This window comes from Pagrus pagrus, assembly GCF_965226575.1.
Source record: "Pagrus pagrus genome assembly, chromosome: 1".
NCBI lineage: Eukaryota > Metazoa > Chordata > Actinopteri > Spariformes > Sparidae > Pagrus > Pagrus pagrus.
This window is the reverse complement of record NC_140185.1, coordinates 28,678,406-28,750,494: the sequence shown is the minus strand read 5'-3', so window position 1 is coordinate 28,750,494 and position 72,089 is coordinate 28,678,406. Positions and strand designations below refer to the sequence as shown.

Genomic DNA, 72,089 nt, shown 5'->3' with positions numbered 1-72,089 from the left:
CCCTAACACAAACACTGTTGATCACAGGCAGTTTTACAATGTGACTTCTGTCATTTGAGTTTTATTTTGAAATGATCTCACCAAGTGTTTTATATTGAAATATTTGATTTGAACCTTCATGTACAGAGTTTACTCCCCTAATAAAATGTATACAATTCTTGTCATACTACATGTGTATGAGCTGACTTTCATACAAGAGCGTCTCAACATTTGGAAGCAGGAAACCACTGAATATTTTTAATGTTGACACATTTTTCAGCCGGATAAACAAGTGGTTTATGTGCCTAAACCTAAACAGGCCTTAAGCGCAGCGCTGTCACAATAAAACTGGACCAAAAGGAACACAAAGTTGCGACATGAAAAAATGTAGAGTGTCAACATATCTGTGATTTGCAGAAACGCACGTGCAAACATTTATTCTGACAACTGGGTTGACTCCCCGTGATTCACAGCTGTCATGATGGCTTGATATCTACTGGTGGAACCTACGGTGTCATATGTATACAACTGGTACTTTGGTGATGAGAAACTTGCTTTAAAAATAATTTAATTTTCTTCATGGGGCTTCAAGTTCAGCCCAGGTGTATCAGCTTGGTGTCCCTTTGTGTGTGTGTGTCTGTGTGTGTTTATCCAAACAGCTCTCAAAGTGTTTCCAGTCTCTGCCAAGTTTTTCTGAGGCTGTGAAAACATTCCCAGTTCTGGGAACGCGAGGCCCTGGCATACACACACACGCAGAGATGCACCTCAATCAACCAATTAGGTCATCAAGGGGATCTCTCATCACAAAAACAGGCTCACTGCCATGTCCAAATGATGGGGTGCTGACGTGCAAACACACAAACGCGCGCACAAACACATCCGTGATCCTCGTTTGGCTCCAAACTCAAGAGACACTGATCCACAGAATACACATACATGTGCACGCACAGTTGCATACGCACCACCCCTCCCGGAAACACACACACAAACACAATTCAAACACACACGTGGCCCCAAACTCATTATGGGTCCACTGATCAAAAAGAATGATGCTCCACTTAACTATCTACCAGAGGAGGATGGAGAGAAAAGAGGAATTTGGACAAAAGGCGGCCCGATGTGGCTCGGCGGCGGCGCAGACCGGCAGCTCATGGCGGCAGCCCCCTCTGTTTACTAGCGGCTAATTAATTCGCCACATATGCTGAGAACATCTGTCGCTAGTGACCTGCCGGGAGAGCAGAGGACGCACTGCTGCGACGGCCCGCTTCCCCCCACTCTCATTAGCACACACACATACAGTTTTATACACACACACACACACACGTACACATAGACATGGATGAATGTATGTGCTTGCGTGTGCAGACACGCATAGCTTCACGTACATGTAACTATGTTGAGACACATACGCAAAGTTTGATCTGTCAGTAGTTCAGGACTTGTTTAAGTTGTTTCCCTGCAAGAATTAGATTTAAAAGAGCTGAACATTTCAAAACACATGACGATTTTACTCAGACTTACAGGACTCACTTTGGTGCTGTTACCTACAAAATTACTAAAAATGCTTGAATATGTACTTTATTTCATGAAGGTAAAACTTTATTATAACTCCATACTTAATCACAGATTTTGGGTGAGAGTTCAATAGCTGAGCTCAACAAGCGGGTCCTGTTTATTTTTTTTAAAGCTGTGTTTTTGGGATATTTATCCAAAAGGCATAACAACGCTGAAGAGAAAATATAAAAAGGAATTTCTTCTTCCAGAAACCAAACAAAGTAATATTGGTATTCTGCATAGGCGTTCATCAAGGAGTAGTCAGTTGAAGGGCAGCCAACTTTCAAAGTTGTCAAAAATCTATCAGATGTGGGCAGATATTAGCGTAGAGGCAGATTCAAGGACTTTCTATGATGCCGAGAATTTTCACTGGTTTTATCTTAATATCTGACAAAGAATATAAATAAAAAACACTCCACAAAAATGTTGATCGCAAAATAATATTTTTATAATTAAATTCTCACATGGGTCACTGTTTTGACTGTATGTATTTGGAGAGTTGCAGCCAGAGCCGAAGCACAAGTAAGCACACACTCATCACTGACACCACTCATTCATACAAGCTGTGTGAGTCTGTTTAGCGGTAAAAATAAAGGTGTTTTATTACTTTGTTATTTCACTTTAAAGACTCACTGAAATAGCAAACACCACAGTCAGATTGAGCAAAATAAAATAAATAGATAACTACAATTTAATTTAAAAAATACCTGTATTACATCTGTGACTGTTGTATGCAGTTGTAGGTATGTTATTGGTAAAATAATGTAAACTTCAAACATAATTTGGAACCACATATTGTTCTGTGCTTGCAGGCGTCATTGAGTTTGTGTTTGATTATTTCTACATACGTGTTAAATGTATGTCTCTGCATCTGTAATCTAGTCTCTACGGTGTTGAATCAAAGTTCCAGCCTATTCCACACCTTCAGTACAATTTAACACACTTTTCGTCTGCCGCTCTGTCCTTCATGCCGCGCTGTGCCGAAGCCAAAGTTGGCGAAATAAAAAAGTGAAGCCCCACGAGTGTGTAAACCGCAGCACCAGCAGAAAAACTCCCACCAGCCAATCAGATTCATTAACCTCTACTATCCCACAATCCCCCCGGGGGGACCTACAGAGACAAAGACAAACTCTCTTCCCCTTGTGTCCTGCACGTCCCCCTCTTTCTCCCCCTCTTTCCTCCTTCCACACCCCTGAACACCCACCCAGTGCCTTCCCACCCTGCCTCACATGCCACCCAACAACCAGGTTTTCAACACAGGAGAAACTACAGACAACTTAATCAGTGCTAACTTATTGCTACAAAATAAAACACTAGGAATCATGTTTTTGTGCCACTTTTTGAGGAGTTTCCCACTAATGTGAGCTGTGCTACCGATAGCTGATACTTAGTGCCATTATTATTTGCATATAAAGATATCTGAATTTCATGTTATTTATGTAAAGGCAGTTTTCAGGTCATTTAGGTTGTCGCCTCACCTGTCTCTGTTAATCTGCTGAGGAATCAATTAAAGCATTAACCTGCTTTCTGAGTTCCCCTCACCTTCAGCTCTACTGAAGGCCTCTAATGCAGCCAGCCAGTCAGCAAACCAATCAGTCAGTCAACGACTCTTGCCGTCAACCGACCACCGAACAAGTCAACAAGTCAGCCACTCGGTGAGGCAGCCGACAGAGCATCCAGTCAGTCAAGCAGCCATGCAGCCGGTGAGCCCCCCACCTGTCCCTGCTAATTTGGTGAGGAATCAATTAAGGCTGTGTTTGCTGAGTTCTCCTTGCCTTCAGCTCATCTGCTCCTCTCTAATGCAATTGTCCTGTGTGCTGCGTGCAGAGCGGCATAATAAAGTGATAAGGCTAATCAGGTTGGCTGCTCCTCTCCTCTCCCCATACGCACACTACACTTATTCTATTAGATGTGTAATGAGATTCTGCACTCCATCAACACGATGCCGCTATGTGTGTGTGCGTGTGTGTGCATGAGGAAAAGTGTGTGTGTGTGTGTGTGTGTGAAAGTATGAAAGTGTGTGTGCGTGTGTGTGTGTGTGTTTGAGCGAGAGAGCTTCTGTTCTTGCAGAGGAAATTTGCTCCATTTACATTCTATCATTAGCTTGAAACAAATGTGCCCTTGAGCTTAGCGCCCCTGTCTCTCTCGGCTGCAAACACTTTACTTTGGCAGGCGATCATAGTAACATGCGCGTGCACACACAGACGCACACAGACACACACTCGCGCGAGAGAGACACTCCGGCGTATAATCGAATACAGAAAAGCACAAACACACACTTAAATGAAACTAACGGCACAAAGTATTACTCAAATGAACTTGTAATGCTGCATGTGCGGGTGTGAGATCATTAGCTTGGGAATCATCTGACTTTTCATTATGTGAACACGCACGTAAGCAAGTATCCAGTCAAACACACACACATTTTCACTTCCATCCATCCATCCGTCCACTCATCCCTTCATTTATCCATCCATCTAACAACCACATCTCACCTATCACATACACACACCAGTCCATTCAAACCACCACCGACTGACACACACACACACACACACACACACACACACACACACTTACATCCCCCATCCAGACAAGCAGAGAGAGTGATGGTCGAATAGATGTAGAGGACACGGGGCTCTATGATGTGTAGAACAGTTCTGGTCAATGGGCCAGATAATGAGTTGCCATAAACAGCAGCAGTCTTCCACTGTCCAGCTCAGCTCATTACCGTAGCTAGCATATGTAATCAGTGTGTTGCTGGGGCGTGTCTTAATGTACTCTACTCTGCTGTTTCTCAAAGACAGGGCTGGGCCCACAGGGTGGGTCATGAGAAGGTAAGAATGGATCAGTGGATCATCCTCGGGAAACACTGGTGATTGGTATTCAGAGCTGCGAACACCAGCAGAGTTATGAAGCCTGAGTCTTCTCAGTTCCTATAGATCTAATTTAGGCTAAATAAGCTACTAAAGAGTACATCATGTGGTGTAAAATACTCAATTTTAATTGGGTGTGAAAAGGGCTTTATATTAAGGTCCTTGTAGTAAGCGTTAGTTAATACAACACATCCTCACACCTTAACGACTGAATAGGTCAATTGTCAGCATCTCCCAAGATTGCATTGAAACACGGACACGTGTACCGCACCTTCGTTGTACGGTCACAGTTTTCGTTAGGTTTACGCAAGAAAAGTGGTCAGGTTTAGAAAAACTTCTTATGTACATACTCTACCTTATTAACTTGCTTCACAGTATGTATTTAAGTTAAAAGTCACTCATCGTTGATTTCTGGTTTCACACTGGACATGAACAGCTGCCTCTTTAACCCCGACTGTCCATCCCCGACCTCCTCCCTCCAGGGATTTTTCACTCTTAATACTACTTCGCCTAACTTCCTCCTTTGCAAATGTAATAATAACTACAGCCACTAGAGGTCGTTGCCTCACAAAAAAAAGCTGCTTTCATTTTCGACTTATATTGTCATTTTTTCTCAGGCTCGTTAATAGGTATAATGCCCTCATAAATTCTTATAAGCTGCTTATTAACATTAATAAAACTACATAAACATTAATGATAGCATCATAAACATAAAAAATTATGTTTAGCCTGATGAGTTTCTTAAAAGCATAACAAACACAGTATTAGGTCATTGTTAAACCTTAACTCAGCATTTTTTGTTACTTTTAACACATACTTTATGATGCATTTATTAGCAGTTAACTACGCACTCATAAACATGAAAGTGAGAACAATGCCTTGTTAGCGTTAATAGATCCTTGTTTTAGCTTACTACCAACAAACTTACTAACACAATTATTACAGCTTAACTAACGCTTGTTACATGGACCTTAACCTAAGAGGTACCCCAAATGCTATCTATTTTTCGTAAAATAAAAATTAAATTCAAAACAGCGTTGACGCATGAAGTCAATATGGTTGCTCGAGAAAATACATAAAGCCCCAGCTTATATATTCCCTCTTCAGTGGTTGACTTCATTAACATAAATCAGTGGGAAGACAAAACAACAGAGGGTATACAGTATATGGGTATTTTGGAGGCCAGAAAGCTGTCACAGAGACATAATTAGAAAACACACACACACCGCCTCACACACACATACAAACACAATATCAAGCTGTGCACATCCTCATTAACTCCTCGAGTATGATAAAACACGATTCTCTCTCATCCCACCCAAGATTCCATAAAGAGGAGATAGTATTTCAAGCTGCCGACACTAAATCTCTAATTATAACTTTATTTGAAGAAAACAAGGGAGCACTTAATAAGCAAATGAGAGTGATAATAACTTGGAATATGGATTGGACCTAACAGACTAGATTATAGGGGTGAACCCCTGCTGAGAGAGAGAGAGAAAAAGAGAGAGCGGGAGAGAGAGAGTGGTAAATAATGTGACAGAACGAGTAAATTATGAGGCTAAATACTCAAAGCTGTAATTATGGCTTTCTTTGAATAGACAGAGATGAGTGAGTGTGAGGATGATCGGATAAAAAAAAAAAAAAAAGTTAACTGCCTTCCTCATTTGCTCACATTCATGCACAACAGACACTCGTTCTGCATCTCTATTCTGCTGCTCACTTCTTCTGTCTTGGTCTCAGTTTTTCATTGTGTTCTGTTAACCCAGATTTTAAAAAGACACACTAAAGAGATGTTTTTCCCGGTTTATTAAAACTAATTTAAGAAGACCTCTGTTGATTTTCCAGGTGAAGAGCAGTTTACTCATCATGAGGAGGACTACCGAGTGAAAACAGATGTATAATCTAATATGAAGCTCTGGAGGAGCTTAATTTGTCAAGTCTCATAAAATAACCTCATAATGTCATCAGGGTTATCTTGGCTTAGAGAGCTTAACATTTTTAAGAGAAAAACTGGTAAGGACTTGGCGTGGAGGCTCATTTACGCTCCCTTTACACACAACAATAGATTGATCTGTTTCAACCTATATAACCGTCACTGCCAACATGCTGCCAACAGCCTCTCCTTTTCCTTTGTTGCTGTTTTTTATCCTGCACATTTACCCACCTGGCGTTAGGTGTGCACATTGTTCACCTTTTTGTTTTAATCTTTGCTCAAAGACACACGGGCCAATTGAAGGCAAATTGCTATTCATTTCGACAGCCTGACAAAAAGGCAAAGACCTCAAACCCACAACATCATTAAATAATGTCATGTGTCTGAACCCACTGAGCTGTCTGAAATAATACCGATCCTAGCTAATCTTGTGGTACAAGTCAGTCTGGTTGTAGTTATGAGTCGGTGGTGCTTTTATGACTTTTCAACCCCAATTTAACACACGATCCCAGCTCTCACCAAGGTCTCTCCCTCCCCTCTTTGTCTATCACACTCACTTTCACTTCTTCACTTTCTCACCGTAACCCCCCTTTCATTCCTCTCCGTCTTCCGTCTGTTTCCACACTGCTCTCAAATCTCTTTAGATTTGTCTGCAGCTACAGGATATGAAATTGACTTGTAAAGAGGAGACAAGTATTCACAGAGGGTTTTGCCATTCAAGGTTGATTTCATTTTATTCGCTATCAGGGCTGTCTGTCTGTTTGCATGTTAAAGATATGAGCTGGGTGTGCGTGTGTACGTGTGTGTGTGTGTGTGTGTGTGTGTGTGTGTGTGTGTGTGTGTGTGTGTGTGTTGCTCTGCGCTTTGTGTCTCTGCCATTCAGCCAGCTGTACATATGTCACACAATCTCACTTTCTATACATGGTTATATTTGACATATGCTTAACGGGGGCCAGGGGGATCGCTTGCAGCGCTGTGTGCTTATGTAGGTGTGTGTGTATGTGTGTGTGTCCCTGAACAGCAGTCGGTGCTCCTGTACCAATCCAATGAAGTTGTCTGAGAATGACAGCTTCATTATCTTGTATGAAAGTGGGACAAATGGAGGCTTGTCTCTCTATCACTCTGAGAGTAAGTATGGAGAGCTGAAAACACACACACACACACACACACAGGCACACAAATACACACATTTCATTTTTCTTACTTGTAATTCTTTGCTAACTTGAGGGTTTGTGGTCCAATTTCTATCTCACACCGTCTCCTGATGAGCATGTGTATGTGTTGTGTGTGTGTGTGTGTGTGTGTGTGTGTGTGTGTTGGCAGCTGGGACTGGTAAATGATGACTGTGTCTAAATGTTGATCACTGGGAGATGCTCTGTTGTTCTGAAATGAGGTGGTAGGGGAGATGTGTGTGTGTGTGTGTGTGTGCGCGTGTTTTGGGGGGTCGCTGGCAGATGTCAAACAGTTGAAGCCTCACACAGACGTGCTGACAACTCTCTTAGTAACTGGGCACCTTAGGGGGGCCAGACAGGTGTGTGTGTGTGTGTGTGTGTGTGTGTGTGTGTGTGTGTCTGCGTGAGAGAGAGAGAGAGAGAGACAGAGAGAGAGAGAGAGAGAGGGGAAGCAGACGTGACCTACCCCCCTCCATCCCTTCCCATCTGCATCCTGACATCTGACAGGGGCATCACACCAGGCCAATCCACCTATTCATGTGTGTGTGTGTGTGTGTGTGTGTGTGTGTGTGTGTGTGTGTGTGTGTGTGTGTGTGTGTGTGTGTTTCATATCCAATAGAAAGGTAATAGTATGTAAATGACCCCACATATGTCATCCATGAGAAGATGGGGATGGACACACACACACTTTTCCCCCCTCTCTATTACACCCACCCACATACACACACTTTATGCCCTCAGGGTTGGGGGGTCTCGGCCCCTGTCTGATTTCTTTGGGTCAGTTTCTCACACTTCTGACAGGGTCACACACCTCTCCTCTCATTATTAACCTGCAGTAAAACGCCACGCGGCCAAACATTGAGTGCACATATCGGTGTGTGTGATTTAGAGAGAGGGAAAGAGTGTGTGTGGAGGGGAAAAATGACAAACTGTTCATGTGTATGTGGGATGGAGATTGAGACGGAGAAACTGAGGTGTGTGTAGGAGTGTATAGAGAGACAGATAGAGTCACTCGATTGTGTGTGTGTGTCCTCAGGGCATTACCTATCACATTAGCGATATGACAGACTGCCCAGCCTCCTCTCTCATTTCCTGTCAATCAAGCCCAGTACATCACATTCAGCCAACAATACCTCACTTTAAAGAGAAAAATCAGCCAATTACAGCTTTAACATGCGGCCCCGGTGCTTCAGGACAGTTTAATGTACATCTATGAACATTCAGCACCTTTTAGTAGCCCTTACCCTCACAGCTCCCATCTGCAGCCTTAAACCCTGCAGCCATTTCCAGTCCAGGCAGCTTCCACTTTAATTTGCTTATAATATTATGCAAGATTCCCCTGAGGGAGAGGAAGAATCATAAATATTTTGTGAAGAATAACGGATGCAGTGAATATATAAGTTGTCACCTGTTATCGAGGCTTTTGTACAGACTGCAAACTGATGCGGCAACAGACACAAGGGGATCAAAGTGACATGAAAACATATTGCAGAGAGAATAAAAACGAGAAGTGTGTAGGACCGTACTTTTTGCTCCCATGATTCACAGTGTGCTGCCAGATTTATAAAAAATTAAATCCCCTCTAAATTCCATCACAGTAACTGACAGGATTATAGTGTGTGTGTGTGTGTGTGTGTGTGTGTGTGTGCGCGCGGTGACAGGTGATGAGAGAGCCCTGCTCTGTGGTCACTGCTGATACACAATAGGATTACAGCCAACACTACCTGTGTGTGCATGTGTGTGTAAGCAGAGCAGTGACCAATGGCAGAGGCTCCTGCATGATAAACAGCGACTTCATCTGTCTTTGCTCCCTCTTTCTTCGTCTTTATCTATCACTCCATCTATCTCTCCAACCATCTGGACCCTCTGTCCACCCCCCACCCCCACCAAACCCCAACCCATCAGCCAGTCATCTTCTCTAACACACACGCAAACACACGTGTACATACATGTTGAGTGCTTCACGAGTGAATGTTCAACATATGCTCAGAAGTTATGTTTGTGTGTGTCTTGCATGTACAGTACAATTTGCAAATACGTTTTGAAGGAAATGCATATTATTTGTATTGATTAATCTGCAGATTACTAATTATTTGATTAATCAATTATTTGTTTAGTCAATAAAATGTTTAAAAAAGTTATCCATTGTCCAAACAATTGACCAAATCCAAAAGACTCATTCACTGTCATAAATAAAAGGAAAAGCAGCAACTCCTTATATTTAAGAAGTTGGTATAATTGATTATCAAATGTGCAACATTTAAGACTTGGCTACCTGTCAACTGCATACTCAAAACAAACAGCATGTCACCAGACTAACCGCTAACTGCTGCTAACTGTGGCTGCCGTAAGCGAGTTAGCTCGATTAGCCATGCATCTAATGGTCCAGACAGGGAGCTCGGACCAGCAGGGGAGTGTTAGTGTTTACACCACGAGCACATCAATGTTGGACCGGATCAGGCTGTAGCTAGCTGGCTAGCAAGCCAATTTCAGTCGATATTTCTGCAACACAATACATAGACACAGGCGGTCATAATGTCAAAACAGTTTTTCCAGATAAATATTTAGACTTAGATACGATACATTTTTCCTCCTTATATTGGAAAAAAATTAACTTAAGGGGCACTTTGTATAAACAGAAACATATTCTGTAGCATTCAAACCTAATTTCTAGCAGACAGGGTTTTTCCAGTAGTAGAGACTGTTGAGTGGAAACACATTAAAGCGAGAGTGTGCAGAACAAGTTGGATAAGGTGCAGCTGTACAGTGATGCACATGTAAAAGTAATCCCCATCTCTCTCTTAAGGCTGAAATGCCACTGCCCGCCCAACAAAGAATGAATCAAGCCATGTGTTCATGAATGTGTAACACCATAATTAGTGTGAGCATGCATTGTCTCTGTATATTGTTATGAAGACATTGTCTGCACATGTATGAAAGTGTAGCGTGGTGTGTGTGTGTTTGTGTGGGTGTGTGTCTGTGGCCCCCCAGGCTCACTCCATCAACCTCCCCTCACCACCAGCTGTCTCCCCTCATTTACATACTCTCTCCTCCCACTAATGGAATTAGCCACAAGTTTCCTGAGGTGAGGCAACACACACACACACACACACACACACACACACACACACACACACACACAAACACACACTCATAGAGACCTATAGACACAAGTGTGTGTACTGTATGTGTGCATGTGTACAAGATAGTTTGGTGGTGATGTGTGTGTATTGGGGATGGGCTGCGAAGGTCAATCAGAAGACACACAAAGATTGCGGCACAATCCAGAACTACTCTGACAATACAATGAGAAACTAAATACAGTGATTATCAGAGCTTCAGTCCTTCATGATACCTTTCAGTTAAGAGGTTTTTGAGGCCAGTAAGCCTAAAAAAACCTGACAAATTACTAATTTCAGTAGACTACTCTGGCTCTCTCAGTGTAATGGTTTCACACCTTAAAGCCGTGTTCATACCCTACTATAGTTTGCAGTAAACATTGATCTTCTCCGCCTCTGACAGCCCCGTCACTCCCCTACTTTCGCTCATCTCAGTCAGGGCTCGTCACTGACCTCACAAAGATGGAAGAACCCCTCCACTGAAGTCAGGACAGCAGAGGCACTGCTCATCTTTCTGCAGCATGCTGAAAACTCTCCTTTTTCAGACTATAGCTAAACATGCCTTACTAGCTATTGCTAACGTCTCATTTCATTCCACTCTTAGTTGTTTGCTACAGTACTTTTTACATGCAGGTTGAATGTACTTTTAGGCCTTTTCCATGGAAGATATGTCACAACAGGGTGCCTCAGTCTCAGTGTCTCTGGTTCAGTGAAAAAACAAAGATCCAATAGTTGAAACAAGTGTTTCAGTAGTGGTCTAAATATGTGTGACTGAAGAAGACTCAAATGTCAAATGTGAATCTAAATGGCATACCCAGTATTGCATTCATTTATAGGGGTCATCTATGCTGGGGTAAATGTCCCCACCACTTTTTGAAATGCCCAATTTTGTCCCTGTCAGTTTTTAAAAGCATAATTAGTTACAAATGAGCTAAAAAGTTGACTAACAAATGAGAAAAAATAAATTGTCATACGCAATTATCTACTCTGTGGTCGTACGATCCCCTCATTACATGGCCTAAAATCACATATACTGAAGACCAGTTCAAAAGTGTTTTTTTCACAGAGTGGGTAAGCGAATCCTTGGAGGATAAGATTGTTGGACCTCTAAAGAAGATGTAGTCTCTTGATGGAGGTGAATGTGAACTGATCCTTCCTTACCATGACCTTGAGAAAGTTTCATAGGTCCCAGTCAACGTGCTCCCTCAGCCTTTGTTCCTCCTTCTCTTTGCCTTCTCCTTTGCCCCTCACCACCAAGGCGCTCAGTTTCCTTTTGTTTTGTCCTCCATCTCTCCGTCAGCAGGTCCCGTCCATCAATACAGAACTGTCAGTCACTGCAGTGACAATTGGCAGCTGTCGATACAGTGAAGAAGGCCACCAGTCTGTATATAGGCTTCAGCTCCTAAAATGCTATCAGCTGCCAATACATAAACACACACACACTCTCACACACAAGTACATGCGTGGCTTAACATACACAGAAGAACACACACACACACACACACACCTTATTCTCTTTGCATCCTCATCACACTTGATCATCGCTGACGCAGGAAAATTTGGTTTGGTAGCAACGAGATCAGATCAGATGAGGAAACAAAGAACCACCTTCTGACTATTCAATCTTTGGCAGCACACACACGTGCGCACACACACACACACACACACACACACACACACACAGTCTTACTGATGAAGGTCTATGAGTCACTGACACATGGCTCCCCCTACTGGAGACCTGTAAGACCTTTGGCAATGACATTCCAGCCCCTGGTTACACTATCGCACATTAACATTCATTAATTGATTCAATCATCCATCTCTTCATTTAATCACTCCTCCCTCTCTCTGCCATCCTCTTTCCCTTCACTTTATCAAACTTCCCCTCTTTCTTTCCTGCAGTCTTCTGTTATTCAGCTAAAACGTGCATCCTTGTACCTATCCTTGTCATTACTTACAGCTTTATTTCCTCCCTTATACCTCCTCTGCTTTATTTTGTCCTCTCTAGTTTGTCTTCTTTTTTCATGCCCATAAGCTCTTTCAAACCTTCTTTTGAGGTTTAGGTGCAAGAGCTGAAAAATGTTGACCGTATCTCTGCATGTTTCATGTCCTCTTTGGACGTATACATACAACTTTGAATAGATATCACATCTGACGGAGAGTCAACCCTTAAAAGGGATACTGGATGACAAACAACTTGGATTTCATTGTTTTGGCCTTAACCCTAATCTATCCATTATGATCATGTATTACAGTTTTTAAACTCTCAAAAACTGACCATGAGTCGGTTTTGCTTTAGAAAGCACGGTAGGTCAGGTCAAAGTTGAACTCGGAAGCTGGTCTGCAAACTGTGCTGAATGTTTACAGCGGACAGTTTCTCAAAGTGGGAGACTCATGACAAGGTTTTAACCCTGTATTGGATAAATAAGCATTTCAGATTGGCAGTGTGAGAACAAAGTGGTGAGAACAAATTTAAATGTTCCTTTAAGTTACGCAGACTCCTGCAAACCGTTTATATATGTCCTTTAATGGAAAACATTAGCAGTTTCGTTGCTGCCTACTGTATGACTATAATGTTAAAGAACCGAGTGCAGCAGAACCAGATAGACACACACAGAACAAAGAAAACAGCAGACGTAAAGAATATACTGACAGGACTTGGGAGGGGACATGCCTGTCTGTCTGCTTTCTCTCGCACATGACGCACATGGCGTCCATCCGTATGAGAAATGTGATTACAAATGAGAGTGTGAGTGAGAGAGCGGAGTGCCACAGCTGGCATGGCATCTGGCTTGGCATATCGTTGCCCGGCCTCGCCCGCTGCCTGCGCGCTCTAATGTGGCTGTCGACAAGCCCATTAAGAAGCCATTACTAAATGCTCTGTCTCTGCTCCTCTTCCACGCCTTATAGCACAGGCCCGAGGGAATGCCAGCAACATGGAGGAGAGGGAGAGGAGAGGGGTGAAGAGACAGACAGACAGAGAGGAAAAACAGGTGGAGCAAAGAATGAATACGGGTGGAAGTTTATCTTAGAGAATTAACAAGTAGATTTAACGTTAAACTTTTGTGTCAGTGACTGTTTCAGAGGCAGAAAGTGACGGAGAGGAGAGACTCTGAACTTACTTTATACTTCATCATCAAAACAGACAACTACATGAGGAAGTTCTGCCTCGGGCTCCAGTAGATGGAGGTGTCAGATGAAGTCTCCACGTCCAGACAAAGTTCAGTGCTGGTCTAAATAATTTACACTCACATTTTATATAAGCTACCAAAGTCTGACAGTCAGGTGTCAGAATAAAGAAGATGAAACATGTGTGGAAGATACTGAGGTATATTCCAGAGCTGAAAAAAAATACTTGACTAACTTAATCAGTAACTATTTTGATGATCAAATCATGTTTTATAACCAAACATAAAAAATAAAAAAAATCACCGGTTTCAGTTTAACAATGTTAATATTTAATTGTTTTCTTAATCTTCTCTGGTTTAAAGTTTGGACAGTCAGACAAAACAATACATTTAAAAATGTCACACATAGACCAATCAATTAAACATGGACATAGGATAAGCACTAATTATGATTTGTTTCAGCACGAAACTTGACAACCTGTATCGTATCATGAAAATATGACTCTCCTCATTTGGACTCGATTAGAAACAAGATCATCGTAGAATTTAAATGTTTATATATTATTTTGTTAACCGTCACAGCTGTTTCCCATGTTCTCTCTGATGGCAACCTTCAGAGGAAATGACAAATATCCCTGTGCCAGGTTTAAGTATCTCCATACTACTTGTCCCCAACTTAGCCAGCGAACTGTGTTTTAAGCTTGAAACAAAGTTAGCTGGCAAACTGTACTGTGGAAGCTTAGCTAAGAAAAGGCAAATGACAATGTCACGATTGAAAGACATACACTACACTTGGGGAATGTCTCTTGACATGGGGCTACTTATTTTGAAAATTGACCGGATGCTCTGTGCCGTTTCTGTGTATGACTTACTGTCTGGCTTGACCTGCTCTGTGCAGCTTGACGCAGCTGCTGTCTGCTTCTGTCAAAAATAGACCCAGTGCGTATTCTCCACGCAGCACAGCAGAAAGCTGCTTCTGGGACGCTGCTGAAACGCGCCCTGGCACAGCTGGTGGAGCCACAAGAATTGTCCAGAATGGCAGCAATCAGCTCCGGCCAGCGTGTCGCAACCGTAACGCGACACAGACGTTAACGCAGAAAACAAACACTGCTGCCATCAATGCAACCGAGTGTATTGTGTTTGCAGGATTAAAATGAAAATAATAAACCTGACATGGAGACGTTCACTGAGCAGCAACAAACTTCTTTTCAATTTCTCTCCCATATCACAAATGCAAACAACTCATGCCTAACAGCAACTCTAAGGGGACACACTACTTTTTTATGCCATCTGGTGGGGGGCCTTTTAAATCTCGATGTTGTCGGATGGCTGTCAGCCATCGGCCCAACCCTAATACAGTACGTATCTTTTCCATTGCTGACACTGTCACTGCCTACAGGCACACATACTGTCTCTTAGAACGGGTCACCAGATTAGACCTGCTAGTGTTGCACATTCCCACTCGGTGACTCTGATTCACACACATTCTGGACTACACAGCTGACATATTAGGCAGCAGATAACTGTGTTAGAAGTGTGTCAGGCTACCTGAGGTGAACCCCAACATGCCTGAGAATACTGAGCTGAAAGACTCAAGGAAGATACATCTCAGATGAACACATCAGGCACTGAAATAAATACAGTATAACAAAAGTACAATCATCAGTCTTTTCTTTATTTGTATTTCCCTTTATCTTCCCAGGCCAAGAGGAGGTGTGCCGCACAATGAGGCCTGCCTTGGAGTACAGACAAGGAAGCTTGTCAAAGGTGTTGTAGGTGGTTAACGCTGTCTTGAACGGCTGAAGGGGAGGAGAGGCAAGGTAGAGAGGAAACGAGGAAGAGGGATGGAGGGAAATGTTTAAAGAATGGGGGGGAAAGGAGGGACAAAAAAAAAGAAACATTTTACTTCAAATGTTTCCCAAGGATCCTCTTGAGCTAACGAATCACAGGTCACAGTGTCTTTTATTTACAAGATTTCTTTTAATTGAGGCTGTGCACCTTACCTGCTGGATCTGCATCTGGGTACATGCTGATTAATTCCAGTTAATTAACAGCTCAATTTGAATTAAAGTTGTCAGTATATGGTGTGCTGTGATGGCATTTGATTACGGTCTTCACACACTTTTGAACAAAAATAACATCATCCCACAAAGGTGGCTGAAGAACAGAGGCTGCCATGACAGTTTTTAAGCTTTCATAAATGTGGATAAAGGTTTACATCCAACCGACATGATTCACAAATACACTCACCAAGACTGTGTGTAACTTCCTGCTGCGTGTGTGTGTGTGTGTGTGTGTGTGTGTGGAGCGGTGAATTGCTCTTTTCATGAGTGACTGTGACAGGTTTCTCATCAGGCCCTGAAGCCTCCGCGCAGTTAGAGACCATGTACAGCACAGCCCCCGAACAACAAACACACACACTCGCATGAACGCACGCTGAACTGGGTGATGGTGTAAAAGAGAGAGTTTCCTGTCAAACTACAGAGTACCAGAGACGTACTCGGTACCACACATGCCTGCGTGTGTGTGTGTGTGTGTGTGTGTTTGTGTGTGTCTATGCGTCTGCACCGGCTGCTGGAACTAAGCGGGGCTCTTAATCACGGTTGTAACGGGCAACATTACCGGCAGCGGCAGCAGGCTAATGATGAATGCCCGAGTCTCCGTTCAAACCCTGACCTCCTTTTCTGCTGCGATGCACAAAAAGCTTGCGCTCTCTCACCAAAACACACACATACACGTGCATTCTTATACACACACACAAACAGGCATTAGTTTGCATCGACACATACGCCCTGAAGAAAAACACTGCCGACGCAAACGGACACACACAGACACGCAAACACATTTTTGAGCCAGCAAACAACAGCCAGCAACCTGGTCGCTCGGAGACTGCATTGTGCATGTTAGCGTGCGTGTGTGTGTGTGTGTGTGTGTGTGTGTGTGTGTGTGTGTAGGTATGAGATAATGCAACCTGTTCTACAATTTATTCTTTTACCCAATCACACATTACCTAGAAAGCAGCGTGACATCCCCAAAAAACTCAAAACATATCCAAAGCTTGGCACAGTAAGACGACAGCGAGAAAAACTATGAAGTAAATGAGAGAGACAGAGAGAGAAAGAGGTGGAGATATAAGAGTATTAAACAAGATGTAAATGAGAGGCAAAGAGACGGAGAAATAGAAATAAAAGAGAGAAAGAGAGATCAGGACATGAGAGAGACAGATGGTGAAAAAAAGGGAAGTAAACGGGAGAGATTTTGCAACAGAGGGAGTGAGTAGTTCTAAACGAGTGTAAAGTTTTGATGAAGGACAAACTAATGTCAGGGACTGGGGCGGTTCGGGCTTCCTGCTCCCCGGCTACCACATGTGATCCCGCCTGTCACTCACACTCCATCGCCATGACAATCATCGTAATGCCGACGCCTGGAGGCGGGGACAAGCCTGTCCTTGTAACAAACAGAACCCCTCCGCGATCTGACGCCAGCAACTGCCGAGAAGATCTCACTCACACACACACACACACACAACGGTGATGCCACACAAATAGAAACTCCTGCACACAAAAAGTTGAAGCGATTTCCAGTTTTAAATTCAGCTCCATTTTTCCGGAAACAATGATGTGATGTGATGTGTTACCGTCACAGCGTCCAGAGTGTGCTGCGTGTTTTGTCAAACGCATTCATTGTGTAATACGAGGCATGCAGTTGCTTGTGCATCTGGATACGCGTGTGCGCCTGTGTGTCTGTGTGTGTGCTTATACATTTATTCATTGTATGCATTCATAAAGTCCATGTGAGCTTGTGATTGGTGTGTTAACATATCATATGTGTATGAGAGATGAGTGAGAGAGAGACAGAGACTGTATGTGTGTGTGTGTGTGTGTGTGTGTGTGTGTGTGTGTGTGTGTGTGTGTGTGTGTGTGTGTGTGTATGCTAGCCATGGGGTAGGGAGCAGGGACTTGTCAGGCTGAGGAAAAGATGGCAAACTGGATGGTGATGCCAGCCCTGTGTGACAGCTCCTTCACACACATATGCACACACTCGCACGCACACACATACACACATGCTGTAACCCCCGAAACCTACCCTAGCCCGCACTCTAGAGCTGTGAAAGCTGGGACGCAGAAAGAAAACGAGACTGGTGGAACCTCCTTTTACCTGGAGGCTGATTGGTGTGTGTGTGTGTGTGTGTGTGTGTGTGTGTTTGGGTGTGTTTGTGGGAGGTGGTGGGCTGGCGGGGAGAGAAGGGGAGAGGGGGTTCAAAGTGTCACATCAATTTGTGGCTGTGCTGTTTCTGAAAGAGGCTAACCCCACTGCCACTTAGGCTTAACACAACACTGAACAGCATACTGGCAGACAGGACACATACATACAGTATGCACATGTACGCACACACACACACACACTTGCAGACGTACACAGAAATGCAGGCACACACACAAACACACACACACACACACACACACACTTTCAAACAGATTTCCAGTCACATTTCAAACCCCTCACAAGGTGTTTACGTACCTTTGTCATTTTATGTCCTTTATGTTTTTTGACAGGGCTTCTTAGCTGTACCAGACTTAGCTATAAGCTAACTTACATCTGCCCTGAGCAAGAGACAGAGGTAACATGTCTGTTAAGAAATTTATGAAAACAGTCACGAGACAAAACATTTTCACTATACGACAACAACATCACAAAATCAGCAATCACAACAAGATTTCACTCCATTGAACAGCAAGATTTCATGAGATTAAGACACACACACACACACACACACACACAAGACTTGAAATCATAAAAGCACTCTCTTATATAACTTTGTACTGCGTCCCAAAGTATGTGTCGCTCTCACACAGAGCGCCGATTTTGAATATCGACTGCAAAACAGTCACTAAACAGGCCGTGGATGCATTTGAAGACTTCATCACACACACACACACACACACACACACACATTTTTGACTTGAATGTCATTATCTGAAAATCTATCAAAGCCTGAAATTGTATTTTGGCGGGATGCTCCAATGTGTCTCCGAGCCCAGAGCGCAAGCAGCCACCGGAGGTGAGGTTGCTGGTTAAAAACCCCCAGGGGTGACCTGGCCAGGGCCCCAGACCACTTTAACCACTCGTCTCCATTAACAGGCTCCCAGATATCATTATGCTCCCTGGGGACCAGGCGTGCTCTAACCAACCATTTACCCTCTCTCCTCTATTTCTCTCTCTCATCTCTCCCTCGCTCTGCCATGATGTTACTCAATGAAAAAAGACAGCGGGAAGAAAAAATATGAGATTGATTTATTTGCTTCAGTGTTCTTTGGGATGGAGTCCTCTCCCTCTTTTTCTTTCCTGTTTCTCTCTCTCTCTGCAAACTGAAACCAATTAGTGAGCAGAGCACTTGTAGCGGGGAATGTAGGGCAAGCGAGGAGTAATAAAAAAGTATTGACTTTTCTGTGACTGTACGCGGCGTGAAAGGGGTGCCGCGGCCTTGTCCGACATGAAAGGAGCTCCATTAATTTCACTTATTTCACCCAGGCCCCTGTCAGGAGGCCCTAATGCGTCCCAGGCGCACTTCTCACATGCAGGCACTCAGACAGCGCAACGCCGCTCTAGCCTGGTTACCAAATGAGTTTACATTATATATCAGAGCGAGAGAGAGAGAGGGGAGTGCAAGAGAAAGGAGTAATTTCTAATTCCCTGGTTGAGACACAAAGCGAGGCCTTTCACACGTAGCTAATTTTGCCCCAGCCTCACCTCCTCATCCTCCTCCTGCCTCGCTTTCTCTCTCTCGTTCTGCATCATGTAAAAGCCACAATTCCAGGAAAATGACCTACAGTACCATAACAGGACTATGACAGGAGCGTAAGATATCAGCCTGAGAATATGATAGTAAAATAATTTGGTTCCAGTTTACTAGTGATCACTCTAAAGCAAAATTAGACTGCATGTTTAATAAACTTCTGCTGCAAAAGTGTAAAAGGCCTGATGTAGAAACAATGCTTCTCATTTTAACAAACAACCTTACAAAAGAGTGGATGTTTTATAGTAGATTAATACTCAAACTAGTTTTCAAGCAGCTTTATCATCTGCCCAACTTTGATTGATCTTTTGTGTGTTGTTTAGAGATTTTAGTCTCGCCTTTTTTTTCTTTTTTTTTTGGCTTCACACATACGGTTCTCGGCAAAAATATACCATAAAATCATCTGTGGACAGTCATATTAATATCATACAAGCGTTTCACTGTAGTTTCGGTGTATCTGTAGAATATGTCACAGAGATTACTAAAAATATCCACAACAGGTGAGGGCAGTATTTTTCTCTGAACAGAAACTAGAACGGAAAGGAAAACTAGAGGTCATCTTTCGATAGGATCACACAAGCCGCAATGCCTTTCAACATGTTTCATGCCATGAGTACTCAGTTGTCATTACTGACTTATTACAAAACTATTCAGTTTTCATGAGTCTGGCCACACCCATCTTCAAACTTGGCCATCAGTTTTATCTTGACTACGCACAAGTTTTGTGACTGTGAGACAGAGAGACAGACCAATAAACACCTGGCAAAAATCACTTCTGTGTTAGTTCTCCCTACAAAAGGTGTTTCCAGGACCACATTATTCCATAATAACACACGCACGTGGACTCACAAACTGAAAACATCATCAACAGATGACGTTGCAAGCTTTATGGACCATTATCAAAAGCGAACTTCATGCAGAAAGAGCATAGGGCTGCCAGTTAAGGCACCATACACAGACAGTGTGTGAGGCGCAGCAGTTCAGCGCCGCAGCAGTCACGTGCTGGTCATGCAAGTAGTGTGGCCCAGGCGTTAGAAGAAAATGCACAAATCTCAGCAAACATTTTATCATCTAGATCATCTAGACTCAAATCCACCTGATATACAGTTTTTCTTGGAAGTCTTCAGTGAATTTGCCATGGTTTTACCATTATTCTTTGGAAGATTATCTCCTGATTAAGTAAAACCAGTTAGCAACGAGAGGCTCTGTGAACATTTCTCATCCGGCTCTTGGGGCTGGCCCACAGTCGCAATTTACCTGGAATTTTAGCAGCATCGTGTTGTGTATGAGCCTGTGTTTGTACGTGCACGCATGCATGCATGTGTACGGCAGAGATAGACGCACCCCATGAGTGTCTGTGGGTGTGTGTGTGTGTGTGTGTGTGAACAAGAGCAAAGAGTGAGAGGCTATCTGCAGACAGAAACTAATCAGTGTGTGTGAGATAAGAAAGCAGCCTTTATGGTGTATGGTAATCAGCCCCCCCTCGGCCTGCCACCGCCATGCATAATCACCACGACTTATTCACATGATTGATGAAATATGCGTCTGTGAAATCCGAGCTGCTTTTGTTATCATCCTGTTTTTCTCCTCTCCCCCCCCCCCCTCTTTCCTTTTTCTCTCAATCTTTTTTTGTCTTGTTCAACCTCTCTGTCTCTCTAAATATCTCTTCTCGCCTCTGCAGTGGCCGGAGATGTTTGGAACCATGTACAAACAAGAAATTACACACACAGCATGGGGTCCCTCTTGAAACTATGCACATGCACACACACGTACACTCTCTCCACACATACTTTTCTCTCAAAAGGTAGTAATATGATTCATGAGAGATGCATGAGGCAAGCAACATCGTACGAAGAGGAATATGAAGAAAAGGAAGAGGGGGAAAAAGAGATAAGGGTAAGAGAGAGCGAGTAAACGAGGAGACATTAATTGTTCTGTCCTGCAGAGAGAAGTGTCGGCTGGATTAGAGGGGGATGAGAGTAGAGAGAGAGAGAGATGGAGTGATAGATGGAATTAGATGGATAGATGCTTCAGAGAGCTCTTGTCATTGACACTCAATCGCATTAATCAGGGAACGGATGCAGAATTCGCAACTAATGCAACATGAAGAAACAAATACAGAAAGCATTTGAACTAAAAAGCAGCAGCGAGTCCATACGAGGACACAACTACTGGAATGAGTGACTACATTCTGACATGTGTCTGTATTAAGGTTTTAATACTGGACGATGCTATCGGCGATGGCTGACAGTCGACTACTGAGCCCTGCACCATCGTAACATCATGATTTAAAAGGGCCCCCACCAGACCGCACAAAAAAGTAGTGTGTCTGCCATGTTAGGCCAACCCAAAACAAACGGTTACATTAGTGGCCGCTGAGTTTATTTTTCTCCAGGTCGCTGTTCGTGCATTTCTCAAAACTGTGCCATTGTTATTTGTGTTTTCTTAGGATAGCTAGCCGACAGACTTTGTGTCAAGCTACTGAGGGTGAACACAACTAGAAGACGATGAATACACTCTTAAACCCGGCACAGGGATGCATGTCGATGGTGACAGGAGACAGGTTTCTCAGTTGGATGGGTGGACATATGTCAGTTTGGTTGACAGCACCCAACTCTGGTCTACTCACCACCACTAAGAAATGTAGTCTTATGATCAACATAACTTTAAAATTAAAAGAAACATCGGTACTGATATCACTGAATCTCGAGGTGTCTCTTGAGTTTTACAAAGGTCTTATCAGCTAAGAAACGCTTCCTTGTTCTTTCCACAGCACCACAGGTGAGTTGGGGACTGAATTCTGGCCTGTGCTTTACCTACCAACCGACTTGCAGGGCTTAGGTTAACATACAATGCAGGAAGTGCGGGAGAGACACTGCTTGGGAAGAGGGCTGGGACTAGCACTGATTTGGGTTGAAAGTAGGCGCTGGGGAAAGGCGGGGGCTGAGACTGAGGGTAAGATTAAGACTGGGGCTGGGGCTGGTGAATTAAGCCCCCCAGCCTCGGGGTGCTATTACACATCTATAATGAGAAACAGAGAAGAGGGGGGCTTGTCTTTGCACCTCGGCACACCTTAGATTAAATATGCACAATTCCCATGCAAAATGGGCCAGGAACAGCCGGGACCAGCGTTGCTGTCTAATCCCCTGTGCTGGAGTTGTTTCAGCCAGGGTTAACAGGCTCATCAGTCAACACAGGCTGCTTAGCACAGGACATCAAGGCCATTTGCAGGTTTAAGTGTTTGTGATTGCTTCCCTTTCCTGATCCCACAGCCACCCCAACCCCCCGCACACGCTCCCTGTGCTGGCTAGTGAGCATATGAGCCTGCAATAAGACATACACACATATATCACACACGCACGTATATCAACCACGTAACAGCATAGGTAAAGGTGTTGCTTTCTCATAAACAATCCCGCTGCTTACCCCAAAAGAAAGAAAAAGATAGATAGATAGATAGATAGATAGATAGATAGATAGATAGATAGATAGATACAGTAGATAGATAGATAGAATTCCTCAGGAGAAGCAGAACATGGAAAATATAAAAAAAAAGGGAAGCAAGAAACATTAGTGAATCAAAACATATCTTCTACCTGCTATTAGAAAATGTATTCTTTCGTTTTTTGACGGAAAACACACATGTAAGTCTATGTCTGCTGTCTGCTGCATCCTCAATGTCTGTCCACACCGTAGCTTCATCACAATCCATTTACATTTCACAGCCGGGGTTGACTTCTATCACCAACACACTGCTGTATGAGAGGGCTGTCATGTTCTTCAAGTATGTCTGTGTGTGTGTGTGTGTGTGTGTGTGTGTGTGTGTGTTGTGCATTCAGCTATTTGATAGCACACGCACGTGCGCACACACACAACACATAGGTTGTGAAAAAGGCGGTGGGGGGGAGGGAGTGGAAAAAAAGTTGCGGCCAGGTACTGCAGATGGAGAGGATAGAGAAAGAGAGAACAAGTGTGCAAATAAACAAGACAGCAAGGGAAAGAGAGAGTGATGGCAGGAGATAGAGATAGAGATAGGCAGTTATTATACCACACTACGTACAGTATGGTTCAGTGGAGCATATCTGCACAGGGACAGGCGGTCCATTAAAAGCACAGACATCCTTATCCTGCTTGTCTGCCTGCTTTCTCTTACATCCATGTATACATGGAGAGGAAACTCTAAATAAACCTGAGAGCAATCTTGCGTTTGCCTCAGAATAACCATGATGACAGTGCATTTTATACAGTAGGTATCTTTTACTTCCTGTTTTGGGTGTGCTGTCCTAAAATAACTCCTTTTCTCTACAGACCACATACTGTACAAGGATACAATTTATTCCTATTTGGAATGTTTGAGAACTTGTGCATTTGGCTAGATGCATTATGACTGACACCAGTAGTTGCAAATGAAAATGCATCACTACTAAAGCACTATATTGTCCTTCTCGATCTTTATAATGATCCATCTTAACTGCCTAATTTCCTCCTGAAATGTAATGCTTGCTTAACTGATGTTATAAAGATTGTCTCTACATGAGAGATTTTAGCTGTGTAGCACTGCCACTTTGCTGAATTCTACTGATGTTAACAGCAACACCAATGCTCTGTGGAGTAAACACTAAAAGATTACTTGAAAATAACATCATATAAAATCATCACCTTTGTTTTTATTTTTGCCTTGCAGACTATAAATTTGCATCAGACTTGCTGTGAAAGGCCTTGATTTACTGGAGGCCTGAAGGTTACGTTCAGGCCTAAAGAAAAAAAATCTAATTCATCTGCCACTGAATCTTTCTCAAGGCAGAAGTTGTGAATATTTTCAATGATAAATTGCCAACACCATGTTATTTATTAGTTTTAAACAGCAGCTTGACACAAATTCATACAATTAAGTAAAAAAAAATTGGCCTTAAGTGACCCGAGTTAATCCGGTCAAGTCGGGTCCAACAGCTCTGAACATAAATAATAAAGTCTAATGTCATTCATTCTCTTAAGTCACACCAAAATATGATTGCTAATCATTTAATTGAGACTGTCCATTTAATATCATGCTGTGTGCACTCGGCCCTCATCGTTACTCTGTATGCAGGCCTCGCGGTGCAAAATGCCACCGTAATGGAAGCGAAGTGTTGGGTTAATTGATAAATCTGAGGTCCTGAGTAGGAAGGAGTGTGGCAGAGGGAATGTTTTATGGCTGTGCAAATGAAGGGGCTGCAGAGTTTTACACACGCCGTAAAATGGTTATGGAGAATTAGCGTTCTTTCTTTCTCACCGCAGTAACCTGGACACTAATGCAGCAGAGCTGGAGAGATGGATGGACACGATAACATCGGAAATACATACACGGACGGACGCACATAAAAGGTCGACACATATGAGTTCAGGCATTGGCTACCCCAGCCCCACCTAATTCCACTGTCTCTACTTGTGGCCTATTTCAGTTTAGGTATTAATTGCTGATGGATACTGTTCCCATTAAAAATATCCCTCATACATCAGTTGTGTGCATCATGGTGATACATTACGGCTGAAGCCATTAAGAGAGAGCCCGAATGTGTGTGTATGTGTGTAGACACACTTTTTCTGTCCCCGTTGCCTGAAGCTTTGCACCCACAATACAAAAATGACAATAATAAAGCTACACCATAGCAGCTGGGAGGACACTATAGTGCGTGGAGGTGTGTTTGAGTGTGTGATGTTGAGTCGGTAACGAGGACAACATTGGGGCGACATTAAGGTGTACGTGCTGTTGGGCTATTGGCAAGGGTCTGTGTATATGCATGTATTCATGTGCATACATGTGACTGTATATGTCTATGTGCATGTGTTCAGGAAAGCAGGGATGCCTCTGCAAACGTGTGTTCCGGTGTGTACCAGTGTGTGTTGGTTCTGATCAGACGCTAGCTTTTGAAAGTTGTGACGGGCGTCAGTCTAATGCGAGGGGAAGGAAAGGCTCGGAGCGCAGACAGACACAGACGTGACCACTCACTGTAGTGTACTTGATTAGCACGTAGCCTCCTAATTAGCTATCCTCCATGGTTACAGGCAGTACCGCTGGTGACATGGCTAATAACACAACCACAAAATTAGCATGGACAGAGAGGGCTTTCCCATATCTGCATGAAATTAGTTGTTGCTGGTACAGAAGCTAAAAAACCTTTGAGAATGTTATCTCACAATGAGCATTACAGAGCTGGCTGCATTTAAATTTCAAACTTTAAGAGGTTCAGGCACTGAACACTCACAAAAACCTAGCCTTTTGAGAGAGATGGGAGAAGTGGACATAGCTGCAGTAGAAAAACTGAGGTCTATGAAGCTGATCAACCTGGGAAGTCATGGCAAGGGCACACAGGAGCTGGAGAAAGGGCAACCATTACAGCCCTTGGCCAAAGCCGTGGTCATTGAGTTCCTGAAGAGGTGGACACTAGCATCTATGTGATTATGCGAGGATGTATGTGTGTCCTGACAAGCAAGGCTACATTTACATTGATAGAGTTTCTCACTGTGACACAGATGTAGAAGGTAAATAAAGTTCCAGGAGTCAGGGGCTATTTCGAGAGTTTGGTTTGGACTGGGGATGCTGTGTGCTGTACTGCCAAGAGCTGTGATGGTCAAGCCAGAGAGCAGTGTTTGGGAACTACAAAAAAAACTGGGCTATGTTAATGATGAGGCTTCAGGCTGTGTAGAGGGCTGAAGCAAGGCTTAGAGTGATGATTACAAGCAGGGCTAGGTAATGTGGCAGAGGCTGGGTGAGAGGGCTGTGGCTGGGGTTGGAAAATAATTAGGAGCATGGCTGGATAACATAGCTAGATAATGTGGCTGGGGGGAGGCTGGCTGGGCACGGTATGAAGATGATGAGTACCAGGGTTGAGCTGTCCACTCCATTGGCCCTCTGAGCTGTGACAAGAAGCTCTGCTGGCTGCTGCTGTAGCTGGGGGTGATGCCAACGATAGGACTAATGCACTAATTACCACAGAGCGAGAGAAGAGAGAGAGAGTAAACAGAGGTAGAGAGGGATGCAGAAAGATGGAGCATCAGACAGAGAGACGAAAGGGGGGAAAATCTGAGATCTGATGAGCTCTGAGTGACAGCGGTATGACACGACTGGGCTGAGAGCAGGCGCCGCTATCTTCATCATCTTCTTCAACAACATCCTACACAGCAGCAATGTTATCACAGAGGGAGGTCAAAGGGAGGTCAGAGGGAGGTCAAAAGGGAGGTCAAGTTTGGCCAAAACAAACGACTGTCTGAATGGTGTGAGTGTGTCTCTATGCACGCATGCATGTGTGAATGTGCTAGTGTGTATGTGTTCGATATTGTTTCGGCAAGTAGCAATTTGAAAGCTTTCATTTTGCAGCTTCCATCAGAGAGACAGTTAGATGATAGGGAATATCTATATATGTGCAGACTGCAAACACACACACAGACAAACATTTATATACTCACATAACCTATTGATGCAGGGTTACACTTTTAGACCACTAGTGTTGAGGTAGAGGAATATTTTGAGCACTGACTGTATAAAATATGGACTGAGCTTTCTGGTCTGAGTGCCTTAGACCTGCATTCTTTTAAATGACCAGCAGGGGCCGACTTTACTGGTTTCAAAATGAAGTCTGATTGTGTGTAAGTTTATGAGAAAATTACCCTGCTTCTCATTTGATTTGTTCCGCTCGTAAACAGTTTACCAATGACTGCATTTTTGAGGTTTACACTTGGTTTCAAGCAATATTATTTGTATCTCAGAGACTACCAACAAGCACACACCATGAGCAATGGAGGGGTGACATGATGACATCACTGCAGCTGTATTTTAGTCAGTGACTAATCCCATAACGTAGACGAACAGTCAGTTACTCACAGGACAGTTATCATATTTTTTTCTCTACCAGGAAAGGATTAACTGATGTAGGTGGGACCAACCTAGGGATAGGTGAAATACAACAGTTCTCGATTTGCTCTTTGGGTTTTTTGCAAATGAGCCACGATCTGACTGGATTAATGCTGCAATCCATCGCATCCAATGGAACAGTCATCCAAGTCAGAATTCCAAGTCTGAACATTGGGCAAAATCCACGAAGCCTGGCTTTGTTCACAGACTTGCCATACCAACATCAGTTTGCTGCAGATGTCCATGTTTTCCCGAGAAAATACCCTTTGACACATTTAGTTTGGGATTTGGGAATACCGACTCAAAAATATCGACCTCCGACTTGTGATGGATTGCAGCAAGCTGGTCTGAGCTGAAGACGCTGTTTTTTTTCTGCAGTAACGATGCGACGGCTTTCTTGCAGGGATAACTGTAGTCTTTCCCTCTCTAAATACCTTCATGTCATGCCATAAAAAATGATCGTTTCAACAAATATGTTCAACAACAACTGAAGTTATGTCAACCTTCTGTTGCATTATGATGTCACTTATTGCTAAAATCTCAGATGAACGGTTGTTCTACAGCTATGTGGACCAGCGGTTTTGATAGTCGACTGCTCGATCATTCTGTGAAACCCTGAATACACCGTTGTACTGTCTAGCCACAAACCAGTTTTTTGTTATTTGTTGCAAATTGGATTCAGTGATGGCTCATGCCTTGACTTACGGCCTGCGTCGGCTTTAGCAAACATCTGTCTGTCTGTGTGTAGGGTTTCTAATTTGAGTGGTGAGCTAAATTATCCCTAATTGTTATATTTAGCAGCGTCAGTGAAAACCTTCATTTGCCACAAATGCTCAAAGACCCTACAAGCTTTCCATCAACACAGTATTCTACGAATAAAGCATGCGTTGATGCGCCAAGCAAATCTGATCCCGCTCCCCCAGCCCCTGCTGTCAGCTGCAGGAGACCCCATTCACCCGCCCACTCACTCCCCATACTTATTTATCTCCACTTCCTGAGGCCGTGTTAGTTCATTCCCCTGTCGCTGCTCTCTCCTTCCCTTGCTCCTCTCTCTCTCTTGTTTCACTTCTCGTTTCCAGGCAATTGGGTCTGGGTGCTGGTGGTGGGGGGTAAGAGGTTGGGGTGGAGCTGCTGGGAACTTTGTGTGTGTGTGTGTGCGTGCGTGCGTGTGTGTGTGTGCTGGGAAGTGAGCTAATAAAGGACGGTGATCCATGAAAGGCCTTGAGCAAAGACACAGTCAATTACCTAATGCCTGGACCAGACCGCAGGGCCCACGCACACACACTTCTCTCTCTAACAGACTCACACTCACACACACTCACACACCCATGCATGCACCTCATTTACGTATACATGGAGAGGGGGCAGTGGAGGGCATAACTGGGAATTGTGTGCATGTGTGTGGGTGGGTGTGCATATGCGTGTGATGGAGAGCGGCGATTTATTAAATTGCTGTCACTTTTGACAAATTTGCGCAACTCAAGTTGAAAGGGTTAGGCTGCACCGCTTCTCTGTTTTTCCTCCTTTCTTTTAGAGGAGAATAATACCTCTCATGCCGAAACCCAGGCCACCCTTGGATAAACCTGTGCCTGCCATCAGTCTGTAGAGGTTGACAAGCATCGTCTGACCTGCGTTCAAGTCCAAGCTCTAGACCCGAGTTAAACATTAGTTTGACATTGACTGACTTTGATCATATAGGTTGACCACGGGTTTATAAAAGAACTGTATGATCACTATACAATTATTACAGGATTACTTTAAACCTATAGCAGAGACTAGATGTTCTTTCCCTTTCCCCATGACAGTGTGGGTTCTCTTTGTACTATATCCTAACTTCTCATGTACTGTATTTTGATTGTTTGGAAGTCGTTGTTCATCATCTATGTTCAGTACTTGTACAAATCGATGTGGTTGATATATTAGTCAAGGACCTGAATGATGGCTGGTTGTGTGAGGTTATCACCAGACTGTTGTCTATTTTAATGTAGGTGTTTCCTGTTGTTCTGTTTGGTTAACAAAAGGGGAAAAAAGCAGACAGTGTAATATTGGTAGAAAATTAAACTGCATGATGATTCTACATGTCTGTCAAAATATCAATAAAAAAATAAATAAATACATGGTCTTGTATAATTGTGTGCTTGCTGCACTAAGTCTTTGGTGAACAACACATCTGATTGAGGTTTACAACATCTTCATTATCCTGTGTAACACACAAGGTTTGTATGTGAATGTGATTTAAGTGTGGGTTTTTCTCCTTAATGGATTCTGTGAGTGTGGAGGCCAGAAAAGGAAGCATGGCTAGCCCGATGGCTGGGTGGATGTGTGGTATCCAACAATGACTTTGGTGCATAGTGCATAAATGTAAAATAATGATAATAAAATTTGTGTTGCTAGTTTTGACCTACCTCTTCTTGGAGGTAATCTACTGTCTGAAGCTCTTGGCGAAGGCTGGCTGAGCAAAAGAATTGCTGCTGTGGCTCAGATGTTGGAGCATACTTCCTGTTCCTCTGAAACAACAACAATAGGTTATGTGTCATAAAGCTTGTAGTTGAGCTCAGGTTAGTCTAACACATTTGCAAGTTGTTAAAAAAATAAATGTTGGTCATTTGATTGCAGTGAGACAAAAGAATGGAGAAGGAAAGGGAAAGAAAATTGGGTGGTCTTCTACTGTAGTCGGGGAAATTATTGTGTGAGACAGATCAAACAGAGGGTTAATAACAGTACTTCAAACACACTCACACAACTAAGTAGATTAGCCCGTGAGTGGTAATGAGGTTATAGTCAAGTGTTTTAGCAAAGACACGTACACATACACATGCACGATTCCTAATTAAAACTAATACAAGCCTTGAAATAAAGCAGGGAGAGACTGTTTATAATAAACGCCGGTCTGAAGCAGTCTTCAAATAGTCTCCTGGGATACACCCATTAGTTTTCATAATAAGGATGTGTCCATTTGCTACTTAATGTTGCATGAATCTGCTTGTGACTGTGTTGAGTGCATACAATATACGTGTGTTCACTCAAGTATGTGTTCACAAGCATGTATTCCTTGGTGTATATGACAGAAAAAATGACATAATTAGGGAAAACCTATGTGTAACCTTTATGCGTGTGGGTGTGTTTTGCGTATTATTCTCACAGTGTCTCCCTGTACAGCCTTGCGGACTTGTGTTGTCGTAACTGATTCTGGGCCTCCTCCAGGAGTGTGTGAGAGGTCTGCAGACACAACGTCAGGTCAGGACAATGCACGTGCTGCTCCCACACTTCCCCTGGCTCTATGAACAGACCCTGGAATAACCACAACCGCCACCACACACACAGACACACACGCACCAGACACAGATAATGATCACTGTATCTTTCTGTTTCAGACCCCCGCCTCTTTCTTTCTCTGATCCCTCTCCCACAGGTAGTGATGGCTTACTGCTAAAACCAGAGGCCAATCCTCTTCATCTCTCCTCCTGTGACACAGAGACCGAGAGAGAGGCAGAGAGAGAGAAAAAAGAGGAGGGAGGAGTAAAACCAAGCATGCCTGAGTAAAAGTGAGGGACGGAGAGATGGAAGAGGAGCAACAGAATGAAAACACACACTTACTCCACTGCACATTTAGTATATTGTCTGATTAACCTCAGAGACACTTGTGGTTTAAAAAGGCTTTATCTTCCCCTACTCTCAATGATAATATCCCTTATTTGCATTTTTCTGCATTTACTGGTTTCATTTTATCTTTAATTTCTTTGGGATTTGTTTCATGTGCGGAGGCAACATCATCACAGCATTGAGACCTTCGAAGAAAACACCTTAATAAAACAAAAGTAAATTTCACTGCAAGCGAAATCTGACTTTGTCATCAATGTCGTAAACCAATATCACAGGACAAAGGAAACACTATTAGAGGACAAAGAAGAAAAGAAAACGATTTTTTCAAGGCAACACACAACAACAATGAACAGTTTCTTATTTACTGATTTTAGCAGTTTCTGATAAGACTGAAGGTCTATAGAACCGAGACATAACATATCTCAGACAACACTGACTACTTCATTTTTGGTTTTAAACTTATCTAGGAATTTGTGTATTAAGAAAAAAATAACAGGACAAAGGAGTACCATTGTTATCTTTAATTTCGTCTTAAAGTGCTTGAAGTTGCATAAAATGCCCTTTTTTCTCTCCAGCTTTATTCATCCAACTGTTTTTTGGAGCCAGATCTCACAAACAAGTCATATAAACTTAAAACAGCTGTCCGTCAATTTTATTCCTTGTACATCTTCTTGACATTGTGGCTCCTACCCTGGAGTGATGGGGTTCTGGTGTCTACTGACATATCAAAGTTGTGAAGACAAAGAAAATTTGCTTTTAGCAATAAGTTTTCATGCTGTTGCCTGTCTAACTTCACTTCCCCCCTTACCTCCCCCGGAGACTGCATCATGCCTGTCACACAAAAGGCATTGGATACATTTAGACACAATTGTGTTTATTTTACAGGTCAGCTTTTGACATTTCGAAACGCACAAGCAGTATTTTTCTAATAAGTCGTAGGAGGATGGTGCATTTATTAGTGATACAGAAATTTCATTTTTTAAATCTCAACACTTGTTGTTTATTTATTCTAGTTTTTTTGATTTAGATGCAGAATTAAAAAAACCTGTCCGTTACAAATACTAAACATATAAAGCTACAAGATATAGCATGAAACTGTATGTAATTGCTCTTTACTGAGGGTAGCCTCTAAACTTTGTGCAGCGCAGATTAACTTAAATGTTGTTGCTTTGTTTGAGGTGACCTTCAGTTGTTGTTTGGCGTTAAAAAAAAGGAGGGAGGATGAGAGGGGAGAGATAGAGGGAGGAACGGGGACCCTGTCCTTGCTCCTATCACCACGGGATCGGTGGCCTGGCCTGACCACTTCCACAGCCAGCACCTCAACCTTATCCATCACCACTAGATAGTTATCACACCAGGGAGGGAGGGGGTGTGGGGTGTAGGCGTGAGTGCAAAAGAAAGAAAGGGGGACTTCCTGCACTAATCACACACACACACACGTACACACCCACCAAACAGATAAACACAAGGAGGCAGAAACAGAGAAAGACAGACGTGTATAAATATGGATAAATAACGTGTTCTTCTTTATGTCAGCACCAGGAGACTGTCCTGACACCATAAATGAACTCACCTTAACTACAGCCAGCCGGATGCATGTCTGTGTGCGTGCGCGAGAGTGTGTGTGTGTGTGTGTGTGTGTGTGTGTGTGTGTGTGTGTGTGTGTGTGTGTGTGTGTGTGTGTGTGTGTGTGAGAAGTGCAGCTAATAAAATGAGACGGATCCACGCCTCATTTCTGCTCACTTATGTTAGACATTACTAGAAACTAATAATAGGGAAAGCACTTTGCCATAAAGAGCTACAGAGCGTAAATAACACAAATGGTGAAACGGCTCCTCATCAAATCATCAGCAATACACACAATCACATGTGTACATAGACATGTGCACAAAAAGATAAACTGTAGTGAGATACATTCTCAATCGATAGCAGCTGAAAAGTTCAACTGTTGTATTGCTTTAAAGCTCCGTTTATAGGTGACATTTTGACTGGTCATTATTGGAAAACACTGCTGTTACAAATTATTTTAATTATGACTCAGTTCTATTTTAGAGTTGCTTGATAACTTGGCTTTAACTTGATAACCTGATAATATGTCAAGATTGTGTGCTTCCATGTTCGTCTTTTTCAAAAATGACAGATGCATATTTTGGGTACTATCTTCCACTGACCCATTATGTTTAAAAAATATATTATATAACACACTGAATCTTCAGGACCAGAAATATCAAACTAGAGTTCAAAGTTTGGCAATGTAGAAGACAGAATATGTCATATATTCTATATCAAAGTAAATTTACAAATAAATCCTTGCCTGCCTGTCACAGCACAGATATATTGGTTAAACAAGCGACATTGAATTAACGAGGTACAGAAACATTTGATAGTAGCACGTAGCCACACAGTCAGACATATATTCACTGAAAGACAGACACTAAGCGGCTCTGTGCAGTAGCCCCCATGAGAGCTGTCTGCCATGTTTTAATGATGTCATTCTTCTTTAAAAGGAATTTTAAAGGCTCTTTGCTTTCATCAAGAACCATCTCCAATGAGACAAGGAAGGGGTGTTGGGGGCTCTTATAATTAGTAGGATACTTATAAAACACTCGCTCTCACCTTTTTTTAATGCTTTATTTTTCTCATTCTTCCTCTTAATAATCTGTGTCTCTTCTATATTCTCCAATATATTGTTGTGCTCCATTTTTCTGTCTCCAATGTCTGTCATGGTCTCAGCTTTTACCATCTCACCTGTTGTGTCTTGCTGGCAATGGGGGGTAGTATGGGCCTGGAGGAGCACCATGTTCTAGTGGTTTTGCTCCATGGGGATCCGGGAGTCCCAGGGAAACTGGGGGCTGCTGGGCCAGGCATGCCCAAGAGACAAGGCCTGCCCCTGGAGGGGGCCTGGTACTTGACCTGCCTCAGCAGTTGTTCCATCTCGTGGGGGGCTGGCCTGAAGGGAGAGTTGAAAACCCCTGGGCACTGATGAAAAAGAGAGAGAGAGAGAGAGAGAGAGAGGTTAACTCTATTATAGAGAAAATGATAGAGACAGTATCACTATGAGCAATGTGATATTGTTAGATGCAAGTGTGCATTCCTGATTTACTATGAGGATATTACTCGTATTCAACGCTCAAAGTTTTTTCTTTTTTAATATTAGTGTAGAGCAAATGAAGATATCAGGTCAGAGACAGAGAGGGTTGAGAGGATGTAAGACAGGTGCCCAACAGGATTTAAACCAAGGATGATGCAGATGGATTGTTCGTTAGACTATAATGAAGGGACCAGGATGTCCTGAGTGTTTTACTCCCCAAACATTATAATGTATTAAAATCAATTTGGAGTAGGAAAAACCAAAAAGAAGTTTTGTTTATCAGGGAGGACCATCAAATAATAGAACAACCATCTCCTGGGACAGCTTAAAATTAAACTAATGAAGCAATGATGTAATGTGAAACATCAGTTTTGTTAAAAACTTTAAAAGTTTTGGATGGATGGACAGACGGAGGGATGGACGCATTGGCATAACAAAAAATAAAAAAATAACTTAAAAGACTACAGGGACAACCTCGCTGTATCTGTCTTAAATGTGGCATTATACATGACTTGAATCTTGTTGCTCACTAAAACACATGCACAAATACACACATACACACATACAAAACTTTGCCTCCCCTGTTCTGAAGTGGGGTAGAGATTTGCCACAGACGGCCTCAGTAATAATTATTCAAATCACAGTGATCCTTTTGCCTGTGTGTTAATTACCAGACCAAAGCTTTGAGTTGGAGGACTCTGTATCTACTCTATATGCTAATAACACCGCTTGCTATTTAGGCCACTCTAAAAGACTGGGACAACGGAGAGAGAGGAGAGAGAAAGGGCATAAGTGGGAAATTGCTCCAACTATATCGACCCAAACCTCACTCTTTTTAAAATAACATATTAACAGAGTGGTTAATTAGTAAATGTTTCATTATTAGAGCATGAGTACTTTTGATGTAAATGTCAAGTGATTCAGAACGAATAGAGAGAAATTAATTCAACTTCGCTGACCCTGATATCTGTAGACATGGGTTGGAGACACGAGTGGGTAACGGCAGATATTTAACTGATGAGTCTATCTTGATGCAGTTTTTTGTTGCAGCACAAATGTTGACAGTGGTGCTAATGCATTGCCTTTTGTTGGGTCAAAATGGGTCAACTACCTCTTAAAACTGGAGCAGTTTTCATGATTCTAGTTAGCAGAGGCACACACATACATAAAAATACATTTTTAATGTGATTAAGCCAGAGTTACAACTGGTTTAGATTAATGGGGGTTTCTTTCCAATTCTAACTTCCACAGCTACTTGCGGAAAGTTAAAAAAGAGAGGGACCTCAGGCATCATACACCACCAAGAATTCAATTATTATAAGTTCTCAGTGTATGTAATCATGTAAGTGGCCAGACCACTGCTGTTCGTTCGATATTTGTAGTTGCATCATTATCGTGGGCATGTTTACCCAAATAGGACTAATGCAAAACAACATCACAGCAGTAAATGAAATAAACATTGCTAACAGACAATGGTTTTTAATATATAATTAAAAACAAATAGGTACATCCCACTATCAATGGTATTTACCTCTTTGTCTTCTAAAATAACTTCTAACTCATTGTTTACTCAAGCATCAACTTAACTTTAACTCAAAAAGGGGACATATTATGTCCTTGAAAGAACATTTTGGGTGCTGTACTCCTCCTACGAATGTAGTGCAGTAATACATCCGTAGGAGGAGTGCAGGACCTAATAAAAGGTCCCAGTTCTTAAAAAATATCACAACAAAATGGCAAAGAAGAAAGATTTTTATACTAGATTTACCTGACTATAATTTTTAAAAAATTACAACATAGTTTGTTGACTGAATAAAATGTACGCTCAAAATTGTTTATACAATAGTCCACTAAGCAACATCTCATGAAGTTTCTCATACTCTATCCCATAACTATAAACTAAAACTATCCCAAATTCCTCACTATCATCATTTTCTGTGGATCTAGTGACATTTCTTCGGTGTTCAGTATCAGTCTATAAAATGCATCAGGGATGAGCGTACCAACCTAACTCAAACCGGAAGGGACAGAAGGCTGGGGACACACAAACACACACAGACAAGCGTAATCCTCAACACTCCTAAAGACACACACATACACACACACTCACATACAAGCCCAAAAGTACCAACCTAGCTACGGGAAGAGCAATGATGTTGACCCTAGGAACACACCATCTCTGTCTCTGTCACAGGGACTTGGGGCCTTTTGGTAAGCTGTGTGTGTGTGAGTATGTGTGTGAGTGTGTGTGTGTGTATGTGTGTGGGCTGGGGTCCGAGAAGTGAGGAAGGATGAACTGTGTGGGAGAGCCATCTATTCACTGCTGACAAGGTCAGAGCTACGAAGGGAAAGAGTCCCCTGCCATATGCAGAGAAAGAGAGAGAGAGATATATAGAGAGAAGGAGATGGACAGAGGGCGGGGAAGAGCACGCAAACTTTTCCTCTTGCTTTCTTTGCTTCTTGCTTATTCATAAAATATGCATTATAGTTATACATAAAATAATAAAAACAACAAGAATATGGGTACACAGCCAATCCAAAGCATCTGAAGAGTCAAACATGATCTGACAAAATACAAACTCGACAGCACTCCACCCCACGTCGCCTTCACAATAAAATATTTGGAAGTTGGGTGAATGTGGGCATCTTTGGCGAACACAAGATACCTGCAGGAAGTAGGTAGTAAGCCAGATGATGACAATGCTGGTCGTACAAGCATGAAGGAGCGGGCTCGAGAGGGAGAGAGAGAGAGAGAGAGAGAGAGAGAGAGAGAGAGGGACAGAGAGACAGAGAGAGGGGGAGAGAGAGGAGTAGTGGTGCTGAATCAACAGTGACCACTGTGCTTTGTCTTCATTATGATCCCAGTGGGGAGTCACAAAGATACGTAGATGCCACACACACACAAATACGTGCACACCTGTGCCAAGGGAAGCACTAAAATACTCCACTCAGCACATCAGAAGAGCCATGAGGACACGTACTTACTAAGGTGCGCACACACACACACACACACACACACACACACACACACACACACATCTCAGCTCCACACACCCGACCTGTGTTAACGAGGGAAGAAAAGAAAGTAAGATCTTCCCTCTCGTGTCTCTGCAGCCTGTTTCTGGAGGAACTCCCTGTCTGAAACTCTCATTGTCTCTGTGGGTCGCTGCATCTTTAGCTGTGCGGGTGTGTGGGTAATGTGTGTGCTAACTTCCCTAGTGCAAAGTTTCTAGTGAATCGGTGATGTTTCCTGTATTTTATCCTGTATAGGATGTACAGTTCAGACAGACACTAGACGATGACAAATTTGCTAGAAGTGTAAATGGTTAAACATTGTGTTATCTGATGTGGCTTCACATTGGAGTTTATTGATAACAATACTGATACCAGTATCGAAAATGCCTCAGATACAGCTTAAATGCTGAATTGGTATGGGTGACTACATAAGTCTATGCACTGATCCAATCTTGTTATGTTTCAAAGTACTTATTATACCTATATTATTATATGAGTATTATAAAAACCTATTGTAGATATTGATCATAAACTCTGCTCTTTTCAAACTTTTCTTTCATAAACATCCATAAATCAAAATTGTTCTTTTACCTTACGCATTTTGGTTAAAATCAATAAGACACAACACTTCTCTTGTGCTATTTACATTGTTGAATCTTAAGTTTGAGCAAATAAAATATATTTTTATGAAGTTGGACATCATTCTGGATTAAAAAGATGTATAGAGTTACATTTGGAGACCCAGAGCTTTAATGAAGAGCAATGATCAACCAAAGATTAAATAATTCCCTGACATTATTTAACATGACTACTTTAAAGTGACACTAAAGAACAAAATTAAACAAATACAGATATTTTGTAATTATATGATAATAACTATTTAGACATAGGCTCAAGCAGAAGTACGATATTTGCACCACAGAGATTAAAGAATCATGAGCTGATCTCCCAGTATCACCCATTACCCGTTCCTTCACATTACAAACCACATTCATCCCTCTGCTATCACTGCTGTTACTGCTTTTCACTGGATCGTGAATGCTACTGTAATGGCACTGATTTTTGTTATACTGTAGCTTGAGGTTTGCTTGTTTACGTGCCTAGTGTGATATAAGCAGAATGTTTTTATGTAGGAAACACAATCTAATATCATACTCAGAGTTATATTGGTCTAATTGGAGTCATTTCTATGTCAAATGGTGCGAGACTGTGTGTATGTTATGTTCCTGTAGACCAACCTGCTTTGTACTGAGGAGGTGGTGTAAGCGGTGAGCTTGGTGGACTCTGGCTGTCTGCTTTTTCACCATCTCCAGACAGTCTCTCTCTCTCTTCTGGAGTTCCTCGAGTTCATCCAGCTCCCTCCTGCAGTGCACAATTATTTTCATGATTGAAATTTCAAACTTTCATTTAATGAATTTCCGTGATGTGTATTTGAAAGGGATCACAGTCAGTTTATAAATATAATGAATATACACTGTGCAATGAATAAAATACTATGATGAAAAATTAATTTATTTGCCATTTCCTACGATGCCATTTCATTGCTTAAGTAGTCAAATCAATCTACATCATACAGGTGCAATAGTTCATCATACTCTTTCGCTCATGTACCTTTGCTCAATGACATTGACTGACTGGATACTGCTCCTACATATATAATTTAACTCTATTACTTTCTATAACAGTCATACGAGACTAATGACTTGATGACAGCTTTTCCAGACCATGTTAGGTTACACATTGTCCAGAGATTCAGCTAACATTATAGCTTAACACGTAATAAAGAAAAGACTTGTAAACTTCATGTAACTACATTTGTACAAATGTTAGTGGTTATTTGGAGCACAGTCCTCTGTCGTAAAGGCTGGCTGTTCCCTGAAGTGTCCTTCAGATGGATAAAAAAAAAAAAAAAGCCTAATGATAAGAGAGAGACTGGGACAGACATGGAAAGACAGAGGAGCTGTGGGAGAAAAAAAAACAGAATGAGTGTGCTTGGACAGAAAAAAGCAAAGTGAGAGCGCAAGCGGCTATAAGTGGGAGGATGATGGATATATTTCATCACCGCAGCCAGGACAGGTCTGTCTGTGACATCTGTTAAGCGAAGCTGGCTAAATGGGATGCATTAAAAGCCCATACACAGCAATTTCATTCTGCAATCACACAGCCTTATTGTTACAAGGGGGTAATAACTTAAAAACGGAATTGGAAACAATTACTAAAACACACATGCCATGATAATGTGGAAACGCGCACACACTCAGAGCTTAGCGCGAAGCTGTAGCTCATCGACAATCCTTTATTTCTTTTCTCTTTTCCTGTCCTCCTCTACTGCCTCTCTCGCTACCCAGCTTCTGTTTTCAATTACAAGCTTCCACAGAGGAATCAGAATATTCATAGTGTGTCTGTAATGTGAGGTTAACACATTCTGCAGCTACTGACATTTAAAAAGAAATCACAACACCGTCTCCGTTGCCTTTGCATTCTCATTCCTTCCTCAGCACCAGATTAAATTACAAAATAAATGAAATATGCAGAGCATTGTGTGTGTGTGAGTGAGTGAGTGTGTGTGTGTGTGTGTGTATGTGTGTGCGCTTGTGTGTGTGTGTGGTAAGAATGAGAGCAAGTCTAAATGTGTTTGTGTGTATTTATGTAATATAAAGCACAGTAATTTAAGACTTTGTGTATGGATGTGTGGCTATATGTCTATATGTGCTTGTGTGTGTGCGCGCATGTGTGTGTGCGCACATGTGTGTGTGCGTGTGAGAGAGGATATAGAGGTTGCTTGGCCCCTATTTGTCCACCTGGCTAACAGGGATATTACTTATTAATGTGAAATATAAAGTTTTGGTTTATTGTGGGACAGTTTGGTTCACAAACCAATCGGTGCATGTGTGTGTTTACAGTATGTGTGTGTATAACTGTTCGTTCATGCATTAATAAAACTGACTGCCAATGTTTTCAGGGGTCAGGACCTGTTCTCATATGTCTGTGTGTGTCTGAGCTGCGAGTGTCTATCAGTGTTCATACTATGTGTTCACAGAGTTTTGCTTGTGTGTGTGTCCATATGTGTTTTTTTGTGTGTGTATGTGTTTGTGTGTGCGCGCACGCATGTGTGTGTGTGTGTGTCAGGCTGAATGGGTGACCTTTGCTTCCCTGCCCCCAGCCCCAGTGTTATTAATTGCTGTGTAGTGGACAAAAGCCAAACAGATTTGTAACGGCTGAAGGCACCTCGATCTGTGTCGACCCAACCAGCCGCCACAACATACAACCCTCATTAGCCCTGTTCGGCACGCAGCACGTGCACCGTGTGTGTGCGTGTGTGTGTGTTTGACAGAGTGAAAGTGAAAGAAAGAAAGAAAGAAAGAAAGAAAGAAGAAAGAGTGTGGTAAAACACCAGCTTGTGTGGAATCATCTTGGTTGATTTCTGTAAATAAAAAAAAAATGTATAGGGAAAAAAATATTTGCAGCATCTCCTTGTGGCACATACTGTAAAGTGAGTGACACTTAAGGCTGTAACTTTTCCATTCAAGATTTTACTTGCTATCAACCATATACTGTCATGTCATTCATATGTTGTATAGTTTCATGCTATATAATTGTCACTAGCATACTCCATTATAATAATTATTGGATGCTTATAATGTGCTTAGCGTGCCATATAATGCAGAGCAGTCACTCGGATTACAGATTACTTTTTGCTGGCTGCTGAACTGTGACACAGCTAGTCAAGCATGCTTTCAAATAACTGAAAATCTGGCTGACATTTTCACCCTAGACTGAACTTATTTAAATGGCTAATATAGTACAGCTAAATTTCTCATTTCTTCCTCAATTATTTACTCCCCAGTTCACCAAGGTGCAACAAGGGCTGATGGGATATCAGAGAGTGAGGCATTATGGGACGGCAGGCCACACCTGTGGTCGTCCAGGCCAGCACAAGAGTAGCTAATTGGCCAAGTTCTAAATATTTAATGGAGGCTTGACCTGATTGGCTGATTTAATTGCTCCAATTAAATGATTCAATAGCTGGCAAGGACGGGGTAGTCAGCTAGTCGATTTAGACAATGACCGGCTCAATGTATTGAGCCTTCAACACCCTCATAACACAGCCTTTCCATTTAAGTGACTGACTGATTGATTAACTAATTCACTAAAAGTAGTTAAACACTAAAAGGTGTGCACGCAAACAAACACTATAGTCTTGAAATGATCTCCAATAAATATTTCTAATATTAAAAAATGACAACTTTATACATTTTACATACTTTCTTCCATTGCTTAACTTGCAAAAGTTGAGGCAGGGAGAGCACAGCACTCAGATTACACCCCAACACACACACATGCACACACAGAATATACAAATCCAATCAGACTGAAGGAGTGAACTTGTCTCCACCCAAACTGGATCAGAATGAAAGAGCAGCAAAAGAAAGACTGACGCATAGAAGCGGAGACTGATCGCAGGGCAGGCGTACAGGCAGGCCCGCACTCTCTCCACCATAGCAGCTCTCCTTTCATGAATGTCCTTGAGAGGGACACAAGAGAGGGAGGACTGAAGAAGGCAGCAGTAAAGAGAGACAGGGAAAAAGTAGAGAGAAGAAGAGAGACAGCATAGCAAAAAAAACTAGTGCTGCTCAGCCTAGCAACACCAAGCCCATAAATTCTCCCCTGTTCTCTTTAGGATAAGTTAAAAGATTTTGCCGTGTCGTTGCAACATCACAGCGAGAATTATTTATCTGATTATGGCAGTAATAATTACCCAGCTGTTTATTGCAGATAGAGGAATAATTCATGCAGTCAACAGGCCGTGTTGGTGGCGGCGGCGGCGGCGATGACACCAGCACATTTAGTAAATATGCAAAGCGGGCTTGCTCTGCTTTCCTAATTGCCCCCATCGTCCCACCGCATGCCCTTATTAAAGTCCAGGAACTTTAAGTGTCTCCCTGACAAAGTGATAAATTGTTGGGGTATCAAGGAAAACTGTGGCAGAGTGGGGACTGCGCCGGGGTCCTGACTTCATTAGGCTATGCAGAAGGAGAGGAAGGATGAATGAGGATGGACACTGGAGCACAGTGAACGGGCGGCTGAGAGAGAGGGAGAGAAAGATATAGAGCAAAATAGATTGAGAAAGAGAAGGAGAAAGAGAGAGGAGATTGAGGGAGGGAGGCGGAGTGAGGGCAGAGGATAGAAGAGGGTAGTGTAAGTAGCGTGTATTAGCTGGATGCTGTACCTAATGAAATGACACAGATGGTTTCGTGCGGGGGAGATCTGTCATGAGCGAGAAAGAGGGGACTGAAACAGAGAGTCAGAGAGAAGAGAGAGAGGTTCGGCAGTCTATGTATAACTCCTATATCATTACCATGCGCAGCCGATCAGCCCACACTAAATGGGGACCATTAGTCCAACTTTGAATAATTTATGCAGCGGGTTGGACGGACAGACAGACTTACAAGAGGGAGGGAGCAGGTGGATTAAAAAGCGGACCTTTGTGGGGTGAGTGATCAGGCAGCGTGCGATCCGAGGGCTCAGCAGCTAACACAGAAAGGATATTTTAAATAAATGCCGGCACGGCGTTAATTGATCGTGACCCCGCCAGCACTAAATAAACATGTGATTAACTGGAGAGAAAGTGACCTCAACACCCCAAACCACTGTGGAGGAGGGGCTGTGTTTGCGTGTGTGTGTGTATGTGTGTGTGGACTTGGGATGTCACACAGTTGATAATGAAACAGACCAAAAGACCAAACAGTAAAATAATATCAAATCTTTGTGCTCCTTGAATATACTTTATGTTAAAAAAATCTTTACTTCCACATTTCTCTGATCTTATTTAACTTTGCTCTTTGTATTACATTTTTAAACGAGGCATTGTGGAGAAGATAAACTTACAATCCCAATTCCTGAAATGTTGGGATGCTGAGTAAAACCTAAATAAAAACAGAACACAATGATTTGCAAACCCCTTTCGACCTATCTACGTGTTACCCTGGGAGGTCTGGGGAAATTATTATGGGTATGGATACTTCTGGTGCTCGGCGGAACTAGCGTAAGTTAAGTGGGCTAAGAAATAATTATAGTGTTAGTAGTATTTACTCAATAAAGTCGCAAACCTAGATTTTCATGAATGATTGATAAGCCCTACCAATCGCTCTAAGAACAAGGATTACCGCCGGAGGTTGTGCCCGTAATTTGTGCAAGGTATCATGAGGGCTAGGAATAAGGTGGATATTCAGTTGAATACAAAATACAAGATATTTTAGGTGGAAACTGATAAACATGCACACAATAATACATTTGACACCTGCAACAAGCAAAGTCAGAAGAACCACCTTTTTTCTATCTCTATATCTTCAATCACTGTCAGCGTCAGAACACTTGACAAAGTTGTGTGTGTTAGTTTATGTGCGTATGTCTTTGTGTGTTACTCGAAAAGGCAACACTCCCTTAATGGACTTTAACTGCCTGGTTCCCCCTACCTCTAAAAGGGGCAAGGAGTGTGGAGGAAAGGTGGAGCGCTGGTGGGGAAGTGAGGGGTGAAGTCAGTGATCCAAGGAGCACTTTAACAAATTTACATTTAATTTTAGCAGAAGCCTAAAGATATTTTCCGGTAAAATATATTAGCAACATTAAAAATGTGACTATTAGCTAAACGTGATGGGGTTTTTTTTGTCAAAAATAAAAGATGGCGTATCTCTAGCAGTAAGCCCCGGAGCACGGGATGTTTTATTAATGCGCGAGCTGCGGTTCAAATCAGAGGCTAATTTTTAATTTCTTCACATCGTTCACTTCTCTCCCTCTCTCTCTCTTAGCCTCAAGCGCTTTAGAGGACTTCTCTCTCTCTCTCTCTCTTTCTCTCTCTCTCTCCTTTCTCACTCTGCCTGTTTCATTCTCTTCCTCTGAGGTAACAGCAACGCATGTATACATCTTACCGACACCTCTCCCTCCCTCTCTCTTCTTCTTTCTCACTCTCTCTCTCTCTCACACACACACACACATTTTAAGGTTATGGGTACACAAGAGCACCTTTTAACCGACTGCCTTTACGCTAATCAAATCAATTCATCTTGACCGACGCGTACCATCTGACTCCCTTCGCGGTCCTGTAGTGGTCCCTGGGCAACAATATGTTTTACCACAACACATAAAGAGTAAATGTAACAAAATTCTACAACACCTTTACAAAAAGATACACCTTGCTTAGAGTCATGAGTACTGTTAACTGTACTGTATAAATAAAAAAAATATATAAAAACAACAGACCTGGATGCAGATTACACAGGAAAGTCAGTATAATATAAACGGGCTGCCATTAAAAAAAGTTAATGTGAATGAGGAGTAGGCAATTGTCCGCTCTCTTGAGCCTCGTATACAGCACTATTTGTTTTTGGTTGTTTTTACCTGACAAGTTCATTTTTCCTCCTGAGTCCCTCCAGATAGCGCTTGCGTGCGTAGAAATTATGAACATACTTCCTCACAAAGAATCCTCTCCATCGACGCTGGATCTGTGAGGGATTAAATCATGACAGAGGTTTTCATCAGAAGTTTTCCCAACAACACGGGGAAATGTTGAGAGTTGACAAATGTTTCAACTCTGAATCTTAACTGTTAAAGATATCAAGGAATTAATGTTTCTCAGAGCAATTTTTTTTAATTACTAAAACTGAATAGGATTGCTCTTCACAGACAGTAAGGTAACGTTTTTATGGCAGGTCAAGGTGACAAACGTTTTTCAGGTCTTAATTTTAAACCCCTTTAAACCATGTATGACCACACATGCAGTTTTATCCCCTGTAGGGATGGAGGGACAATCCAGGGGGGTACAGACAGCTGTCACAGCTCCATACATTTACCTGTATCAGTCCACATTGATTGTGGAGGCTGTAGATTAGCTAGCACACACACACCCACACACACCAGTGGACCATTTTAAAGCAAGGGGGCGGATGTCCTTCAGACTAATTAGGAGATTAAAACAATGGCAGGTAAAAGAATAATCACACTATGAGAAGAGGGGAGAGGAGAGGAGAGGAGAAGTGGAGGATGGGGAAAAACAACAAAGAGCAAAATGAGAATTAGCATTGATCTGCCAGTCAATAGATAATTTTAAATAAAGTAATTGCCGCCTCCCGAGTTCTTGCTGACCTTTGTTGACTAGTGAAATCGATGCTGTTGAATCTAATACAAATCCGAGGTGCGGCATGTAAACACTGGTTTCTATTACGGCCCTAATACATTATCCTCTGTTAGCTACCACGCCATGATAAAGACAACAGGAGGGGAGAGAAAAAGAAAAGAATCAAAATTGATTCAAAGGAAGTGTCACAAGGGGACTCTGAGATGATTGTTTCTCCCTTTTACTCATTCCCTCTTTCTCTCTATCTACACACTGAATATTTCTTTGGTAAACGATGGCCTGTGAGTACAGATGTCCTTCACTCATTTATTTGTGCACATGGATTACTCTCCATTTCAGTTTCATACACATGAACAAACAAGGCCAAAGCATCAGAAGACATTCTGAGATTATAGTGTAGTGCTCACAGTCCTGCCAATATTTTGCAGGATATATGAAAGTTAAGAAATCCTTACATACCGGTACTAAACCTTTACATCTGGTATCTATAACTATTTTCAAATTTTCGTAGTTACACTTGATAAATCCACCAATTGTCTCTGCATTTGCCCCATGGAGCAGTGAGCAGCACTCAGGGACGAACTCCACTCTTGAGGCCAAAGGCTTGGTCAAGGGCAGTGGCAGGAGTGTTTCCAATACCTTTATGAATGTCTCTTGGGGTGAGAGAAACCAGAGAAAACCCAGACAAACACAAAGAATAAAATAACTCAGCACAGAAAAGCCTCATTTGGCCCTAGTGGGGTTCAAACCCAGGACCTCCTTGAATTCCTAACCACTGAGTCTTTTCACATATATTTCATTTTCTATTAAAATTCCTATTGCTTCCTTTAGGAAACCCTGGTTATTTTATATGGGTAATAAAGGTCCCTTTTCTCTAACTTCAGAAGCTTCTGCTCTGCTCTACATGGTGACATCACCCCTAACCTTTCGCCCAGTGACCTAAAACAGCTGGGTCAAACACTACTCCTGGATCTATGTCTCTCCTATTATGTGACATTTATTGAAACGACATGGTGGTCGGCTTTATTTGTTTGGGTTTCTATTAAGTGTAAAACTTGAAGCCCCCAATTTCCAGGCTTTTGCACCAATATGAAAATATTGCAACCCTCTCTGTCCCGCTGAAGAGCGACACACCCTCCTTCAATAAACACTAGTGGATTTTTTTGTTGGCCTATAAAACCTTTTAATGGCTCAGGCAGAATGAAACTGTTAGCCAAAACATTAGGCTATATGGAATTGTAAAAATATAAGGTTTCTGCGCAATATCCTTGTGTAAAAGTGCCAAAGCATCCATCACAGCCACGGTGTGATGATTTATGGGTTGAACAGTAGTAGCTGCTGAGGGGATTAAGGGGACATTTGATGGGTATGAGCACTGAGGGAAAAAATTCATGAAATAAAATAAAATAAATGTTAAACTGAGATACAAGCCAAATACTGAGATAACATATAAAGCATTCAGAAAACACTTTGATTAAGAGGCCTCTTACCAAGCACTGTGCATAAATAAGATAAGGTTTAAGTTTTCATATGAAAAGTAGATAGGACCAACTAACGTGTAATGTATCAAGACACAATTATGTAATTTAAAAAAAAGAAAAAAAGCATATTTGCAATGATATATTTTGTGTAATTTACCTGATTCTTATAGGCCTAAATGATGCATCAAACCAAGTTATTGCATTTAAACGGGATACCAAAAAAAAAAGAACCCAAGTTGCAATGATGGACAATTTCTTTGCACAGAAGTGCTTACAGGCTGCTTATTCATGGGGCCTCCCATTCGCGGCACACGCAGCGAAACAGAGTGTCCCCCCACCACGACACTCCATTTGCTAAAACAAGACACTGTGGAGATATTTACCCTGACCGCCATCTCCTCGTAGAAATTCATCTTCATGATAAAATATGCCGCCTGTGAACACAAAGGAAAAGATGGCGTTACATCTTGTCTCCCAGCCCTCTGATCTGTCCACAGCAGGCGTCAAAGATAAAGAGCTCTTTATACATAATACATTGCACAGAGGCAGCACAGATAGGGCCACTGTAGAGGGGGGGTGGAGGAGGGAAGGGGGCAGAAAAGGGGAGAGTGCAAGCAAGAGAGACAAGAGGAGCAAGAGGGAAGAGAGAGAGAAAGAACGAGAAAGAAAGAGAGAGAGAGAGAGAGAGAGAGAGAGAGTGTGTGTAGTTAGCAGGACTTTGTATCAAGGGGAGGACGGTACTCTCTTAATACACCAACGCAGACAAGGGCCAAGAAAATCTATGGTAGTCAAGCAGCGAGCTAATGGAGATGTATGACGGCCAAACGCTCTCCTCTGGATTTCATAATCAATGACAGCTCTGCCAGAAGTGACAAACAAAAGGCCAGAGAATATTCAGCGGCGCACTCGACGAGCCGTCGCGGCACCAAACGTGTCGGCCGACCACTGGGGGCACATTTCAGGAGCAAACTGGAGAGCGGGCCATAAAAGGGATTCATATCTCAACACGTCTTTTTTAATAATGACAGGGAAGAGAGGGAGGAGAGGAAGGGGAGGCAAGACAAAGACTTGAAAGGGGGTTGTAAATTCAGCTTGATGTTTTGAGATGAGGCTTTGTGCACGTCACATTACACATGATAAGGTCTGCAAGAGTGAGAGGGGAAAAGACAGACAGAGAGAGAGGTAGAGAGGGAGAGAGGAGAGGAAGAAGAGAATCTCTCTTGGCTAATTCAAAATAGTGCACTGTGGCAATTTTAAGTGATTCAAATTAGCGCTCGTCTGTTTCCAAATGAGACCAAACAGCCTCTTTTTAGCCCATATGTGTGTAGTGACACATCCTTCATCGTTTATTTCAACACCCCTCAACGCCAACCACCCCCCCCACCCCCCTTTCCATTTCTTGAACGCCTCCCAAACGGCGGCTGGCAGTTATGCTTTAGCAAACAGTCAATTTACAGGCATGATAAATAGCTTGTTGTGATACGTTTACAAAACTCAATCCAGGGGAAAATTATACGTGAGAGCGCTGGGTATTGGATCCGGTATCAACAATCTGTTCAATTAAGAAGCAGTTGGAGGCAATATGCTGAAAATGGGGCTTGTTCTACTAAAGCACACGCGCACACACACACACTACACACACAAACTCCTCTACTCTTTCCTTCTCTCTATTCCTCTCCACACTCTTTCTATATACATCCCAGGAGTCGAGATATAGATGGAATTCCTTATCATATTGCATCATATTTCCTAAGTGCTAATTTCCCAATGTGTAATGAGTGAATTATATCTCTTAAGGTCAGACGCAGGGACTTAGGTATATGGCAATTGAATTCTAATGCATGCTATCATAACATAATCAATATATCTATAGCCGTTCCAGGCGCTAGCTTACCTTCACCATTTGTCTGAAACGTGCCCTTGCTGTGAAGCCCCGCCATATCGTCTGTATAATGATTGCCTTCTTGTGCAGATGCCTGTAAAAGAAGTCATTTTGAGAGAGGATTGGAGGCGTATTTTTCAGGAGTTGCAATGAAGGAAAACACTGAAAAAAGTCGCAGAAAGGAGGACATTTTAATTGTGGTAGTCTGTTTATTTTCAGAAATGATCTACTGAGTACAAAAAACCCCATAAAACCTGAAAAGCAAAAGAATTTAATAGCCTAGAAATATGAGCAAGTGACACAAAAAATACTAAAAGCTTAACTAAATTAGAAAAAATTCCTCGAATCACTATCCCTTTAATAAACTGGGATCACTTTTTTTTTTAAAGAAAAACATAAAGAAAAGAGAGGTTTTGTTTACTGCATACAAATGTTAGGATGTAAAGGACTTCAATTAAAAGGTCAGGGAAACATTACACTTACAAACACACACTCTCACAAAGACACACACACAGAACACTTCTGCTCCTCCAGGCTTTTCGATCATGTCTGATGAGCCTTCCACCCCCTTTAGTCGGCAGCACACATTTGTATTCATCTTCAAACATACTCTAAATGCAAGTCCACTGCGATTCTCTGCCTCCAATGAGGCCATCAATTTCCAAAAGGCCATTCATATGCCCAGAAAATCAATGCTTATAGTGGGGATAGCACAACCCCGGAGTTGCACTTAGGCAGCTAAAATTGTTGCTAATTATCCACTTAACGCATTGATCAATTAACTAAAGTAATCTGAATTAACCTACTGTCTGGAAGTTTGTCTGCTGACCCTGCAGAATGGTGCTGGGGTCACAGTATAGGAACAAGCACAGAGAAAGAGACATTCATTTTTCTATGTGTGAAAGGAGCACAGAGTGCAAGCCACATTTATTCCTCCAGGCCATTTGCAAAGCTCTAGAAGTGGGATAATTATGAGAGTGAGCTAGTATCAGGGTTTCCCTTGAAATTAACTCTTGGAGTCCTGTCGAATGTTTTTCAATGCCTGAAGGAAAAAAACAAGCCACAAATTGGTATATAAAATATTAAGGCTTGTATTCTTTTTTGCCTATGGCATATAAAGGAGTACCGAAAAGCTATTTTTCTGGTTTACAAATTAAAATTGGACCAACACACACTCACAACACATACACATACCTGAGGTAAGCCCGCACCTTGCAGGCCCTGAACCAGCTCTGAATCTGGGTGGCGGCCTGGTTTTCTTTCTGCCTGTTCTCCTCAGCTTGGCTAAAGCACACAGACACATGAAAATATCAGGTAACTACATTATCTCACTGTGATGTTACATTTTAACATCCGTTAAATTCCATACAAACAATACCGATATTTGTCATTTCAAGTGCTGTGGGTACCATGTGTTATTTGCTCTTCAGCAGGTGCTTCAAAATGTCACTCCCTTTGTAACGACACCAGAACCAATTCATACAAGTTACATTATAATGACTGGTAAACCCAAATTGTTGGCTAAATCATCATCTTTGCTAAAACATAAGAAAAACTCTCTACTGTCTACATTAACACAGCCGTACTTGTAACGAGCAACCGCGTGAAAACAGTGAAAGCTAACGCGTAGTACAGACAGATCATCCTCATTAGCCAAGGCAGGACGCTGACGTTTGTTGACATCCTGAGTAACGTAAGCTAGCTAGCTAACGCACGCTAATTTGTGTAACGTCAACGATGTGGCTTTGACTGCCAAACCGCCTCACAACAGCCACAACGGTCCTGAATGTGTGAATACAAAGTACTCGTATACCTTTATGACACATACCTGTTTCTGTAGACGTATTCTTTACTGAACTCTTCAACTTCACTTTTTAGTTTCAGCAGCTCCGCCATGTTTGCTCCAGGCAGAGTTTACCTGTTGTCCTGGCAACAGCATGCCAAGGTGGTGGAGATGCGTTCAATGTATCTAGAAAGTTGGATTTTTCTCCCCTCACAGTTGAAAATGGTTACTTCACTGTACCTATTATAGCGGAAATTCAGGTTAGACATCTGTAATTATTATTTCTCTCTTATTTAGATCATTCTGACTGGTAAACTGTCTTTTATTTATCTGTTGTTTTAACACAAAGTACCTATTTTACCCTTTAGCCTTCACTTTCTGTTGAGTTAGTTAGATTGGAGGTGTATTTTTCAAGAGTTGAAATGAAGGAAAACACTGAAAAAAAGATATTCAGAAACACAGAAAATAGGGAAATTGAATTGTGGATTTCTTTTTTTGGTCTTTACCTAGTCTGTTTATGCTCAGAAATTACTTAATAAGTGCAAAAAACCCTAGAAACTTGAAAAGCAAAACATTTAAAAGGCCTAAATATGAGTGAGCAACACATAAACATAAACAAACACTCAACATTGACTACCATATTTTATTTATTTTGAAGCCATTTAAAGGTTTTTGAACTTAACTGGAAATATTTGTATTGAGGAAGCCTTATTTGCTAGTCTCCATAATAAATTACAAACACCAAAACTAAAAAAGGTCTTTGACACGCTGTCCTACTTAAAGAAATACATCACATGCCATTTTGTTTATTTTTTCCACTGTCTCTTCTTCATCTTATCTACGATACACTGTGGCAGAAATATAGTGTAAAAAATATAAAAATGGGGGGAAAGAGGGGGGAAAAAATCCCAGACAAGACATTAATAAAATGCCTCCTCTCTGGATGCAGATTGTGGATCTGAGTATTGATCTGCCAGCTGCCTCATTTCTTCCATCCATCCCACCATCCATTTCCCTCCTTTCCTGACGTTATCACCCTTCATCATACAGTTATCAGTTTATTTCTCCCCGCACTTACTTCCTTCCTTATTTCCCCTCCCCGTCACTCCTCCTGAGCCATATTCACCTGTCAAAATGATCACCTCAGCAGGGTGTGTGTGTGTGCGTGTGTGTGCACTTGTGCTTCTGTGCTTGGAAAGATATCTGTCTGGCCGATGGTCAGAGGAAAAGATTGTCTGTATTATAAATGACTCCTTAGAGACAGGCAAACGACAAATAGTGAAAGTGAATGAGTGTGTGTGTATCTGTCTCTGTGCTCTTTCATGTCTGCGCACCGGCATTCCTGCTTCTCTGTGAGCCAGGCAGTGTGCTTGTTTAAGTATCTTTTTCCATCTCTCCGTCTTTCTCTCGGGCCAATTTGCTGTCTGAGGGCCACCACAGTGGTGAAGAGCGGTAGGCAGACGTCCTAGGTAGAGTTATGGCTGGAGGGGCGAACCCATGGTGGCTCAGCCCATCCATCGTGGGGCGGCAGGAGGGCGGCCACCCTGGTAATTACCAGAGAAATGTTGTTGTGACAAGACGGTATGAGCAGCGCGTATGAGTGAGAGAGACGGAGGGATTTTTAGGGAAGTGTTGTTTTTGACAAGACTGTAAGGACGGCTGGAAGCCATTCGTCCTGCCACAACACTGATTAGGTGTCAGCAGTAGTGTATCTGTGAGAGAACAACACAAAAAGGAGAGTGGGAGCACTTCATAAAAAGACATGCTGTTTACACACTGCCTAATGACCCACTTCTAGACCCAGCCGGGCCATCATCTCCTCCATGTCCCTCTCCTCTTGTAATACACTCTTACATCAAGTTCCTCCCCTTGCTCCTCTTTGGATATCTTCCCCTTTTGTCTCTCTTCTTCTGCACCTTTACCTGCTCTCTTCACTTTTCCCACATCCTCTGTCCCCTCTCAATCAAAACATTTTTGTTGCTCAGTGAGGCGATAATCCCTTATCCAGGATTACCCATGTATACCCTCTCTCTGCCTCTCGTTCTCTCTCTCTGTCTCTCGCTCCATCTCTCCATACGGGGCATGTCATTTAACATGCCTCCAGTCACCTCTCACAGTCAGGAAGCTCATCCAACCAGTCATTCTCCATGCCCATTGTTCCTAAATGAGGGCCATATGCGCTGTGGCCAGCACTGGTCATAAAGACACACACACACATGCCAGTGGTGATACTACTGTCTATGGGCGAATGTGTGTGCGTGAGACTGTCACACATTGCTCTGCACAGTGTGTGTGTATGAATCATTATTGTGCGTGTCAGTGTATGAGTGATTATATGGGAGCGTCTGTGTATGTGGGCCTGTCTGTGTGTGTTTCTGCGTGTCTGTCTGTGTGTGTGTGTTCCTACGGCCACAGTAGGGTGCGGCGGATGGAATGTGTGTTTCTCGGCAGGACCAGTTCGGCCATTATTATTAAACATCTGTCCGCAGCACATTAATTCCCCCACTCTGACGCATCCCTCTCTGCCCAGGGATCACTTAATTGAAATCCATAATGACTCTTTCTTCTCTTCTCTCCCACACTGAGCAAAGTGAAGCTGGAAAATATATTTTTAGAGAAAAGGGGATTATTCTATCAGCTGCTATCAAACCATTACATCACTTCTTATCTTATTTTTTTTGACAGCTGACACACTTTAAAGGTAGGCTACCATACAACATCTTGATTCAGTGTAAAACAAATTATGGTAGGTGTATTTCCTGAAACGTTTCACTAATAGACCAAGTTAATGTTTTGTTGCTCTGTTAGTTCCCAAAGAGTTGTTTTTTAAAAAAAAATTAAATTACATACAAAACAACAAAATGATTACACTTTGTATGATAATCTATTAGATTGAAGCTTAGCACAAAATAACATGTTCAGCTCAGACGGATGTTTGTATATTATTTTGGTCTTGGCCAGTTAAGAGCGCCAACGAACGAGGATAAATGCAGGGCCTCGCTTTTTCCTTTGCACAAGGCGTATTTGTTTTTTCAAAGCTTAGCTCCTGATGGCACCTGCACACCAGCTCAACATTTCTCAATTTCCAGCTTCCACAGAATCTGCATAAAATCATTAGGATGGTTCTCATTTTAATGTCAGAGCTTTTTGTCCATTTTATGCCAGTTTAAATAACTATAGTTATTATACCAGTTTTAGCAGGACTGTGGATAGTTCTGTCATTTTTTTAATTTGGGGGGAAACAAATTAAAAAACATAAAATATGCTTTGCTTAAGTGCTCTCACTCTGAGTCTATACAGGAACATTTTTTGGAGGGTCACAGTGACATACCAGTCCCTCTCCAGTTAAAGGCAAGATACAAATATGTGGATCATTAAATAAATCCAAATATATTAACAATAAACTTGATATTTTTAAACTTTAAGAGAAAGACAAATAAAAAATAGGTTCAGTGTTTAATAAACTACTGACATTGTTTTCATCAAAGTTGTATTTTCACCCTGGGCCTTATTTTGTGTTTGTCCTCTAGACAATTACAATTCCTCATTAAATACTCAAGACAGTGATTAAATCACCCCCATCTTGAGCTGATGTAATTGTGTGACACTGAAATGTTGGAGAAAATATACAGGGGGCCCTCATACCAAAAGCTCACCTTGGGCCTTTTCAGGCCCGAGGCTGGCCCTGGTCTTCTTAACAAAACTATGCAAATGGGGGCTGCTGTTACTTTTTACAGTGGCAATGCTTTTAAACCAATTTGAAGCCACCGCTTTTTCCCTCTCCATCCCATCCCCTCCCGCCCACCTTTCCTCATTCCCCATCCTAATATCCTACTAATGGATAAAAACTATGATTGTGCCGGTAGAGGAGAAATATCATACCTTTATTAGCTCACCTATACCCGCAGAGAGAGAGAGAGAGAGAGGGAGAGAGAGAGAGAGAGAGAGAGAGAGAGAGAAGTAATGAATTGAGCATTGTGTAAAATAGTTTAATGCAGGGGTGGTTCATCATTATTTGTGGCGGATTGCGTGCAGACAGGGGTGATCCATTAGTGTGGTCGTTTCCATCTGTGTATGCGTGTCTCAGTGTGTGTGTGTGTTTCTGTGTGTGTGTGTGTGTGTGTGTGTGTGTGTGTGTGTGTGTGTGTGTGTGTGTCCCACCCAGAAGGACATTCGCTGCTGCCGGCCCCACTGTCACAATGAGAGATTCATCACCACACACACACACACACACACACACACACACTCACACAGAGGCTACAGTACACATGTGGCATTATTGTTCCATCATTACTCCTCTCATTCTTCTTTGCAACAATTTGTCATTTTGCTGTCTGTGTTGACACACAAACACACACACACACCGATTCATATGGCAGCATGTTTTCTGTGTCGGCAGTCAAGGCCAGAATTAATTAATATTAAGGTGGATCTGTTAAATGAAAATATAATGAAGCCAAAATAGAAATTATGAGTAAAATATATTTTAATATTCTAAAAAACCCCAAACTTTGACTGTAGTTTGGTGGGAAAATATCCTTCTGATGCAGGTTTTATGCCATAATTGTATTCATAATAAAACAATGTTTCACGAAACTTACAATATTTACAGTACAGTGACTTAGAAAAGGTTTTTAAGAGAATACAACAACTGTAGTGCAGTTGAGCTCAAACTCATGTTTAATTTAAAAGCATCTCCTCATCCAGCATCTGTTTCTAAAAAAAATGTCAGATATGCTCTTCCTGACAACAACTTCGCCTGGTGCAGAATTTTTCACCATTTTTTCAGAGCCTTATCCACTGCAATCCACAGTTCCCCCTTATGATATATTCTCCTGTTGTTTCACGCTCTTCTCTAAAATGTATAAGCAAAGAAATCATCCTGTCCAAAAATACAGAATATTTCAGATGTTTGCAAAAGTTTGCAAAGTAACGTGACCACATACAAGTAGTACGCATCAGAAACAAAGGCTGAGCAAGTGTGTCTGCAAGAGTTTCTCATAAGTTTCTCTCTCTTTTTTTTTATTATATCTGTGTATTCGGTACACTTTTCATAGAAAGGAGAAGAAAAGAGAGGAGCAATCAAAGGGGAGAAAAAGAGAATAAAGATAAGGACAGACATTTTTAGTTTCATGATTGCCACATCTGATGGCCGTTCCTTTACCCCCACACATCCACACCCACAATCACATTCTCCTTTCAAAATAAAACCCTCAGTAGTTTAATGGAATGTAGATTTTTTCTTTTCCAGAGACTCAATATTGGAGCTGGAAAATAAATCATCCAGTGCATACTCTGATCATGGCAGGGTGTAGGCATGCATCTGAGGATTCTCCATCTTCTCCCCCCTCTGTAGCACTTCACCACTTACACTTCACTTGTTCTTTTCATCTGCCCCTACCCATCCGCTTTTACGCTCATCTCTTGCTCTCTTGTTCTGATACGCGTCTGTCTTTTGCTTGCTCTGTCTGGTTTGCATTACATACTAGCTTTATCATTGTCTGCCCGGTCTTTTTAATTTCTGGCACATGACTGTCTCCCTTTGTCTCTCGCTTTTTCCTTCTCTTTTATTGTCGTTATTTCTCTCTCTCCTTGCCTGCACCTAATTCTTAATCTCTTCTTCAAATAGACATGCTGCACCCATCTGTCACTTAAAACGCAAATGACATATTTCATGTTAACAGTGATGGCAACAACCTCTGCGACTAGGCTTACAGGAGACGCAAACATAGATTTTTCATGTTTTCTAACACACCTGAGAAATTCCATGCAACCTCCCGACTCTTCAAATATCCTGACAGGGAAAAATGCCACAACCACAACTGTCCTGATCTCTCTTTGCTCTGCTATTTCTAGTGCATAACTTTGCAGATATCCCCAAAGCACCAAGTTGTTTTTGGTGCAATTATAAAACTCTATGAACCCTTTAGCATGCATGCATGTGTGTCTGTATATACAGTATATTCCCTGTCACCACAGGAGCTGGTCGGTTTCTCTTTGCTCCCAGCTAATTGTTTGGACCGTGAGAGAGACAGGCTGGAGAGGTGGCCAGACCTGACAGTGAGTGTGTGTCTGTGTGTGTGTGTGTGTGTGTGTGTGTGTGTGTGTGTGTGTGTGTGTCTCTGTGTGTGTGTCAGATGTCCTCTGGCATGCCTCAGAGAGCTAATCATAACCACACTGCAGAGATTAATGAAGTCAAGAGCAATCAGCCCTGACACACAAACAGGGACACACACATGCACACACACTCACATACATGCACACACAGGAATGTATAATGGTTCTGGCTCAGATACATTGGACCTTGTTCAGTTGAAGCAGTGACATGTGGAGTGACTTAATGATTAATTGAATCTCTTCTTGTGCGAACATCTGTACCTACATATGTTGCTATTGTCAAAGTTCCTTTTTGCATGCTCGCTTAACTCGTGCTCAGCCCCTCTGGAGAAATTTTTTTTTTCAAATCCTGTGGAATAAATGAACATTATACTGTATGGGGAAATGCAGACGATGCGAGTTAATGTGGATCCTGGACATATGCAGGGTTGAGGAACTTCTGATGCTATATAAAAGCCGAACACCTACAGTATGTTGCTATCATTACACATCTAATCTGATAAATCAGATGCGTTCTATTAATCATGATAGGTGGACGATGGGAATTGAGTGGTTGATTCATCATAATTTCTGGAGCTACAACTTCAGTGCAGACATGTGCTAGTTTACCAGTTCACTGCAGAGATGTCTGCCTTCTCTCGAATATAATGGAACTAGATGGCACTCGGCTTGTGCTGCTTAAAGAAAAAAAAAATACATCAACGCACAGCAGGAAACTTGCCCCTGACAGCGAGCAGCCTAGTGAAGAAAATAGTCCCTACATGAAGCTGCCACAAGGACTGTGGATTATCTTGAGTAACCTGGTAATGAATTCTGGAAAGAGATGGTGACGCTGAGTTTTTCAACTGTATCAAGTGTATTTTTTGGTGCTTTTAGTACCAGAAGAGCACAATTACAAGTTTCTCAAAGCCTGGGGAGTGAAGCTGCTCTGTAGTCTGTTGGTATGACAGCGGATACTTCTGTATCTTTTGCCAGATGACAGCAGGGTGAACAGACTGTGGCTGGGTTGGGTGTTGCCTTTTAGTATCCTTTGGGTCTGTGCAGACATCTCATTTCACCGATGTCACTGATGCTCTGTAGATGGTACCAGTGATGTTCTGTAGAGCATTCCTGGCCTGGGCCGGATGCTTTCTATTGCTCCTCTGTAAAAGTTGACAAGAACATAGCTCTGGAATTCAGACATCTTAAGTTTCCTTACCAAAAAGATGTGGAGTGCCATCTAATCCTATTATATTCCAGAGAAGGCAGACATATGCCTGTCCTAGATGGATAAGTAGCACTACAGGTAAGAGGAAAAATATGTAATTTTAGATTCTGGGGTAAATTGTCCCTTTAACCTTAAATGCTGTCTCCTGAGTGGGGTCTCCCTTCCAAGCAAGCTCATTCATGGGACTGGTCAACAGCAAAAAGTTGAAAATAAAGCCCCAACAACCAGAAGCTGTACCAGCCATGTTAAACTCCTCACATCATTTTTAAGTCTGGACTTCAGGCAGGTGGTAATGGCAGTGGACTGATCTAGCTGGGGGCACACCTGCCTTTGGGCCAGGAGGTTCCCCAGACACTGACTCTCCCCCCACCGCCCAATTACACACTTTTTAGGGGTTGGCCGTGAATCCTGCCTTGGGGACTCCAGGACCACAGTCACCATCTGCAGACCCTGCTCCTAGCTGTCAGCCACAATGATGAGATCATCTATGCTGGCTGCAGAGAACACCTTGTGGTAAAGTTATTTTTCCAGAGACAGAGGACCACGCAGGCATCTCCTTCACTCCTTCAGTATCCCCCCCACCTGGCCACCTCTACAACCGGGCTCCCTTTTTCTGGGGTTGTGCACCAGGATTGAATTATTAAACAGTTACTTGTTTCTGGCTCCAGGAGGTGTACTGAGGACATGAGTGTTCAGAGGAAAACACACCTCCAGCCTCTCAGCGAGACAGATGAATAGACGTGAGCACTCATTACCAACGGACGGCAGCTGTGACTGTAACACCACACCAGCCACTGCCTCAAATCCCAGACTGATACCAAAACCATACCCCACTGCCCCAGCAACCATCATCCCTGTGGATGGACAGAGCTTTTGTCTTCCTAATTCATCTTGTAATTGCTCTGCTCCTAGCTAAACCGAAAAAAAGAGAAACAAAAGAGAAAAGGAGGGGGCAAAACATACATTACATTCTCATGTATCAGAGCATGGGGCTTTCAGCTCCTCATAAAGACCTTGACCTTTGGCCCTGTGGGCCTGTGTGCATGATTCATGGGCTACAGAGGCCCCTGATCCCATTTATCTGTTTGTGGTGTGTGTGGGTGGGGTTATGGTGTGTGCACATTTGGGAGTGTACATTACATGTTTGCTCTTAAGTGTGCATCTGATGTTAGTATGTGTGTTTGTGTGCAAGATCAGAGTCATTTTCACCTGTGCAATGTGTGGCCATACGCAGTGCTTCACAAGGTCTTTACCAAACTAATAAACTTGTCCAGTGCCCCGCACACTAAGCATACGCTAGCTAGATCTTCATTCTAGACATACATTTAAAAAAACACCAACTAATCCATGAGGAGGGATAAACAGAAAGAGCAACAAAGATGTTTTGATCCTTGATTGTGGATGTGTTACATGAATGTGAGTGTACCTGGTAATTTCTCAATCTTGAGAAGAAACCTGACTCGGCAGTTTAATTTGGGGATTTTTTATTTCAGTATGTTTTTTTACACTGCCTGAACTTGACTCTGGGCATGCTTTTGAATGTAAAGTGCTTACTAGCTGCCAGTGACCACTCTATAACACGCATCAGCACACTTGCATTTGTGGTTCACTGTGTGTGCCCAAAGAACTTTGACTGGCTTTGGCCTTTGGCCATTATCCCCACTGATAGATTTGTTTTCCCGCTCCCATTTACCGCTAGCTGATTGCGACGTTTGGACTATTACTGTGTAATGTTTTCTTAAAGTATGTTGAATCAATTATACACTCCCACTCTTTTCTACTTCTATTAGAAAACTCTAATAGCGAACATAATGTAATCAGATTACTGTAATATAGTTATATAGTCCATTACACTCTCACTCTGCCCACTCACAGAACCAATCTAACTTTCAAATCAACAGAAATCAGCCCTGGCCACAGGTGACTGGCCTGGCCAAATAGCCTTCTATTATGTGTGTGTGTGTGTGTGTGTGTGTGTGTGTGTGTGTGTGTGTGTGTGTGTGTGTGTGTGTGTGTGTGTGTGTGTGTGCGTGTGCGCATGTGTGTGTGTGTGTGTTGGCCTGTGTCTTTTGTTTTAGAAGATTTAGATAGAGGGCAGGGGTGTCCAACACTGAAGGTCCCATGATTACACTTAGCAAAGTAGTATATATTTCTTATATCTGTTTACATATTATACCCAACCAAATAGACTCCTCATCATATTGTATTTATTATCCCCTCTACCCCTCTTACCCCTCGACGTAAGATGGATCATGCATTTGGTCCATTTACGTGTGTATCTGTCAGCAGTGCATACCACTGGACAAATCAACCTGGCAGGCCGAATAGCATAGTGAAAGTGATGTTCAGAGGGAACCGATGGTGTCATTTTTCTGGGCCAACACATTGTGCAACCAGTATTTTCCTCAGAATGATAAGTTGTCTATTGTGAGTTTACGTAAACGCAGGAGGGTTTAACCAGGCAAGATACAGCAAAACATTTTCATGACATGTTCACAAAGACACAAAAGAAAAATGCTGATATAGCTATAAATAGACAGTGACAGTAAAAGAAACAAAAACAGCCAAAGTTAAAACACCTCAAGAGACCAGGACAAAGACAGCTATACTATGAGCTAGACAGAGCAGAAACCAAGCAGTTGGTACTAAGGCAAACAGTACATCATTGACAGGCATTACCATACCAACTGATAGCAGAGTGAATGTGTAAAGCTGATGATGATGGGCTTGTCTCTTCACATGTCAGAGGCAGCAGCAAAGGTCACTGAGCACAGAGGAAGTATGAGGCTTTTAGGGAGGAGGAAAACACTAAATACTCCTAATCCCCCGTTTATTTGCCGCATGGATGGTTAAAAGCTACTCTCAGCCTCATAAAATTAAAACCAAGCGTGCACTGAGCTGTGGAGAAGAGGCATGGATATGGAAAGACGGCAAGAAAAGGAAGGGAAGAGAGGAAAAGACTAAGATGATGAGGCGAGAAAGATAGTGAGATGGAGAGAGGAAGAGAGAGGGCGGTGGGGAAAGTGTGAAGAAGAAAGGGGAATTGAGAAGCGGTGATGTGCAGCTCCAAAACATTCTTTAGCAGAATGAGCTGTCACCTGTACCTCCTTTTCCTGGCGATCTATGGTTCACACCGGCTGCCTTTGATTAATACATCCTACCTAAATCATCGAAAGTTCCCCTCTCCTTCTTACCCATAAAATGCAATACACAACACAAATCAGCCCCTTAAACAGTGGAGCCGGATAACAATCGGAAAATAATGCATCTTACCCGGGCCATCCCGATAAATTGTTCCTTATAACACCCTCCCTTAAACCAAAATCAATTCATCCGCCTCCAATTTTTATTAAAATCCTCAGTAATAAATCTTCCCCCAATGTTTGTTCATCTGTTTTTTGATACATTTATATCACTTTCAGTTCTGCTCCAGTGTTTCCCCTGCCTCTACAGCGTAAAATGGGAAAATCTATTTGGGGCCAATAGAATAGTTAAAGGGGTGTTATGGGTGCCTGTTCTTGTGGTGAAAATGGGTGTCAATGTGTGTCTGTGTGTGTGTGTGCGCGCGCTTGTGTGTAAATGGAATCGATAAATGTGGCAGTGTGGTGAGTAGAAAGCACCCTTCCCCTTGCCTTTCTGATTAACCCACACCGCTGAAAACCTGACGGCAATATAACAATATTAGAGGTGTGTGTCTGTGTTTGTAGATGCACGTGTCTGTAGTCCGTTTTAAAAAATGTCTTTGTCTTTCTATAAAACCTTACACGGCCATGTTTACAGGTATGAGTGCGATGGCTGTTTGCGCGGGAGTGCAGTGTTGAGCTTATCTACTTATGTGTTTGTGTGAGTGTGTTACAGTAGTAGGCTGCTCACCATTCGAAGTGGCAGCACACATCTTTTTTCCGTCAGTGCTTCTCAATACCAACATAAAGAGCAGGAGACATTACACGTGTCCGAGCTGCAGTAATTAAAAATAAAAAAAAATAAAAAACACAAGACACAAGTGGTATATAGCAGTTTAAGATAAGTAATATAATACAGTGATTCCACAGAAATCAGCACTTTGCCTTATATTTGACCCCAAATCACCCAAAATGCACCAGTCTATTTAAATTCCACCTTCAATAGTATTTGTTTTCATATGTCAACATCACCTTATACTCATACAATGTCTCTCCTTCAGCCAGAGTGGCATTACTGCTGAGTTACAGTAATCTGAAATATGATCTGAAATATAAAATGTAAACTTTGCACATATGAATTGTTTTCTTGTTAATGTCATTGTTTTACCTTTGTTTCCATTTAATCAAACGCTGACTGTTACTTTTACACAACAAGGCAAAAAATACACTTGATGTAGTAAATTATCCCAATTTATAATTTGAAATAAACACTTCACTGCCCAGATTTCTTCTGTCTGATGACACCAGCCCGTAGCCCTGTATTCACTGTAAGGCCCTGTTACATCTCATCTGTAAGTAATTAAGTTAGTAAGTAAAGCTTTATTTGTGTAACACCTGTTTGACACAGGTTACAGAGTGTTTCACATCAATCACAATATAGAATAGAAATAAAGGACAAGATGAATAAAAAAAAATGAAGCAGAGAGCACATACTCAGAGGCAGTGTATTGCAATGCATTATGGCTTCATTGTCTAATCTTAATGATCTATTATGAAATCAATTAAGAAGAACAGACAGAAACTAAAGCCTAACTTGATCTCACTTATCACGGTGACACCATTGTATCACTTTGCTGAGCCTTGACTTGGCAACTGTTTGAAAAGAGGAACACAGGACTTTATCATCTGTTGACCTCGAGGTGCCAGTGCCGTGAAGAAGTACTCAGATCTTTGACTTAATTAAAAGTACCCATACATTACTGTAAAGACACTGCATTAAAAGTACTGAATTCAAACTACAGTTCAGAGTGGGTACAGTAAGTACAAGAGTAAGAGTACTGCAGAAAATTGACAGATATACAATTATATGTGACATTTATTGTTACTACTTTAGCATTAGGTTGTTTAATCCAGTGGTTCCCAACAGAGGGGTCTGGTAAATCTGATGGGTCATGATGGGAAAGGATGGAGGAAAAAACATAGTTCTACTACAAATCTGGTTTAATTTTGGGATATTTTCTAATCTTTGCTTTTTTGTGTTATAATGAATAATTTACCGATAAGGATCTTTAACAGCTATTCAAATGAAACCATCTGAGAAGTTTAGAAGAAAAATATCTCTTTGGTTTAACTGCTCAACTGCTTCACAACTCATAGTCATCTGAAATGTGACACTCTTAACCTAAAAAGCAATGGTGGAATATAACCAAGTACTGTACATGAGTACAACTCTGAGTTACTTGTACATGAGTATTTCCACTTTTTGCTACTTTATACTTCTACTCACTCACTACTACTTCAGTACATCTAATATCAGATACTTTTTTTTACTTTTACTTGATTACTATTCATATAGGTGACTTTCATTTTACCAAAGTAATATTTTAACACAAGATCTTTACTTTTACTCAAGTATGTAAAGTTTTATCTATAGAATGGAAATACTGCTTATATCTTTAACATTATATTTCCTCTGAGTGAAACATGCTGAATAAATAAAGTTTTTCCGCCTCACTCTGTCCGGATATTCATACATTTTGTCTATATTTAGTTTACCAAGTTCTAATCACAATCTATCTGTCTGTGGCAGCGTAATGATGGACGATGCAAGAATTCAGACAGCACAATACAATAGGAATACAATACAATAAGCCTCATCGCCCTGCATTGTCTCATTGGTTGGGTGATCAATGAATGCATTGCAGAGTGCTGGATCAGTCGGTGCGGAGAGAAATGGAGAGATGTGCCATGATTTATTCTGGGTGTTAAAAAATAATTTGTTTGGATTGATTAACGTTAATTAATTATGCTAATTGAGCAGGATGAAAACAGATGTTGAAAGTGCCCTCCTACTCATCCCTGGGTATGACTGGTCCTTTAATTACAGACGCTATTGGTTTATCTAAAAATAACTTATATTACATGCAAGTGTTTGCCAACAGTACACACATGGACACAGCAGCATGCATGCTGGCGACACAATTCAGTACACAAGAGACAGGGGAAGTTTAGATTTGACTTGAAAATATTTGATATCATCATGCCATTATTTTGAAATGAGCAAACATTTAACTTTGAACTTTAATCAGTTTAATCAGAATGTCGTTTCTGCCACTAGGTGTCTCTCAGAAAAAAAACTAAAAACATAAGACGTAAGTAGCGTGGGATCACGGGAGCTGTTGTCTTCATTGCTGCTGAAAATCTGTCTACATGAGTCAGTCAGACATTTTCATGGACAAGGTAATGTATGAACGTTTTTATTCATGTTTAGTCTCAGTGTCTGACTTTCGCCTCACTCTCTGAGTCTGAAGTTATAGCAACAGGCATCCAAATGAAACGCACCCTTGCCTTTAATAAAATGACTTACTTCTCTGTGTTTAAACATTACTGGAAACATTGGGGACGATCTAAGTACACATTACAAAATGTATCGAGTCGAGTCATTTTATGCAGAAATGTTACATATTTTTTTTTAATATTTCTGTCTGTCTATCCTGTTTTTTTGTTTATTTTTTTCATGATGTTATTTTCTGTGTAACTTTTTACAGTATACTTCTTGACTTTGCAGCATCCTTTAAGCCTACATCCACCTGTATACTTGTGTCCCTCTGTAAATGAGCTGGTAAAAGGCTCATCGTAAATATCACCACTTATTTTTTGTGCAACATTGGAGAATAATGCATTTAGACGACATTTCGACAATTTCAGACGGATCAAGCTGAGCTCAAAATTTTAGAGCTTCTGTCAGTTGAGGGATGTTCTCACTGTCTTGTTAAACGTGTGTGTCTCTGTATATATGGCTGTGTGTGTTTGTGCTGTGATCAAGCAGATTGAGTTGCTATCTTTCTCAACCAAACCCTTTGTGCGTGTGTGTGTGTGTGTGTGTGTGTGTGTGTGTGTGTGTGTGTGTGTGTGTGTGTGTGTGTGTGTGTGTGTGTGTGTGTGTACATGTATGTGCAAGTATCTGTGAGCTGGGATGGGGCAAGAGGCTGCACTGAGCTGCATGGATTTGCTGCTAAAGTTTGAACAGTTTTAAATTAAAATGTATTGCCCATTCTCAATCTATTGATCCCAGGCCCAGCTGTGTCAATACGCCGCCCCGGCTATTTTTCCAATAACTTATAAAGATCTGCCAGCCAGGCATAAATTCATTACATAGCTCTGAGTTTATATTCTCTCTCTTTTTTCTCCCTTCCTCTCCCATCTCTTCTTCCCCTCCCCTACTCTTTTCTCTGACGCTCTTACTCCTTTTACATTTTCTTCACCGTCTTCCTCTTCTTTTTCTTGTTGTCATGGCTTGAGTGTTAACTCACGAGGCTGTTTTTTCTGCTGTTTCAGGTGTGATGGTTATCGACCACAAGCACTCCCTGTTGGGATTATGTTGTTGCAAAAAACAAGCATAAAGGGAGTCCACCCAACACTTGATAAAAGCCAAGGTGAAAACAAGTTGTGATCATTGATGTTTGAGCTTGAGGAGTCTCCCATCGTTAAAAATAATCATATTACATTTCTTTTATCAAATTCTTTTTTGTACATTTAGAGAATGTTTTTCTCCAAGAACTTTTCAGTCTAAAACTATTAAGTTATTTGTACCTGTATAAAAGTGAGATCCAATTAAAGTCTTTAAAAATAATTGACCTCAGTATCTTTCACTGAACAAACATGAAAAGATCATTTAAATCACTAAAACCTTGCATCACTAGCCAAACTTTTCCCTTACTCTTCTTGCCACTTTGATTACATTTCCTCTCGTCCAGCTCTCCTCTTCCTACAATCGTTATCTTTTCTCCGGCACTATTTTCTCTCCTTTTCTTGCCATTCCTCTTCTCCACTCTACTCCTCTTCTCTCATCTCTTCCTCTTTTCTCCTACCCGCCCTCCTCCTCCTTCCTCTACTCGCTCCTTCTCTCTCCCTAATCTCCCTCCACCTCCTCTCATTGTCAATACCTATCTAATTCCACTTTAGCACCAGTAATTGGCTGATGGATAGAAGCTATGGATTGGCCTCTTCCTGATGACTGCATGACATTTTTCCCCCTCCCCTACAGCTGGTAATACTAATAGAATTCCAAATCCGCGGCACTGGGATCCTGTCATGAGTAGGTCAACCGCTGTGTCAAGGTCCTATTGGAAAGCCGGCATCTAACATCTTAATTTAGACTTAGCCTTTTTTCTCTCCCTCTCTGCCTCGCTGGATGATCACTGTGTATTTCTGTGTCTCTGTTTCTGTAGTTTATGCCCGCAGTGCATTTCTGTAATGTCATCCTATTATGTTTTCTAATGTTCTTATTATCAGACGGTTTGGATACTTCGATCAATTTCCTTCAGCTAGCTGATGAAGATTTTTTTTTTGTTTTTCATTTTATTTTCATTTGTAACATTTAAAAAGTTTTTATAAAGTTTGCCTGACAGTTGAATGGAAATGTAACCTCTGTTTGTGAATCTGTCATAACTGATATGCATAATATTCAGTACTTATATTGTTGTTTTCATTCAGTTCAGACTCCAAACCACCTGCCAACTAGTCTGGCAGGTTTTTAAATTCAGCAGCCGATTTCTAATCTGAGTATAAATCTTCTTATTGTAAAATCTACAAAGTCAACACCATAAATGTTTTGTGTACAAGTATTAAAACCAGTTTTCTCCAAACATTTCTTTCACCTTTCAGCTTACATGTTTGACTTGTAGAAGGTTTAGAGTGAAAAAAGATCCCCACTTGTTACATTTCTCCCAGGGGTTGGTAGCTAGCTCACCAGTTGTTGCGTGTTGCTTTGCTTCTGGAGTTGGAATCCAGAGGCAGGCTTTGGCAGGCAGAGAGCGTAGGCACGTTGTATCTGGTGTGTGTGTGTGTGTGTGTGTTTGAATACAATACACTAAAAGAAAGTTGACTCCTGAAACAGGAACCTACTGAACATTTTCACCTGTTTTGTTAAATTTTACTTTAATGCATATCACAATTAAAGTGATATGAAACAAAAAGGCAAAATTCAACAAAGTACAAAGAAAAAGAAGTCAAGAATACTTCACTTACTTCACTCGTCCTGGAGATACCGACGTCTCATCCTCTAGCAGAGTCACCCTGCATATGTGTGCACAGTATGTGTTTGTAAGTATTTAACTGATGTTTTTTATTTGATGTTTTGCCGTCTCTTCGCACCCTGCTGGACTCGTTGTTCAGCCATACGCAGACATACCTTTGTAAGTGCGTATAGACTTCTGTGTGTTTGTGTACACGTGTACTTGTGCACAATATGTATATATATCGAGGCATACACACTTCTGGCAGCGCAGCTCATTTATATCTGTCTATAGACTTTGAATTGAATTTCTGATCAATGAAGAGGACACATCGTTCCCTCTGTGGACTATGAACTTCAGCAGCTGCCAACAAACACAGAAAGTTTATTGGATTAAATACCTCTGGGCATGATACACCTTTGTGCTCTATCTATCTATCTATCTATCTATCTATCTATCTATCTATCTATCTATCTATCTATCTCAGTCTGTCTGTCTGTCTATCTTACGTTTCTAGACCCAATTACAATTACATTTTTGCACTATAGTAGCCTATATGTGTGTGTGTGTTTGTGTGTGTCTGTGAGTGCATGTGTTATAGTGATGAATTGGAGAAAGGAGGTTGGCTAAATCGGGTTGTCATGCTAATTCAGTCAGCTGACTGCATAATGCAATGCATCAGGGAGACGGACTGAACTTGACCCTGTTAAACCTGACCTTGGCCTCCCTCTTTCTCGCCCCTCTCTCACTCACATATGTGGGTGCAGGGGTCGGCAAATTAAGCCAATAAATCTGCTTTGTGTGTTTGGAGCTTCTAGGGTTACGCAGGGTGTTTCACGGTATAAAAACAGTGTAAAAAAAATCTGCCACACATACGTAAATATTTCCATAAGACTGAATATTTAAAACACAATGTACTCTAGCTTTGTTTATTATAGTATGTACTGTTTCTTTTTAATCTACTTTAATTTGGGGCTCTAAAGCCCAGTTGAACAATATATTCTGTATACGGTCATTGAGTAAGTAGCTTTAGTTTGATGCTTGGTCGACTGATTTTGTTGACTTGGCATTTTGTTTTGCATGTCTGTAGTTGTTACTTTGGCTGACGTGTTAAATGAAGCAGGTCAATGGACTGCCATTTAGTCAACAGTAACGTCAGTATTTGCTGTGCAGGAATTGATTTTGTGAACTCACTAAAAAAAGAGCACAATATGGTGAAATCTCAGCGCCACATAGAGACAAAGTCATGCTCGTGTGCCTCGTGAGAACTTATGTCAAGAATTGTGCCATGAATTACTCATATGATGTGTATCAATTTAAAGGTCATATTGATGCAACCCTTATTTGTTGATTTGGTAGCGTACGCCAGGGCTGTGGGTAAGAAGCAGGCTACCAGGGGTCTCTGTTAACTTTTCTTCAGGTTCTTTAATCAACACCAAAACGGCATGACCGTATACAGTACATCCAACTCTTATGCTCGCAACACTCTTGTGCACACCTTACTCAGCCCTTTTACACCTAAACCTGTCCCCCATGTTTAGTTCATGGCACATTTCAAATGGGATCAAAATATTATTTGTCTCTTCATTCACTACCATGCATATTGTTTCTGAAATAAGGCCCCAATGTGGTCCACCAGAATGGGCGTCACTTCGTCTCTCTATGCACAAGATCCTTTGGTTTTTTGTTTTAGTGTTATATTTAATGTTGGACCAGAAAAGCTGATAATAGTCCATTAAATTTGTTACAGTAATAAGACTTAACTGGCACATTTGAGCACATGAGGTTATGTTTTAGACCCACACACCTCTCTGCTTCTGACCTTCAGGTCTGCGAAAAGACTGATTAGAAAAACAAACGACCCTGTTGAATATCTTATACTTCCGATAAAAACTCCTTCATGTATGACAAAACAAATGAAATTATAAATAACTTAAAAAATAATAAAACTTGAAAAATGCACAATCAACAAATGGCTTGAATCAGCCATTCACCTGAAGTCAAGAGTAACATTTGTTTATTTTAGCCCGCTGTTAGAAGGTGGGGTTACAAGCCTGTGTGGAATGTCCCTTTAAATTATTCAACGCCCAATCAGGTGTCTTTTTCTCCTCTGATCTAAAGATGGGTATCAGAGGTCATCCATTCTTCCTCCCAGGGTCACCTTTACCACTTTTCCTTTTAGCACTGACACTCTCACGCACATCCACTCCCTATCTCTTTCACTAATGTTACACAGGACGCTGTCATGGTCACATGCGGGTACATACGTGCATGCACGCAGACATTAAGAAACAAAGCAGCCGTGTGCATAGACGCACATGCATAGACACCCAGGGATGCACACATGGCACACGCACACACACACACACACACACACACACACACACACACACGCATTGAATAGGCCGTCCTGACTGCAGTGAGTTCCATTGTGTGTGTCAGGACATTGTTCATTCTCCTTCTGTGTTTCCATGTATCTGAATACCTCCTGACCTTCTCATAGACTGCAAGGATGTGAAACATTATTGCTCTTCATGCAACTTGCTTTTGTGTGCTACCAACAATAGGTGACAAAGGTGGATGGCAGAGTGTGGAGAGGCAGGAGGGGGACGAGGAGGAGGTAAGGATACTGTTAAGATTTAGCTCGGTCTTTTGACTTTGCACCTCTCAACCGTTGCATAACAAATGCACCACACAGTTTGCTGTACGTCTCCAATAAAATGGAGAATAGAGTAAGACTACACACTGTAGAGCTAACTTGTAAATGTGAAGCAATGCAAAAAGTGCTTGAAGTTGACGCACAACAATAACTTTCTGTAATTGTCTTCTTGTATTCATACATTTTGCTGTTCTGTGTACATATTTCTGCATAATACAAGCAGTTGTCGGCTTGTGTGTGAGATCCTACATACAGTATGTGTGTCTGTGCATGCGTGCTCACCGCTGGGGGCTTGTTGTCAGAGCTTCTCTCGACTGGCCAATTAATTATGATGGCCTACTTATGATGTGTAATGGGATGATTTATTAGTAAACACACAAACAGAGCAGGGACACAGACAGTCAGGTAGCAGAGCTGCATTCTCTGGTCTGGGATCACGTACTGGGGCAAGATCACACGCCACCTCTGGCTGTGTCCTACTGGATCAGAGTGAAGATTACACTGGAGGAGCCGTGCATCTTCAACAAGTCCAGTTTGCAGGCTGGAGCTGATCTGTATGATATGACTTCTCTGTATACACACTATTTCTTTTTATCTTTTCAATGTGGGGAAAGTCAAGTGAGCATGTCGCGCTTATCAAGCAACACCCTGCTTCACATGCAGTACGCTCACATGCAAACAGGAAACCAGGTTAGTCGGAGGAATCAGGTTTTGGAGAGCACGTTTACATACTGTTGTCTTCTATTATAATGTATTCCAGTGATACAAGAAAACTGATTTGTGAGTCACAGTGAGGACAGTAAAATTACATGAGTTTCTGAGACAACAACTTTATTTTAGTTTTGCTTTTAGTTAAAATTTAAATTGAATTGTTTTGAATAAAAGGAATTTTCCAATATGCAAATATCATTCTGCTGCTTGCTGTCATATTGATACTTTTCCAATTTCATTTTGTCAAGCACATCTGTACAAGTAATATGAGAACGAGAAATACAGAAACCTGTACAGAAAAATAAAGTCTCCCAGAGAAACCCTTCTCTATGCCGAGTGAGGAAGCCTGATTCATGATTACATTAACCTTGGAGGTCAGACTACTGCAGAAAACTGACTGTGTTTCTCAGTTACAAGTAAAACTAATGGTATTGGAATTATACTTAAGTAAAAGTACAAAGTATTCTTCTCATACACCATTTTAAGTTACTTTTTACCCGCTGATGTTTATGCTTTCTGTATGTCCGGGTTGTCATTTGCCTGTTTGTGATCAGATAGCCAATGCAAATAAAAGGGTTGGATATTAATTCAAATTGTACTCAATACTCAATTATGATTTTAAAAGTGATGAAGTACAAGTAACATTATAGAAAACAGAAATTACTAAAAGCTTACCTTTAAAGAACCTACCTGTCTTAATTACAGTCATTTGAGTAGATGTAATTAGATACTGTACTTCCACTCCTGGTTACTTCAGTTGCTAAAAATTGACTCACACGGTTACTTCAACCAGTCTCCTTCCACCAGCCCCTGGGTATAGTCAGCCCCCTGCTGATGGACACATTGGCTGTGGTTTCCTATAATAATCTCCATACACACATACTCAATGTCTTCTTTAACTTTTAGACCCAGGCCTTAGTTAACTCTTTCTGCTTCTTTCTCACCTCTTCTCATCCTCTACCTCACCCAGAAAGAGCTTCTCCACCATCGTCCTTTTTTTTTAGCTTAGAATATTATTAAATCCATATTTATGTGCGCTTATATCGCAGATGAATCCTGTCTGTGTCTTGTCGGCTCTTTTCTTTCCTCTGTTGTTGTACCAAGTCTAAAGTTTTCCCCCTAAAGTGTAGCCAGCGCATTCACACATACATGTTTCAGAGTGTGTGTGTGTGTGTGTGTGTGTGTGTGTGTGTGTGTGTGTGTGTGTGTGCGTGTGTGTCGACAGCATCAGGCGTGGCTGCTGTAGGTGCAGCAGGTCTGTCCTGGTAGCGAGGAGAGCTATTCTTTTTCTTTGGCTCGCTGTCTCACTAGCTGGGTGGGTGTCCTATTTCTGGATGACACACACACATACACATAGGAACCCCTGTGCCCCCTCTACCATACGTTGTGGGACATAATTTATGATGGCACTGTAACATATGGACTTTTCATCACTCAATGGCAACAAAGTCTCTCCACTCAGTGTTACGGCGTATTGTCTCTCTCATTTCTCTCTCATTTGTTTTCCCCTCATCTGTCTCTCTTTTCCATTTGAGTTTTTGTTTTCCCTGTTTTTATTTTATTTATTTTTTCTTTCTCTTTTGTGTCATAGGTCTCGGTCTGATTTCACAACTTGTTCTTCTTTTCCTCATTTCAGTCTCTGATGCAACTAGAATCTAAAATCATATTAGAAAGAAGAAAAAATATAGTAAAAAAATTAGTCTTATATTTTGACGATCAGACATTTTCTATCTCTGATGTTTGTGTGTGTTTGTACGAGAGTGTTTCACGCATTGGCTGCCTAATAACTTGATGCGGTCTTGTGTGTGTGTTTGT

The 72,089-nt window shown here is 41.8% G+C and overlaps 1 protein-coding gene across 3 annotated transcripts; it reads right to left on the bottom strand.

Moving 5' to 3' along the window:
• Positions 1–15,418: 15,418 nt before the first annotated feature.
• On the bottom strand, positions 15,419–50,596 carry spata17 (spermatogenesis associated 17). 3 transcript variants are annotated; one of them, XM_084358986.1, is made up of 10 exons: positions 50,487–50,596; positions 49,853–49,942; positions 48,671–48,752; positions 47,160–47,210; positions 44,560–44,663; positions 38,400–38,523; positions 33,804–34,034; positions 30,595–30,743; positions 29,858–29,959; positions 15,419–15,563 (listed from the first exon to the last, which is right to left on the bottom strand). In XM_084358986.1, exons 1-9 carry the CDS (start codon positions 50,552–50,554, stop codon positions 29,875–29,877), a joined length of 984 nt encoding a protein of 327 aa, XP_084215112.1. In that variant the 5' UTR covers positions 50,555–50,596; the 3' UTR covers positions 15,419–15,563; positions 29,858–29,874. The 3 variants fall into 3 exon arrangements, with proteins under 3 accessions (XP_084215112.1, XP_084215113.1, XP_084215114.1); XM_084358987.1 differs by having other exon boundaries at positions 30,595–30,671; XM_084358988.1 differs by lacking the exons at positions 15,419–15,563; positions 29,858–29,959; positions 30,595–30,743 and adding an exon at positions 31,562–32,474.
• Positions 50,597–72,089: the final 21,493 nt, after the last annotated feature.

Excerpts from the sequence above, each read along its gene's own strand:
- spata17 (XM_084358986.1), bottom strand. The coding sequence starts at position 50,554 with ATGGCGGAGCTGCTGAAACTAAAAAGTGAAGTTGAAGAGTTCAGTAAA. Across the intron at positions 47,211-48,670 it reads GTTTCAGACAAATGGTGAAG|GCGGCATATTTTATCATGAA; the intron begins GTAAGCTAGCGC and ends TTGTGTTCACAG. Across the intron at positions 38,524-44,559 it reads AGGAAAAATGAACTTGTCAG|GAGGGAGCTGGATGAACTCG; the intron begins GTAAAAACAACC and ends TGTGCACTGCAG.